General features: G+C 44.5%; 1 protein-coding gene and 1 long non-coding RNA gene across 2 annotated transcripts in view; one reads left to right on the top strand and one right to left on the bottom strand.

Moving 5' to 3' along the window:
• Positions 1–8,662, bottom strand: part of LOC123479277 (uncharacterized) — a 15,208-nt gene extending 6,546 nt beyond the window's left edge. The window contains exons 1-2 of the long non-coding RNA XR_006654854.3: positions 8,477–8,662; positions 8,025–8,103 (exon numbers count right to left, since the gene is read on the bottom strand). This is a non-coding gene — a long non-coding RNA (uncharacterized lncRNA). The remainder of the gene's footprint in view (positions 1–8,024; positions 8,104–8,476) is intronic.
• A 54,591-nt stretch (positions 8,663–63,253) lies between these two features.
• Positions 63,254–66,271, top strand: ADRB1 (adrenoceptor beta 1). Its single transcript, XM_024555358.3, has one exon. The coding sequence runs from the start codon at positions 63,537–63,539 to the stop codon at positions 64,938–64,940; it is 1,404 nt and encodes a 467-aa protein (XP_024411126.2). The 5' UTR covers positions 63,254–63,536; the 3' UTR covers positions 64,941–66,271.
• The last annotated feature ends 5,818 nt before the right edge of the window (positions 66,272–72,089 follow it).

Here is a 72,089-nt window from a genome sequence, read left to right as displayed (position 1 = left end):
CCAGTGACTCTCTCGGCATCCTGTGACTCCTGTCCCTCCAACGCTGGACTCTGCCCGGTTGAAGGTCCTAGACTCCCAAAGGGGCTCACTCATGGCAAAGGCCACAGCATGGGTCCCACTGGACTATACAGCTGCCACCAGTGTACTTTGAACTCCTTGTGCCCAAGGTCAGCAGGCAAGGAGAAAAATCATTAAACTGGCAGGGGCTTTTGACCTCAATAATCCAGAGAACACCGAGACCTGCCACAGTGAAGCTGAAGGTGAGAGAAATTTAGAATGGACAGTGGAGGAAGAATAGGATGAGTACCAGTGTGACTCCAAGATCATTTGCATTGAGTTGGCTGTGGGAATGAGTCAGTAGACCTCCAACTACAGAGGGCGTAATCAACCCAGTTGCTTCCCCGTGTATGGAAGCCATACATCCCATGGATCCCATGAGTTGTTTCTGGCCAGTAAATGGCATGGTAGGGATTCTAAGGTAGTTCCCTTCCTAGGAGACACAAGACTCCTCTCTTAGCCAACCTTAGCTGGAGGATAACCCACCCCCACCCCCACATACAGCCCTGCTGAACCTTGCTCAGAGTGCACAGTGATCTAAGATGCTTCCACTCAACATTCTGCTTAGATCAGACTCAGAGTGTGGTCTTCTTCAGCTCCTTCCTCATTCCCCCACACTCTTGTGTTTTCTCTAATAGAATCCCTACATGTTGAATCCTATCTTGGAGTCTGCTTATTGGAGAATTGGACTACCACAGTGACCACAACACCATGGGTAAAACAATTTTCCTCTCCAAGTCTCACTGTGCCCTATTGTGAAATAAGGAAAGTGGCTCAGATGCTCTCTAAAGTTCCATTCAGCTCTACACTGACTTTCCAGCTGAGGCTAGGGCCTGTCCTCTGCTGTGCTACTCTCTTGGGCCTTATTCTGAAGATCCAGAGCAGAGTCAGCGCTTACAGTGGCTGGGCTCTTTTCTATACTTCCTGCTTCTCTCTTTTGCACATGACCATTCACAATGCCACTAGACCACAAGTTAGCCCACAGCCATCAAGGGTCATTGTGCATGTCTAGAAAACTCCAGGTAAAGCCTACAAGTACCATCCCTAGAGACACCTTCACCCTTAAAAATGTGCCTTCCAGGGTCTAATGTCCTCCCTGCCCCAAGATAAAGAATCAAAATAAGCCTTGGGAAAACTATGGTTTTTGCTCAATTGGAGCCTTAATTTTTTTTCACTCTGGGAAATGTAGACTATTCCTTTCTGCTTCCAGAACAAAGGGCAACTGGTTCTTTGGAAGAGAAAAGACTTACGCTAGGCTCTATATCAAAATGTCTCCTAATCTTGAGATTCTATCTAGGACAGTCTATATTTTCAAACTTTAGTTCAAGTTCATGTCCTTTGGTTGCCTTAAACTCAGTGTTTGCCCGGCTTGCTGACGCAGGGGAAAACATGTGCTTTGCTCTCAGAAATAAAAAGGGAAAAAAGAAGAAGGAAAAGAAAGTTCACATCTCAAGGATGGGGTTTGTTATGGGTTAGGTACTGAATTCAGAAATGTTTTTCCTCAATTAACAAAGGCAATTTGAATTTTTTTTTTTTTTTTTACTTTGCTCTCTGTCTCCCCCCTTGGAACTTACATAACTTTCAGAGTTTTGCTCATTTAACAAATGTTTATTTAGTTTAAATGACCAAATTTAGCATTTGTTTTAATTCAGAACTATCTTGGTTGCAAAGGAGAAAAAGCCCACTTAATTAGCTTAAGCAATGAGAGAAAGGAGGAAGGGAGGCGGAATTTATTGGACTTCTGAACTAAAAAGTGGGAAGAACAAAAAGCAGAACAGGGTGGGTTTCATCTTAAGGCTGTTAGGAGTGAGGGCTGTCAAGAATGACTCCCTCTCCCCCCCACCACCCTCAGTGTCTTGTCCCCACTTCTGACTATTTTATTTTTCCCTCCACGTGATGGAGCACACAGCTGCTGGCAGTCCAGCCTCAAAACCCAGCTTAATCAGACAGAAAAAAAAAGGAATGCTCTCTTCCAGATTCACTGCTAAAAATTTCAAGAAAGAGCTCATGGATTTGGTTGCGTCCCATGCCCACCCATGACCCACTCACTCCAGCCATGAAGTTGAGATTCAATAACTAGACTATCCTGAGTCACCTGAATGCTGCTGTGGCCAGAGGAGATGTCTCTTAAAAGAAAGATGAAAGGGTTGCTAAATAGGCAACAAGAACAGATTCCGTACTGATTTATATTGATCTGCCTTTAAGTTATCTCTCTATCAATAATAAACTCTTCATAAAGTTCATTTCATTTTACAAGAGAAATCAAAAACTGTCTTCCACACTCATACTCCATTCCCTGAGAAACTACCTTGTCCACAGACCCTGCTGCCTACGCCCCTATGTTTTGAGCTAGTTATCCCTTGATCTGTCCCTCCACCACAGCTGATGACCAAAGTGGGCATCAGACTCGAGGACAGTCAATCTCCTGGTTGGCTTGCGAGCTCTGACCTGGTACAAATAGATGACCTGGATCGTTGGTTTCCTCTCTCTCTTCCTATTACCATCCCTCTCAAGAATTTGAACTAATAAATTAGGATGGAATTGGTCAGTTAGTGGTCGAAGCTGAAACAAAAAGGTGGTGGTGGAGAAGAGGTTGAAAAGATCATGAAGGGTCAGGTGCAACCTGGAGTTAGGAGGAGCAGTTGGGCAAGCAGAGGGACTGGAGAAATCAATTGAGATCAGACCTGATAGAAGCAGACCCAGAGTTAGCTGGTCATTTCAATGGCAGAGCCTAAGGTGACCATCCATGAGCTCCCTGACTAAAAATATACAAGGAGCACTTCTTTTGTGCCACACAGCTGAGGACAGAGCTGTGGAAAGGATGAACACCTTCCTTGTAGCCTAGCAGGAGTGTAGAGCTAAATAAACAAGACAGAAGAGGAGACTAAGTGTTTTTGTTTGACGCTTGATTGCATGGAACACGAACCTACTCAAGTGAGCTCAGATACTCTTTCCTATGGTGCAGTTTCATGGAGGTCCAAGAATAGGGCCGCACGAGCATTGGTCATCACAGAGAATGGAGGTGGGAGGTGACTCTAGATTTATGTCAGGCATGTCAATAGCAGGTTTTTCCTCTTCATACCACTCCTGGAAGAGTGCATGTGTGTGTGTATGCATGCTTACCTCAATCAGGACAGGAAGCAGTCAGTAGTTATTGAGTGTGGAATGATTGAAAGCAGTGTAAACTGACTATAGTCAAAAGCCCACTTCTTGGGATCTTGGGAAAGGCAATTTTACTGAGATGGAAAAGGAAGAACTTTAGTTGCATGTGCTTGCTGGCACCAACTTCCACTGTGCTGCATGATTCTAATACTGCAGGATTCTATCCATTCAGTACTCTTGGGTCATTACAAGTCCAAAATTATTTTAATGGCTTTCATCTTCCTAGAAGACACATTAAAAGGCCAGAGTTTTCATTGGGATGTATACTGTGAGCTCAAGTGGGGAAAAGAGGAGCTCAGACCAAAAAGAGCTCCTGAGTGGGAGAGATGGCCCAGTTTCAACAGATAAGCAGTAGCATCTTGGGTTGGGGGAACGGAGTAGGCGCTGCTAAGGTTGTGGTGGATGACTGGTATTTCAGTTTTGGCCCACATTGCTCCTCTTTCCCTTCTGGAAACAAAAATTGGGGTGGGAGAGGGAGTTGCATCTTCCCAACTACTTGATCTAATCAACTTCAAGCCCCCCCCCACCTCCATCCCGCCACCTCTTCCTATCCTTCTTGTGTACAGATTCAATTTGGTTTTTGTCAGCTGCTATCAAAAGAGTTGGGAAGGTTCTCCTCAGTTCTGTCTCTGCCTTCAGGAACCACACGCTTAAACAAAGGAAGTCTAGGATCCCTGTATGTGGAGGGTCCCATGGGATTAACAGAGACTGACTCCCTGAGCTTGGAGAGAGTCCTACCCACACCTCACACCCGGGGTGTGGATATGCAGGCTCTCAGGCTGCATGTGGACATAAGAGATTAAGTCACACTGAGACACTCTAAGCTATTTTGATTGAAAGAACAAACTGAATAATAGTAATTATAGCTCATGTGTTTCACTGAGTTCTATCTATCTTTTCATGAAGGGCACTTGACAGCAGGAACCTCCCCTTTGTGTGCAAATGGAGAGGAGACGGGGGAATGAGTGCGCACCACGGGTCACAGCTCCCAGCATTTCTCCGTGCAGGCCTTGATTGCTCACAAAAGCACAGAGCGCTTACGTTTTTCTTTGTTTATGTCGCAATTCTTTGATCAGTGATTTACTTTTTCTTAAGTTATTGTAATGTAATATTTTTAAGTCATTTGGTGTTCTTTATTTTGAAAGAGACCAGTAAATTTCCAAAACAGCTCACAGCTGGACCTACCACCAAACCCCTGCCCTCACTAGCCTGGTCCAACCTCACTTTGGCCCCTCGGGCATATTTTCTCTCTGGCTGCACCCGGCATTTTCACGCGGACAGAGTGGGAAGGGGTAGGCCTGCAGGAAGCCACACAAATTCTCTGACACAGTGTCTTGCAAAATCTCTCAGTGGCCCATATGGAGTTAAAGTCCAACCTTCGTTCCGGCCTGAATGAAAGAGCCCAGTGGTCAGGGACAGTGACCTGCCATGCCCTGGACAGCCGATCCTGTGACAGATAGAGGTCTTCTTCTATAAGAATAGCGGTAGTGGCTGGGGGAAATGCTTGTCTGGCCGCCTGGGTAACTCACAGCCTCTGTCCGCTGCCTACTGCTGGACTGGGCCGGAAGTCCAAGAGGGAGCCTTTTCCAGCTCTGGCCACGAGGCCACAAGGGGCCTGCAAAGTTATTAAAATGCTCTGTGAAAGAGCATAGAGCAGCCATTGTCATGTAAAATTAGCCTGGGCAGAGCCCCAGAGAACATACTGTTGGACTCCATCCCGCTCTCCCCGCACAAGGGCGTGTGAGAGATAAAAACGGTTCCAACTGCTGCTGTTTGGCCCTACCAGGGCCATCCTCCCAGGGCCACATTCTCCATCTCCTACTTTTAAGCCCCCTCCTGCCCTGGATTCATTGATAGTCAAATTTCCTCCCAGTGGCTGCCCAGGAGAGGAGAGGTTCTGGTGGCCCTGGAGGGCAGGGAGAATCCAAGGAATGAATCCAGTGACCTCATGTTTGCCAAGCTGCACTGAAACCACATCTACTTTCCAGGTTAGCAGAAGGATTTGGCTCCCCTTCCAAGCTCGCTTCTCTCCACTGAATGTCTACTGTGCACAAGATCGCCCTTCGGCCTGATAACATAGAATAAGGCCACTGTCTGGTGATTCCCCTGAGGCCTCTCATTCAAAGCCAAGGCTGCTGACACTCTGCATAATACCTTCCCCAAAGAAGGCTATAGCTTTCCCCCCCATGCCTGTGCCAAACCCAGAGCTTGCCAAGAGCAAATTTTTCTGACCCCCCAGAGCCAGCTAGAGCCAGGACAACTTTTCTGGAGACTTCTCATCAATTACTTTTTATTTTCTAGGCTGGACTCCCTGCAGAGCAAGGCTGGAAGCCGAACTGTGTTCAAAGAATGTCTTGGTAAATGAAAAATCTATGCTCTCCCTGGTGACTTCTCCAACAAGTGGGCCTCACAAGCCATAGCAAGAATTGACCTGAACACTGTCATTTCTTGGCACCTCAGGCTGAATTTCCCAGGACACAAAGACATGCAGTGTTTCATCATCTTGATTATCTTAATGATGGGGGGGTAGGCAGAAGGCAGGAAGTTATGGGATGCACCGAAATACAGAACTGTAAACCGCTAGTGGCCAAGTCCTCACTCCAAGTGACTGGGGCTCGTAGACAGGCAAGCGATTTGGCCCCGGCTTAAAGTAGGAAACGCAGGGGGAGCCTCCAGCAGTGAGTCTCAAGGTGTGTCCTTCACAGGCTCGGAGGAGAACAGTGTTTCCTACTAGCCGTCCCACGCTCAAGAATGACCACATACCTAAAGCTAATATAATATTGCATGTCAATGATCATTTTTAAATAAATAAAACATTCATATCATGTAAGAAAAGAAAAGAAAAATTGCCATCTATGAAATTGACTTTGGGTTACAAACAAGGGGAAATAGCAGAAGGGAATAAATCAAAATATGCACTCAGGCTGCGCTACGAAAATGGGATCACTCGGCATTTCTTTTTTCATTTTCTCTATTTTCCTAACATCCTGTATACTATAATAATTTATTATTTTTAAAAATTTTCTTAAGAGACCCTTCCCTTTTCTTTTTTAGCATACCAGCCACCCAATCACGCAGTTAAAAAAAATTTAGTGCTTATTCTTGACTCCTTTATTTTCTTCGATCTCAATATCTCAAAGCACACACACCTCTCATCCCCGCCTGCACCTTGGGGCCTTGGTGTAGACACCTGGTGCTGTTTTGATCCTCTTTTTGATCACTGCCACCCTCCCCTACACGACTTTGGGGCCTGGCCTCACTAATCATCCATCCATCCATCCTCCGAGAGCAGCCAGAGTGACTTTCTAAAATAGAAACCCTGTCATGTCACATTCCAGCTGAACCTCTTCAATAGCTTTCCCTTGCCTCCAGGAGACAGTTTAAATTCCTTCCATAACACACAGGGCTCTTCGAAACCAGACCTGCCAAACTCTTCAACTTCATCTCTCCCTCCCCAGCAACTCCCGCACCCCCTATTGCCACCACCACTTGCAGTCCCCTGGGTCACTTATTCCTTGTGTAGGCCTTTATGCAAGCCATTTTCTTGGGCAAAGAAAATGGCTTGTTCCTCCCCCGGCGACCTGTGTAGCCTCCTGGGCCTTCCTGAAATTCAAGCATCTCACACCGCCTCCCGGCAAGGAAATACTGACGGCCACGCACTTTGTCCTGACACTGACCCTGCCCACGTGAGAGTACTGCACCCACGGCTTCGGACCTGCGCACCCTGCATTTGTTTGTCTCTAGACTGTGGGCCCTGGGAGGGCAGGCACCCTGTTTGATTCATTCCTGGATCCTCAGCACCTGCTTCTCTAGCGCCTGGCACAGAGGAGTTTGGCAACTACTTGTCTTTGTTAATTTCAGAAAAGGAGGAATGAATCAAGGAATTAAAATGTGGCTTTCTGCCATACTTGTCACATTATCTAGGACTGTGTCATCTACTTTGCCACAATTAAAAATAAAATTTAGGAAAAAAATTAGTCATCTAAAATACTCCAAAAATTACCAAATCACATCAAATACCAATTAATTCCCAGACTCTAGACTTTCTGTCTCTCCTACTGCTTACTTTCCTGGTCCCCCTCCCAACTGTCAACATGTGATTATAAGGAAAACACAAAAAGATGTCGCTTTGGGCTTCAATGACAAAGATCATGGGTGTCAATCCTTTGTTGCAGGCAAGCTCAGTCCTACTTACAGAAGCCCCAACTCCATCGCCTCTCTGTGCAGTCACAGATCACGGGCCCCTTGACAGAGGCGAGCTGAGATAGAAACCTCAAGGCCAAGTGGCAGAAGCCGCTGCCCAGTGAAGATGAGCTAGAAATGCAGATACATCCCTGAAATTATGATGCAAGTCGGGAAATAAGAATCTGCTTACACATAGCCAGAGCGTCCAGAGTCTGGGTCCTAGCCCAACTAGCCGTTAGCTGTGTGACCTTGGGCAAGTCACCCAAACTTTTAGTACCTCAGTTTCCTCAGTGCAACATGCGGAGGGATTGAAGTAAGTGTCCTACAAAAGCCTGGGAAGTTGTTTTAGAACTCAAGTCTGTGTGTGGTATTGAAGGAAAACCCTGGGCCAGAGAGGGGGCAGCGGGGTTCAGTCCTGCACTGCTAAGCTTGACCTGTCCCTGGGCAGGTTTCTGAAGCTCTCGGACTCTGGTTTCCCCATCTGGAAAATGGGGCTCGGAAAATGGAACTTCCTGAGCTGTGGGAAGGAATAGAGAGGAGCACGTGTGTGGTAAAGGGGAGCTCTGACTGTTGGTGGATTTTGAGGCCACAGAGCATAGTAACTGGGAATGCAGACCCACCTGGTTTCAAATCCCCATACTGCTGGGTCACCTTGGTCCTTGGGCAAGCTGCTTCCTTTCTGGGAGCCTCTCTTTCCTCCTGTGACAAACAGAGGTGACAGTTATACTACCCTAAGGGCTGTTGTGAGGACCAAATAAAATCAATGTAAATAAGTAAGTGTGAGGGGAAGCACTGGGATCTGGCAGGCGAGAGCGCCGCCCCCTCACTTGTCATATTCAGCTCCACAGCACCCTGCACTCCCGCCCCTGCTCCTGCTCCTGCTCCTGCTCCTTCTCTGCTCACTTCTCCTGAGGTTCCAAGGGTCCTTCCTTCCCATCCTTCCAGGGACAAGAGGGAAGAGGACAGTGAGGTCACAGGTGACAGGGAAGGGCCCAAGGTGACCTTGGAGGCACAGAGAAAGCTAGCCTGGAACTCATCTTTCCTCAGAGCCCTCACGTTCACCCCGCCTTACCTCCTTTGGTTTCCGAAGCTTAAAATAGCCCAAACCGGTGTGGCCACATTTCAGTGTGCCACTCAGAGAGAACCCCTAGGGTGTTTCAGAGCCAGCTCTGAGCTCCTCACTAGGCAGGCTCCAGTTATGAGTTATTCATACACACCCAGGCTCCACCACGTCTGCCAGGAAATGTGTTCTGAGTGCTTTTCTGCTAAGGCCCCTCTACAGGCAGCTCGCTTGCTGGGAGGGGTCAGGCCAATCAGCTCCTTTAGTGAACAGGGGGTGGAACCCCTGCCAGCTGCTGGGAGGAGTGCTGCTGGGGGGAGGGAAGGGATTCAGATTCCAAGCGGAGGCCAAGCACCACACGAAGAGAAAAGCCTGCGCTGGGTGTCAGGAAGCTGATGTTCTAGATTCAGCTGCACCGTCGCTCTTCTGTAACCTTGAATGAGCCACATTCCCTCTCCAGGTCTTCAAATTGCATCATCAAGACCAGGGTTTTTTTAGATCTCTCAAACCGGTTCTGTTCTGCACCATGAACTGTCTTCATTAGCAGACCTTATATGATGTCAAGATGGGTTCCCACAGCTCCAAACCTACCTGTTCTCCTGTGCAGATCCAGCAGGAAGCAGAGCTTCTCTTCCTCCTTGCTGGCCAAAGCAAAGTCCCAACTCTTGTTTCTTGAGCTGGGCTACCTGCCCATCTGCGGGGTCATGGTGCGTTAGCCCTCAGAGCCCATTCCGGCCCTTCTTAGGGTTCCTCCCTGTGCTGCAAAGGCCGCAAAACAAAACTCTACATCCACAGCCTCCCACTCAGCTCAGGTTCTGGATGCAAACTGGTGCCACTCATCAGATGTGCTAGTTGAGATTTGGAAGACAGCAGGGAGAGAGGAACCATGTTCTTGCTTCTCATGCCATGACTCCTGCCCAAGGACTGTTGTTCTAATGTTCAGTTCCTAGCTTCGCAGGTGTCTGGGGGCTTCTGTAGCTTGGATTGCAGTGGTTGGGTACATTCTTAAATACGATGGTTCTGGATTTGAGGGAGCTCCTCCCCCTCCAACTTCTTGCTTGATTTCTGGTGGGCAAAAGGCACCTTTTCTGGAGACCCAGCCAGAGCCTGCTCCTCCAGCCCTTCCAGGGATTTTGTGAGCACATTTCCCTGCATTAATATCATTCTGTGTAAAAACTGCTGGAGTCATTTCTAGTCACTGTGTCCAACTCCTGATGGATGCACCGTTCCTGAACCAATCGCTGCACAGAGGGAAAGGCGTGTGCTGGCTGCCTTGGCCTTGGGCATGGGCCCACCCGTGGGGTCTGGGTCACTCATGTCTGCCAAAAGAGATGGACTAAGAAGAATGATTTCCTGAAATTACTGTTACTTTAGTAATGCTAAATTACGTTAACAGTAATTAAATTACTTTTATCGAAGGAAAGGGGGATTGAAGATTGGGCAACAAAAAACCCAAAAAACAAATGTCTGCTCCAGCTCCCAACCCAAGCATCAGGGTAAGGCATCCTGGAGGACAGAAATAGAGAGCAAAAGATGTCAAGATTCTGTCCAGGCCAAAATCCAGTGCAGCAGATTCCAAGATCCCCCTCATTTCCCTTCCTGATTTGTGTGTCCATCCCCTGGCCCAGAGTACTCCTTCTGGCCTGTACCTGTGACTCCCTCTAAAAGACAACCCTGGGTGACCGCACTTACAGAGCTCACCTTGGTCAGGTTGGCTCTTGACCAATGACAGACTGGTGCAGGGGCCAGCTCTCCTGCCTCAGGAGTGGACTAATTGAGCTGTAATTGGCATCTCAGGGCTCCCCTGTGAGATCAAGCTGAGTCTGGGCTGGACAGGAGAGCACACGTGTATTTGGCTTGTCCCCCTCCTTGTCTGTCTCCCCATCGCTGGGAAGACTTCTTCAATAAGTCATTTGCATGTAAATCCCCATGTTAAGGTCTGCTTTCGAGGAGCCCAACGTACTGAAGCAGCCACAGAGGTGCTCACAGCCCATGGGAGCCTCGGTCTCTACTCCGGCTCACTTGGAAACGGAAGTCATCCATACTGAGGCGGGTCCCACTTCTAAGCTAGGATTCTGGATGCAAAGTGGTTTTCTCCTTTTTAGAAAAGAGATCATTTCATGGGGACCTTTCATAATTCCTTCCTTGTCTGTCAAGCAAGACTCAAGCCTTGCAAAGCTAAGACAGCGTCAATCAGTCTTGGTTTTATGTTTATTGTTCCTTGATTAGAAAATACTAATGGTTACCAGAGGTGTCCACTTAAACCGCAAGTACCTAAGTAAACGTTTGAGGAAAGAACCACTTTCCTTCCATTAACTCAAGAAAAAAAAATACCACTACGGTGGAGGAGCATCTTGGCAGCCCTGGTACCAACAGAGGTCCCTGAGGAGGAGAGGCAGAGGACAGAGGACAGCAGCTGGTGGCAAGACACTGGGCTCCGCAGCTGAAGGGCAAGGTGACGGACGCGTCATGGGACCACCGGACCTCTCCTCACATAGTGAAATGATTGCCTCAGGGGTCCTTTCCAGCCCCAAAGTTCTCTACTCCTCCAGGAAGGACAGCCATGTAGCTACAGAGCACTGAATTTTAATGCTGGATTTTAGTTTTTCATAGAAACCAGAGGGGAATAGAAGCAACTTGATTTGTTGTCTTTTTATTTGTCTAAGAAGTAAGCAACTTCAATGCACTATGAGCAAATACACACAGACTAAAGGCTGACCTTACAGCATCCAAGAACAATTCCCAATCCTGGCCAAGATGAACATTTGGGAATTTCCTTCTTAAGCCGTGGTTCAAGTGTTCACATCAGTAAAGTCTTTGTCCTGGACCTGTGCAACCCTCTGTTTCATTACCTCCTACTGACGGAGACCATTTTGGGGAGATGGTTACATTATAAGAAAACTTCTGTTTGCTAATTGGAGGGTTGGGTAATTACAATTCCAGGATTTCACATAGGTGGTTTCTTCAAATTCCTTCACTTATTTACTGCTTAGTGTAGAAGAAACCCCAAGTATATGCCATTTGTTTTTCTCCCAGGGACCCTAAGAGCTCAGTATAGCTAACAGGTTATGTATTCACTGACTTTAATGTGGTTTTAGGCAACTAAATGTTAAAGCGATGTGATGATTTGATATTATGAAAAGCATCTATTTTCATTAAGAATGGAGGTTCAACTAGTTAGGTGTCCCTTCAAAAAATACTGTAGCTGCTAAAAGGGTACAGTATTATGGTAGTTTCTACATAATGGTAGCTTCTAAAAAGAGAGGAACTGGAGAAAGAGAAGGAAGAAGGGAGAAAAAGAGGAGAAGGAGAAAAGGAATGAAGGAAGGGAGGGAAAGAAGGAAGAAAAGAAAAAGAGAAAGAAAGAAAGAAAGAAAGAAAGACAGACAGGGAGGGAGGGAGGGAGAGAGAAAACAAGCAAGCTAGCTAGCTTCATACATGCTGCTGAATTTTCACCCTAGCAGACTAGCCCAGTTGTGTTCAATAGAATTATGATGTGAGCCACACATGTAACTTAAAAGTATCTGATAATCATTTCAAAAAAGTAAAAAACTAAAAAGTAGTTGCAACTACTTTTAAAAACATACTTTATTTAACATACCATATCCTAGTAATTTGAAATGAAAATATCATTTCAACACGTGACTAATATAAAAACTATTAATAAGACATATTGCATTCTTTTTTTCCCCTGGCTTTTTCTAAATCCTCATAGCCCAGTGTGCTTTTTGCACTTGGAGCACCTCTCAATATGAGCTTGACCGATTCCAAGTGCCTGACAGTCACATGTGGCCACCATTCTGGACAGCGTGACTGGTCCCTGTCTATGCCACTCAACTAAAATTTCTCATGGAAATACCACCAATGACTCCTCAATTGCCTACGCCAAATGGCTTTTCTCACACCAAACCTCCTCCGAAATCTCTGTGAAGCCTTTGCTCTGAGTCACATTAGACTATACTTACTCCTTGAAACTTTCTCCCCTGATTTACAGAACCTGACTTTCCCAGTTTCTACCCTGTCCCTCCGGTGGTGTCTTGGACCCAGGCAGGGGCACTCACTGCCCTCGAGCATAAGCTGTCTTCCTTTCTTCTCTCTCTCTCTCTCTCTCTCTCCCCTGACCCCCCTCCCCCATCTGAATAGCCCCCAAAGCTGGCTCCTCAATTCCAGTAGCACATTCCCACTTGCCTGGAGGACATCACCTAGCATCCCCCCAGCACCTAAGACCAAATATTCTAGACCAACCCCACCTACTCCTCCTGCCCATGCCATCTTGTTTTTTGACCATGTTACCCTCACCACTGAACAAATATTTAATGAACACTTGCTATGTGCCAGCTGAGGAGATGCAGCAGAAGATAAACCAGACAAAAATCTTAGTCTTCATGGGGCTGACATTCTAGTGAGGACAGCTGGACAATAAAACATAAGAAATGATTGGAACGTCATTCCATAATCAAAAGGTTGTGGGTTCAATTCTGGACACTTACCTAGGTTGCAGGTTCGGTCCCTGGTCCGTGCACATACAGGAGGCAACCAATTGATGCTTCTCTCTCACATCAGTGTTTTTCTCTCCCTTCCTCTTTCTCTAAAAACAATGAAAAAAAAAATGTCCTCAGGTAAGGGTAAAAAATTTAATTAAAAAACATTATAAATAAATAAAAACACATATAGTATATTAGAAAGTATTATTCATTATGGAAAAAAACAAATCAGGATAAGGGACATGGGCTGTGTAGGAGAGGGGTGGTTAGGTGGCCCTCAGCAAGAAGGGGACATTCAGGCAAAGATTTGAAGGAGGTGGGAAAGCACACCAGTCACATATCTGGGGAGGAGCTTCTAAGCTCAGAGAGAAGACCTCGTACCTGAACATGTCCAGAATTTGAAGTTTAAAGAAACCACAGTGTCTGGAGCTAATTGAGAATGGGGGAGACAGGAGGAAATGAGACCAGAAGGTACTGGGAACCTAGAGGGGCAGGCCATCAAGGTCATTGTGAGGGCCTTGGTCACCCCAACTTGGACTGTGGGCTGATCTCCCTCCTTCTGTGGATGTCCATTCATCGAGGCTCCAGGCCAGACCTTCCTGATGCCTCTTGATCCATCACCCACTCTCCATATTATCCAATCCCCCACCACCTTAACATTGGTAGTTACTTCCCTGAAGCACAGCTGTAATCAAGTCCTCCTCCACCACCCATCTTCTCTACCATGTCCTTATGGGTAAGGTTTAATGCCCCCAGTGAATCATTTAGAGACCTCTCCACAATCCGCCATTCTACTTCAGGTGGATGAGAGAGAGAGAGGCAAAGAGAAGAGAAGGGTCCAGGAAGGCAAGCTGCTGGGCAAGGGAAGTCTGAACAAGTCCCTGAGGCATGGCCTGGGGAACAGAATGCAATGCTCCAGCAGGAACCCACAGAAACCCTGGAGTGGATGCGAGGTGGTTCCTGAGTGTGGGGTGGGGCCATGGGCTCATGAGCATCATACTGAAAGAAAGGCTGGAAAGTTTAGAGACACCTGGTTGCTGTCACATGGGTTACATATGATTTTGCTACATTGACAGAGCCACCTCTGACTTTGTAGAGAATAGATCTTTAGTCTGTGGAAGCTATGAGCATGTGACTGAGTTCCAGTCCCAATGTTGTAAAACCTCCATGGACATTCCTGGATGGAACTGAAAACTGTCACTATAAAATGACAAATGAACCATAATAACCAGGGTTGGATGATCTCTGCCAATCACCTGGGCTGCTTCCCATAATAACAGCGCTCTCCCCATAAGAGACAGATTACCCCAGAGACCTCTGGTCCAGAAGTCCACCTACCCTAGAGAAAAGGGGCATTTTCAAAGAAACCCACCTAAGTTCGGTTCTGTGGCTCTATGGAAAACCAGATATATTCACCATGGTGCAGTAAGGAAAAATAAATGGTTTCAGCACATGGAGAGGACAATTTCTGAGAAAAATTACATAAAAAAACAGATGGTCCTTTTGTTTCCAATAGCTGCCTATAAATTCTCTATTTTTGTTCTGTGGAATTGAAATTGATTGAAATTGACATTTTTTTTTTACATCATGAGTCAGTCGACAAGAAAATTGAGAAAACTAAACAACAGATGCCAATTTTTTACTCTTTATTTCTTTCTAAACAAGTAAGTCTAGAAGTTCAGATAAGCTTTAGGAAAAAAATAAAAAGAGAGAAGAGAAGGAAGTCAATGGTCTGTTTTTAAAAGGAAGATGGAAGGAGACTTGACTTGGGGTATTGAACACACAGTGTACAGATGATGTATTCCATGAGTAGAATTGTAACCAAATAATTTTATTAACCAAAGTCATCACAATAAATTCAATAGAAATACATCAATTGAACTTTGCAATGAAAAGTAAAATGTCAATGTAAAAAAATAAAAAGAATTAATAAAGTACTCACTTTGGAAAAAAAGAAGAAGCCGCCTTCAGGAAGTTGCCTTCCTCGAGCTACTATGCAGATTTGTGGGCACACTTTACCCAGCTGCTACACATCTGGAATTTTGGAGTTTTACCCCTGGTAGTCCATGCAAAATAGCAAAAAACACCATTGGCTTCCTGACCTATGTGGTTTCATAGCCTTTTCCAGACTTGAGTTGTGGAAAATTGCTGCTCTTGGCTTGAAAATGTCAGTTTAGCAAGTTTCAGGGCAACTGGGGGGCCTGAAGATGAATCTGTATTTGCTGCCTCTCGAGGCTTCCCAATCAGCCACTTGGCTCCCAGACCCACCAGTCTGAGTGTTGCAATGCACACCAGAGGCAATGAAGAATGCAGCACAAATGTCGCCAGTGAGAAGGACCTCACAGTCTGGATGTCTGCTAGTGTGTGCACCGCCCCCAGCCCCCAAATCGCCATCACATATACGGAAAGGATAACGGGGGATAACTGCATCTTCCACTGACAACAAAATGCCTCCTGTCCTGGAGAGCTGCTGGTGGTGGTGTTTTGGTGTGGCTGCGTCTGGCTTCTCCTCCCAGAGAAGAGAGACATCTGGGATGCTTCCTGGCAGGTCTGCTGGTGAGCATGTAAAACGGAGGTTGATGTGACCAGTGGGGAACACACTGACCAACTAATTGAGCTTGACTCATGTCTCCAAACACAGTATGCATAGGAGAGAAAGATCACTGGGTTCTAAACATAGTGAATCAGCTTAGTAAAGAGTCCCTTCCCCACCCCTAAGCAGCAGTGAGTCACATAAGATGTTGCATTTTCCATCTGTGACTTTTAGAAATGGGGTGGAATTTTGGGTAGGGATGGGGAGAGTAGTGCATAGATACAAATAAGTAAATATATGCTGTCTGTCTTTGTCTCAAGGCGAAAATCCTGAGGTCTACAGCATTTTGCTGATCATTAAAGTACTTTGGGGAATGGTGTTTTCTTTGATGCAAGGCGGTAAACGAAAATGAGGAAAGCAAATGGAATCCCAGTCCTCAGCTTTGCGTGGGCTCAGTCTGTGCGTTAGTGCAGATTCCTGCCCCACACCCCCATGAAAGCTTGCCTATGTTTCCCTTCTGTGCACTCACATCTCTGCTGACTCCAAATATAATAATAACAGCGCTGGCTGGTGTGGCTCAGTGGATTGAGTGCCAGCCTATGAACCAGAAGGTCGCTGGTTCAATTCATGGTCAAGGTACATGCCTGGGTTGCAAGCCAGGTCCCCAGTGAGGGGTATGCAGGAGGCAACATTGATATTTTCACCCTCTCTTTCTCCTTCCTTTATCTTCTCTCTAAAAATAAATAAAATATATAAAAAAACCTTTTAAAAATAATAACAACCACCACCACCTTCTTGGGTATTCTTTCAATTTTTCTCAACTTTCCTGTAAGGCCCAGGAGGGCAGATTTTTGCCCTTTGTATCTCTACCATCAAGTTCAGGGCCCTCCTCGTAGAAGGTCTTAAAATAATTTCATAATGTGGAAAGAGTCATATATGTATGGATATATGGCTCACCCCAAGCCAGGACAAGAATCCTGCAGGAGGAAAAGATAAAGACAGCAGCTCAATTCAGAAAACACTTGCTGATGTCTTCTTGGGGTCATGGCTACTAGTGACTGTAACAGAGAAGGAGCTCCTCCCAGAGGTAAACCGAATTGTGCTGGGCACCCGGCCATCTTCCATGTGAACTGTAGGCATGAATACAGGAAGTGGAGAAAATCTGAGAAGCCACAGGAATTGGGGCTTTAAAAGTATAACCTAGCTATAGGCTGTGGAGAATAAAAGGTTGGTATGCTGGAGCCAGCTGTCACATATTCAGGAAAGCTACAGGCATTTTGAGAGCCAGTTGTTTAATCATTGGTAACTTGAAATTAATTGGCTTGGTGAGAGTATTTACACCACAGAAATTGGCAAACATTGCCAATCACCTTCTCCCACCCTATTCCATCCTGGAGAGCTGGTTTACCAGAACATCTGACCATCTGTGGACAGGCAAGAATAATTTTTTAGCAAAAGCTTCAAGCCGACTGTGACCTGAAATGGCCTTATTGCACAAAGCATCATCCTCTGCCACAGCTGCCTATGTACGGTCCCAGGAGCAAAGGTTAGACATGATCTATAGCTGAGAACCCTTGGTCACTTGGGGTCCTGCCACCTACATCTTTCCTCGGGACATCACTTATATTCACAGCTTTTCTTACAAAGAACTACAAAATGTACACATATGTAATATGCATTTTGAATTTATTTCTTTTATTATAAACTCTCAGAGCACTGTGTATGAATTAGATCAAGCGTTGTTCCCAGTAGTGGCCCCCCAGTGTGACTGATGCAGAACCAGAAATAACTGCAGATGGCTTGTGTCTCTGTGCGTGACACTTTCTTCTTGGATTTTTGCTGCCTTTTGTTTGCTCTTGTCTGTCTATAATGTTTCCCTGGTTGACCTTATCTAGCCCCGTGACATTAAACACTGTTGAGCACTGACGGCACCCAAATCTAGCCATGATTTTTCCCCTGAGCTCCAGACTCATACCCAGCTTCCTCCTCACATCTCCACCAGCATGTCCAATGGGTGTCTCCAACCTCCTGTCTCATGCCAAACACAGGTCTGTAAAGTGGTCTGATCAACACCCCCAACTCGTCACCTCCCTGTGCTCCTCTCTCACTGCTCTCCCTCCTGCCATGCTGATCTCTGTGCTGGTTTTCAAACATGGCAGAAAGGCCCCGCCTTTAGGAGAACATGTGATTCCGTCTTTCTGGAAAGTTCTTGCCCAGCTGGCCTCATGGCTTCCTCCCTCACCTCCTCCAGGTCTTTATCAAAGACCCCTCATTACAGAGGCCCTCCTTGACCACTTTATTTTAAGTCATAGCCTCCTTTCACGCTCCCTACTCCCTTTCTTATCCCCTACATCCTATCGCCTCGTAACTGTGATCATACTGACTTTCCTGTTTGTTTTTTCCTCCCACTAGAATGGAAGCTCCCTGTGGGCAAGGGTTGGGCCCAGTTTGTTCACTGTTGTATCCCTCAGACTTGGCACAGTGTGTAGCTCCTCGTAGGGACTCAGCAAATACTGGTTAAGTGAATACATGAAGATCTTGGTCTCTTTCCTCAAACTTGCTCCTCTCCCAGTCTGCATGTCGCCCCCACCTCCCCCCGTTTTACTCAGCAGCTCAGGATGGAACCCTGAGCTGCCTTCATCTTCTACATGCAACCCCCTGGCAAGTGCTGACAGCTCTACCATCAAAACGTATCTTGAGTCTGACCACTTGCCTCCACTTCTCTGCAGCCACTATGGTCTGAGCCACTTGCAGCCCAACTGGACAACTGCAATCTCTTCCTAACTGGTCTTCCTGCTTCCAGGCTCACCCTTCCTCCCACGTCCCTCACGCCCACCCCTTCAACACACATTGCCAACGTGAGCTTTCAAAAGTGTCCAACAGAACGTGCACGAAGTAAAATGCATGCTACTTGCCCTGGCCACTGCCGACTTTTCCAGACTCATCTCTGACACTCCCGATTGTGCTTTCCTTCAAGAGCATGTATCAAGTGCCCACTTTGTGACAGGGCTGTTCAGGGTGTTTGGGACACATGATGTAACAAAATGGAAAAATATGTTCTTGTGGAGCTTCAATTCTACTGATAGGAAACAAATAGCAAACAATAAACACAATAATTAATAATATAATAAAAGAAGGTGATGAGTGGTATGGAAAGTAGAGAAATGAGAGAGGAACTAGAGGTGTTGAGTTTGGGCCAGTGAGAGCAGGCTACAGTATTAAAAAAAAAGTCTTTGCTTAGAAGGCAAGACATGAGCAAAGATGAGGGTCAAGGTGAGCCATCCCAGTCATCTTGCTGTTCCTGGAACCATCTGGGGTGGGTTTGTATTGTGTCAACTCAGCTGAGCTGGAACTCCGTTTCTCAGAATTCCCCTCCATAGTTCCAGGTTAGCATGACCCATCACTGTGCAACGAGAACGAGATGTGGAAGCAGAAATGAAGCTGCAGCATTTTTTTTTGTTGTTTTCTTTTGCTAGGAAGGTTGATTCAGGGCACCTGGTGCTATTGCAGCTCGCTCCCTTTGATGCTCATTGGCTGGCCCCTTTTGTTGGCCAGCAGCCAAGCCATAGCAACTTCAGTTCCCACAGGATGTCTTCCTTCAGCAACTCCAGCACCTGGCCAGGTGCACACTTAACCCCATGACAAAAGGCAGTCTGCAGGCTTGAAGGCGTGAAGAAACCAATCAGGTTCCAGCTCATCCTTGCAGCTCCCAGCTTGTCTTCCCTCCTTACTTCACATTCATCTCGTCTTCTTAAGTGCCTGCTGGCTGGCTTCGGGATGGAGACAAGATGCAGAAATGACAGCCTTACATTGACCAGTTAATTATTTTTTGTGGAATCTACTAGTGTTTTTTATTTCATTGACTACTTGTTTACCAGGGCCTATCCTACACACTGCTCTATCTCCAGTGCCCAGAAAAGGGCCTGCACATGGTAGGAATTCAAAAAACAATGACTGAACAAATGCATCTGAGTCTTTTATTTTTGGTGCCTATCAACAGATTTAAGAATGCCAAATTAAGGTAAAATGGTTTCAACCTCAGATGTGTTAAGCACGAGTCTCACAAGGGCTTAATGGAAAATGCCAGGATTTATTCATACAGTCTATAGATAAGAATATGAAGCATTTTATTGATTACATTAATCAAAAATCACATTTATCAACAACTTCTAAAAGTGCAACCTTTTACACTGGAGAGTTACACTGAAACCTAACAGACCTGAGCAAAAGTTACATTTGGTACTACCTCTCTAGCAAGAAATTGAGCTAACTTTTTTTTCTAGCAAGAAAATACAGAATTAGATTTTTAAAATTATACTAAATCAGAACAATCCTTTAAAACAAATGTCTCTATTTTATATTTTAACCATTTCAAATCAAAACACTTCTGAACCAAAACTTCTTTTGCCTATTATGCAATGGATAGTGGTCCTAATTTTTGCTAAGTGACCCATTTTAATTGTGATTAATTATTCCTTCTAGACATTATACTGATGTGTGCTCATTACCCCTCCCTCCTTTTTTCCTTTTATAGTCTCTACTCTTAGCATCCTACCTCTTAGTAGATTTTCTGCAGCAGAAGCCACTTTTAAAAGATCTCAGTGCTTTTTCACTGCGGCCAATCCTGGCATAACTTCATTTCCCTCCTAAACACACTTGCTCATTCCGTCTTGCATTGAACCAATACATATTGATCATCTCCCATGTTTTAGAGGCTGTTTTCATTGCAAGGTCCTTGTCTTGGAAGAGTTTCTTCCTTTTTCTGATCCATAAATGTTGCCATATTGACCTGAAGTAGTAGCCCTTGTTTCCAGAACATTTTCCCTGAAACCATTTGGGGCGTAACGCTTCCTGCTGCTATTCCTACAATTCTCCACCGCTAATTTCTCTTTGTCCTTGGTTAAGTGCTCTTCCTTCCCATTTTTGTTCCTGTCCTTTTAAACTCTGAGAATATCAGAGGACTTCCTGTATAGCCTCAGATTTTACTAGCTCCCTTTCCTTTTCTTCGGCAGGAGGATCACTTGTGACTGCAGATTCAGAGTAACATTTCTGAGCATCCCAAGTCTCTTGAGACAACATTCATTTGAAAGTCTCTGACCATGACATCTGGCCTATCTCTCCTCTGATCTCTAGGAAATGTGCTTCTCTAAACACTACATTGTGTGTTTTAACTGCAAAACTTTCCCTGTCCTTGGCTATCATGAGCTCAAAAATAGATTTTGGATCCAGACAGCCATGGCTCTACCACTTATTGGCCATCCCACCTCACCGAGTCATTGAAGATGCTTGTACCTAAGCTCCCTAACCTGTACGGAAAGGGCTACTCTAAAGGTTGTACTTCCCAAAGATGGCCACACCAGTAACTACACGTGTGTTCTCCATCCGTGCATCTTCTTACAATGTGATGTCGACACCTCCTCTCCGGGTGAGCAGAAGAATGCTCTGCAACTTCCGAGACTAAGCCACACACAGCAGAGGACTCCCACTGCCTGGCTCTCTCTCAGAACATGTGCTTTTGAAATAAGGTTGCCAGATTTAGCAAGTAAAAACACAGGAAAACCAATTACATTTGCATTTCGGAAAGATAACAGACAATTTTTTAGTGTGTATCTTAGATATTGCATGGGACATACCTACACTAAGAGGCTATTTGTTGTTTCTCTGAAATTTAAATTTTAACTAAGTGTCCTACATTTTTGTATGGGAGCCCCACTTCGGCTTTCTGGAAGTTACTAGCTTTTTAGTTTATTGGTGTTTGAGTGTTCCCAGGCCTCAGAGATGGGTGAGAAGAAGCCTTCAAGATAATTTCTGTCCCAGCTACAGTCTGCCAGGCCAGGACCCCTAGGTCACAGGTATCCAAACTTTTGGCATCACTGGGCCACACGGGAAGAAGAGTTGTCTTGGGCCATACATTAAACACACTGTGACATGTAATCACAGGAAAAATCTCATCATGTTTTAAGGAAATTTACAATTTTGTGTTGGGCTGCATTCATAGCCATCCTGGGCCACATACGGCCCATAGGCCACAGGTTGGACACCCCAGCATAAACCCAGTCAACTCTCAGGACCATATGGGATGATAATCACAGATGATCATTATTGCTTTAAGCCACTAACTTGGGGGGGGGGTGTAATTTGCTACACAGCAACAGGTAACTAATACATTTACCTACTTCACAGAATTTTTCATTGTTTAAAAATGCAAAGCACCTGGAACAAATATAATTGTCCTCCTTCTCTCCCCAGTCCTCACACAAAATCATCTGGGTTCATGCAGGACACCCCATGGTCTCTTTTCCCCAAGATTACGTTCATTTTCACAGACCTAATTTCTCTTTATTGGCCAGAACTGGATTCTGATGGTGTCACCTGGTTCCCCAAAATGCTTTCTCGAACCTCTGGGGAGATTAAACTGATGGCAAAGTACAATAAGAATTGTCAGGTAGTCTGTTTCAGCTCTGAGACCTCCGTGCATAACGGGGAGAGCTGAAGTCTCACACTGTTTATTCTCGTGGCCCTGTGTCAGTTCTTTGATCAGCTTTGGGATTTTTTTTTTTTAAATCTCTCTCTCATACAGTTCCACAAAAACCACTTCTGTGCTTCTCTCCTTTTACTTTTACTCAAAGACCCTGATGTGCTTCCTCCTACACATCCAGGAATTCCCATGAAGGTATTTACACTTTATCATTTGTGTGTTTGCCCGTTTCCACATTTCCTCTCCCATTGTGTGCTGACACCATTATTTAAGGGCTGCTATAATTCCTGATAATTTGGTTCCTCTAGTGCCCCACAGATGGCTCCCTACCCCCTCCCACTGCGGTCAGGACCATGGTAAAATAACACCTATTCCTCCTCTTCATGTATGTTGAGACTTGCTGATTATCACTCAAAGTAGAGGCTCAGCATCTTATAGTAGGCTGAATCATGGCTGCCCACTCACCACAAATGCCCACATCCTAACCCTTGGGACCTTTAACATGTTACTTTCCATGCTACCTTACAAAGGGACTTTACCCATGTAACTAAGTTGAGGAATTGAGATGGAGAGATTACATTGGATAATTTAAGTGGGCCCAAAGTGATTAGAAGGGTCCTTATCACAGGAAGGCAGGAGAGCCAGAGAGAGAGGGAGATGTGCTGACAGAAGCAGAGGTCACTATGATGTGAGGCCATTAGCCACAGAATGCAGGCAGCCTCTAGATGCTGGCAACACCAGGGAAATGGGTCCTTTGCTAGAGCTTCCATAAGAAACGCAGCTCTACTGACACCATGAGACTGATTTTGGACTTCTGCCCTCCAGAACCCTAAGATAATAAACATGTGTTGTTTTAAGCCACTAAATTTGTGGTAATTTATTAGCATAAAAGGAAACTAATGCAGACCTTCATTACTCTTATGAAGTTAGCCATAAGGGGAGAGAAACTTTTCAGCCCTTTTCAACCAAAAAGATCATTCACGTGCGATGACCTCCCCTCCTTTCCTAAAGAGTTTGAGGTGGCACATTAAGAAACTGACTCTCTATGTGAACCAAATGGACTACAGCTGTAAAGAAGAAAAAGTGAGACAACTCAAGTGTGAGGATGGAGTATGTTTCAAAAGAGGAAGAGAAACAGAATTCAGCCCCATTGTGTCTGCCTTCCCAGGTTCCTTGCATTCAGGATTAAATCTGCCCCTGGTTTATAGTGAGAAAGACACAGGACAATTATCTGTGACACAGGATGCTTGCTTTCACCATACCCATTTTCTCTTCTTCCTGGTCTTTAGCTAGACAGCCTTTCTCAGACCATCTTGCAGTTGGGTGTGGCCTGTGACTGAGGTCTGGCCGATGGAATGTAAATAGATAACGTATGTCACATCCAAACATCCCATGCATGGTATTCTATGGTCTTTATCTTTGCATTGGCTTGATGCAAATAATGACGACGACATTAGAAGACATACATTGGGTATACGACAGAATGGAAGGAGCATGGGTCCCTGAGTCACTGCTTGGAGGAGAATTACCAACCAGTCAGGAACATCTGTCTTTGGACTATGTTAGTGAGAAGTTAGCTTCTATTGTGTGGAGCAGTTACACATTTTGGGGTTGTTTATCGTAGCAGCTAGCATTACTTTAAGGTAACACACAATGCAAATCCCAACTGTTTGGGGTAAACACAGCCTGTTTTGCAGGCAGGCGCACCATGGGATCAATGCCACCTGTATGAAGCTGTTTGGGGTTTATGTTTCACTACGAACATAGCAGGTTTTATAAACATGCCTTAAAGAATGGCTCTTTGCAGGTCTTCCTGGCTCAGCACAATTAAAGCCACTGCTGATGCAACAAACCCTTCTTTTAATGCATTACATAACTTGTATCAACAAAAACAGCATGGTTTTATATCTTCACTGTGGCCTAAATCTGAATGAGGAGATCACTTAATTCCCTTTGACTTTGTCAAAACACAGGTCTCTGGGCACCACCATCCAAATATTTGTTAGTGTCCAAGAGAAGCACCACCCAAAGAGTAGGGTGACCAACCATCCTCGTTTGCTCAGGGATGAGGGAATCCCTAGGATGTCCTAGGAACTTGCTGTTTGAAAACCAGGACAGTCCCAAGCAACTTGGGAAGAGTTGGTTACCCTACAGGAGACTATTCTCCTTCTACCAGAAAGGGCACACTCTCAATGTAGGAAATGTATATTCCCTCAAAGCACCTCTGCCTGGGAAAACACTGGAGTCTCTGATTCATTCAGCGGTGTGCTCCTGTTCTCACCAAGGCCAAGGGCCGGTGCTGAAGTTAGACTGGTGGGGAATGCATCCCTCAGCTTCGCCTACGTTCTGTCTTGCATAGCACGGCAGGCAGCTGACGCTAAGTGCTGGGAGAACAGACCTGAAGCAGAATGTAATGCTGCAGAGGGATGGTGGGACTCTGTAGCAGGAGGCGACAGCTGGGGTGGAGAGTGGAGGGGGCGAGCACAGCACCATGAGGGACAGCCATCTGCTCTTCTGTCCTGGGGTGTCCCTGTCATCCTGCTAACTCACAGACACTTGCCATTAGATGGCCCACGTGGGGTGGTTCCTGGAATGTTTGGCTATCGGCTTGTCTGCGTGGTTTCCATCCCGCAGTGCTGCCCACCCCACTTCGGGGACTCTGAGACCCATCTCTTAGACACCACCTGACAGGAGCGGAAGAAGCCAGATGCTACCTTGATGCAAATCCGGTCGGGCAACAGGAGGGGTTACTGTGTTTCCCTGTTCTCGTCTTTCTTATGCCGCTGTCACCGTTCAGGTCATGTCCTCTACTCCCTAGACTCTTGCTCGCCACAGGTTTTTCTGTGTATCACCTCACTTTCTAAACTCAAATATTTCTATTTTCAAAGAAAATTGCATATCACCAACATAAATGGAAAACCAGTTTTTGACAGAACTACCATTATAAAAAATTAAGTACAATGAAAGCAAAGCAGTGTTATTCAATCTCTGCTTGATGTAATTTCCGATGGAAAGCTCCAAGTCTGAAGTAGCTCTCTCGACTGAAAAAGGACATTAATGGGAGGTAGAGATGTACTATAGATGGGTTCACACCACGTGGAGGTTTTCTCCTTAGTTACCTGAAAGAGAATTGGAAGAGTTCTCACCCCAAAAAATTATCTCACAATCATTGGGTAATTTGATTTCACCTAAAATGAATGATCTCAAGTGGTCCTCAACAGAGCCTGACATTGCAGTTCCTTCTCTCCCTAGTAAGTGTACTTTCCCACTGAATAGGATACTATCCCCCAAATATCTTCCTCTCTGCTCTTTCCACACCCCAGCTCTCAACTGCTCATCTTGCCTCATGCATGTTTTAAAATATAAAAGCAATTCACCAGAACTCTCCCCCTCTCTCTCTCAGTCATCCTCTTTAGTGAACAAGTCCACTCATATCTCTAACCTTAAAGGAAACCTCCCCTTTCGTCCACCTCCAGGTACCTCCCCATTGCTCTGCTCCTTTTCACATCCAAACTTTTCAAAGGAATTGTCCACATATCCACTAGATCCATCTCCCTTTCCTTCCTTAACCCACCATAATCTACCTTTTGATCTCATCTCCCCATCATTACACTTAAATTTCACACACACACACACACACACACAACTGAAAACACTGTCAATATTCCTAGGAAGGGAAAATGGGAGGGACCTATGCCCATGAAGAGAAAGCTCCTTCTCATAATAAGTTAGAAGATAACCATGTACTGCCTCTTTTAGGTCCAGGTGTGGTGGTCAGATGGTCCCAGATCTTATTTTGGGGCACCACAGAGTTGCTATGACATTTTTTTAAGCAGCTCAGAATCTCAGTGTCTCTATCCAACTCTCTAACTTTGTCTCCCCTTCTCTCGGGATTGCTATTACAGTAAGCAACCTAACTTCCATGATGTCATGTTATGTTATTTTGAAGAGAAGTTGCTGGGAACCACGCTGCTTGGTTTCAGAAGCTATAACCCCTCATGGCTAAGGCTGAGTGAGAGACCTTGGGACCCTAAGCCACTAAGGAGACAAAGCTTATCTCCCTGGCAGGGGCACTGCCTCTGCCTGCTTTACTTCACCCTGCTTGGCCCCCAGTGCATGATTGGTTAGCCAATGATGGGTAAGATTCCTCAAAGGAGGGACAACTTAAGACAGGTATGGTCATGAGGGGGCCCTCAGGGAAGGACTTGGGGGGCTACAGGAAAAGGGGGTGATGGACTCTCTCCCCTCAGCTTTGACATAGCCTGAGTCCTCATTCTGTCTGCAAGAAGTCTCCTAATCTCTTGGCTACCTTACTTCCCCTGCCCAATTTAAGCCTGAAACAATGCTGGAGGTGGGTGTGGTCCTGTGTTGGAAAGAGCAGATTCCCTGGGCGATCAGACCTAAGAAAGAATGCATAAATTCCTGTGAAACCTGCTTTGTTAATACCCTCAATTTAAATAAGGGTCCAAGTATGAAATGAGTTTGTCCCCCAAAGTTTTATGGCCCTTTAGCTATCTGACCCTGACTCTAAATAAGCCCTCATAGTTCTTTGGATGTTATCTATTGTTTGATCATTACTGCCTGACAATGATTGATGAGATTTACATATACGCCCTGTATTCCTATGCAAATAAACCCAATAAAAGCCCATTGAGGAACAGGCTCCAGGCCCTTCTCCTTTGAGAGATCGTCCACCTTTCCTCCCCAAGCAGATCGCGTCTTGGTAGCCTTATTTTCATCTGTGGTAGCCAGGGAGCCCTGCGGGCAGAGTCCCCCCACAGGAAGTGTCACATACATAAATCCAAATCAATAGAAAAAGCTGGTCCTGAGCAATGAGAGACTGGTATGTCTAAGGAGAGCCCAAATCAATTGCTTTAATAGACTGAACTATAGTTACGATGAGGGGTCTAAGGGTTATCTGCTTGACTTGTATATAGATACATGCTGGATCAAATATTTAAGAAAACTTAGTGTCACAATTATAAGCTACTCTTATTCAAAAGGTTAAAGACAAAGTTACCATATGACCTAGCCATTCCACTCTTAGGTATACACCAAGAAAGTTAAAAACATATTTCCACAGAATGATTTGGATGCAAATGTTCATAGCAGCATTATTCATAGTGGTCAAAAAGTGGAAACAACCCACACGTCTATTAACTGATGAACATGCTGATAAATAAAATGGGATATAGCCACACAATGGAATATCATTTGGCATAAAAAGAAATGAAGTGCTGATACATGATACCACACGGATGGACCTTGAAAACATAATGCCAACTGCAAAGAAGCCAGACACAAAGGACCACATATTGCGTTACTTCCGTTCACATGAAATATCCGGAAGAGGGAACTCTGTAGAAAGAAGATCGGTGGTTGCATAAGGCTGGAGGTGATGGGGAGAGGGAGAGGAGATTGGGGAGTAACAACTAAGAGACAGAGGATTTTCTGAGGGGTGATGAGAATGTTCTAATAACTGATTGTGGTGATGGCTGCACAGTTCTGTGAATACACTACAAGCCATTGAATTGAACACTTGAAATGGGTGAATGGCATGATGCGTGAATTATATCTCACTAAAGTAAAGACAACAACCATGTGCTACTGTCCCTAAATTACTTCTTCTTCTTGTTTTTAGGGGGGAATTTGGCATGTTAAACTAAAATCAATTAATTGATACTGTCTTGTTAAATGCCATCACAAACATTTAGTGTTTTTAGCAACATAAAAGTCAATGAACTAACATCGACTAAACAGCTGATGTTTAGAACCTGGTACATTGCACTCCTAAGGCCTTTGTGCACGTGTTCCTTTGCAACTGACTTCCTTGGGCAGCCTCCAGGATGGACTTTTAACGTTAGTCAAGGAGCTCACCTTTTTTTTTTTTTTTTTGGCAAGAGAAAATGATTGAATTTAATACATATATACATGCGGGGACCTCACACACCTGAGAGATACAGAGACCCCGTATGCAGGACACATTCAGAGTCAGAAAGGAAACATGGGAGTATCATACGTTTCTGAGCTGCGAACGGAGTAAGGTGCCTTGGGGGCTTTTAAGGGTCCCTGCGAGATGGTAAGAAAAGCAGATATTTCATAAATAGAAGTTTGGCCTGCCCTATAGATTGGTCAAAAGCGGTTTTCTCTGATAATCGCTTGTTATGGACAAGGCCTCTCATTCAAGTTCTTCTAGGTATTTCGGGGATGGGCAAGAAGTTTGCCATTTGAAGGGGAGATGTTTTCTGTGCCTTTGGGGGACAGAGCACCACTTGTTTGAAGTTCATGGCCTCTCCCTACTGGGTATACTTTTAAGTTTTTAAATATTTGGATTTACTCCCCACTTCTGGATAAAATGTTAGTTTAATTATTATGTTAGTTTAATATATTAATTAAAATGTTAGTTTAAAAATTATGTTCTTATTAATACAGTGGAGGTGTTCCATCACTGTAGCAAATGGTCTTGACCTTGTACTTGTGTCTTGTCATTCACTGAGCTAAATTCTTTGGTATGGTCTAAAGGTGACCTTGAGACAATGACAGCCGAGCATGTTGTTAATGTCACGCCAGAACTGTGACCAACAATAGCCATAATTGTGTCCAAACAGTCTTAATATTCAACAATGTCAAACCAGGCTCAAGGGGTCATTGTACGCTGGTGAAACTGAATTTGAGGCCATTGGCTGCTCTTTCTAGCAAGCATTCTCGATTCATTTTTATTTTGAGATTTTGCTCTTCTCAGTGGCTCTGTAGGAGCATTCTGCATTTTAATCTCATGGAGTCTTCGTTTTCAAAGTACATAATTATTTTAATGGCCTGGCTGTTTCCATCTTGGCTATGGAAAGTGATTTGCTTCCAAAGTTTTCAAAGAATATGGTGCTTTTGCCTAGACGTGGTAGCTTTTTGAAAGAGTGCCCAAAAAAACTGACATTATTATTTTTAAAACAAAACCAAAAATCACAATATTCCCCAGAGTCATTCTAAGCATGTATTTTACTTCATGGTTATAGATTTTGACAATTTTTTTAGTTAAATAGTGTTGTATAATCCCATATTGCTCCATGTAGTGCAAAAGACACACAAATCATACTAAAAATTCTAAATATTCCAAAAGAGAAGCTGCCTACGCCAATGACATAGCTCATATTTATGAAGCATAAATATAACAATTGCCACAGAATCTGAAGTTCTGTGCTCATTCAGCACAAAAATGGCAATAAGTGGTATGAAATACCCCCTGTAATGAATTTTGGACTTCATTTTCCTTTTGTAATAATGCCTGTGATGCTACACCAGGAAGCATGCCACTGGCTTTTATTTTGTTTGTAGTTGAACTATCCCATACAATAGCAAGCTGGGGACGTATTTTATTGGGGAAGAAGAGCAATTTATTCCTTTCCGCAAAACTCAAACCAAGATAAATTCAAAGTTCCCCCAAGTAACTGTCTTGCAGATTATAAACAAGCACTGGAATCCCAGGCATGCATCAGTCATCTGTCTGAGGAAGCACTTGGGAATTCCGAACCACTGGGGAGGGGCGCTGCTGTGGAGCAGCGGGCGGGTCTCTGCAATCTCGGACACGGGGCAGGAGACAGGTAGTGAAAACTTCAGAAAGAGAAAACGTATAAATATGACAGCGCATGATTAAACCCAGGACAAACTCCAGCGAAAGAAGCTGGTAGCTATGTTTCCACCTCCAGTCTTTGGCAAACAGAACAAATCATGCACCGAGCTGAGGTCTCCAAGAGGAATAATGGGCTGGAAACTGCCGCTCGGAGACACTCTTAACACGTGACAGCTACAGACCCAGGCCAAGGTAGAAGGGCCAAGGGCCAAGGGCTCCTTGGCCTTTAAAACATTCTCCCAGCAGTGCTATGCTAGACTTCTTCTCTATACCAAAACCAACCCACTTCCCCTTCTTTAATAAAAAAAAATAATAACACTTCATTTTCCTGAATATAAAATAACATATTAAGTAAAAAATGAAAAGTATAAAGAAAAAATTAAATTACCTATAACTTTCTACTCTGGAGTAATCAATGTAACATTTCAGTGGTTTTCCTTACAGAAGTTTTCTGTACAGACGTGGTCAGAACAAAACTGGAACCATGGTGAATATCCAGTTCTCCATCCTGCTTTTTCACATAACATTATATTGTGAGCATTTCCCCACATCATTAAATACCCTTAGAAAGGGGATTTTTAATGGCCACATAGTATTTTATCATATGGTTATACCGTAATTAATTAAACTAATTCTCTACCTTAGACATTTACATGGTTTTCAACTTTTCATTATCATAAATCTGTGATAAAGATTCTTTCTAACTTCCTTTTAATAAGCTGTGGGGGATCTTTGTGCCCTGTGTGGTAGAATTACTATTACGGTAGGAAAAATTACAGCACCGCTTAGTTAGGAAGATGTTTCTACAGAGCAGCCTGTCTGAGGTTCAGGGCTGTGTGCTCTGGGAGGGTAGTTCCAATGAATAAGCACAACATCAGCCTTCGTTTGCTCACCATTTTAGGACTGGACTCCAAAAGGTCTTGAAAAATGCTTTGGTTGCAACAAAGGTCAGTCAACAATTAGCTCACTCTTAGCAGGTTGCCAAGTTTCAGCTACACGCAGTAGCACTGACCTTCCCGACGAGGAAGCATCAGGTGGCATTTGCCGGACGCTCGGTGACCACGATAAAACAATGGAGGGAGGGAAAGAAATCTGCTCTCCACTGCCGTTGGTTGGTTTGTATTCTGGAAAAACAAACAGAACGTGAAACGCAGCACTTCATTCATTCTTTAGTGTACAGTTCAAGGACATTAAGTACATTCACAATGCTGTGCAACCATCACCTCGATGCTTTTCCAGAATTCATTATCACCCCAACGAGAAACTCTGTGCCCATTTAACAATACCCCCCCGTCTCCTCCCCACAACCTAGGCGGCTGGCTTCCATGAAACATGCCCAAGCCTCACCTTCACAGGACCCTAGGGCTCTAGGGCCCCCAGTGGACTCCAGCTTCTCTGTCCCCTCATTCAGCATTTGTTCTCTGAGGTCAGGAACCCCTGTGGCCCCATCAGCTGTGGCCAGAGGGCTGGTCCCTTAAGGCAAACACTTGATTGGCCCCGTGGAGCCCCAGCTTTCAACGAGGGCTCTGGATGGCGAGCAACTTTGAAGGAGGGCACTTGGTGGGTATGTAGTCATAGCTATGCTTAGTACCTTGAGGAAAAGGCCAAAGCTTCTCAGCCATCTAACAGCACATTGTTTATTATTCCCACTTCTCAAACACCTGAGAATATTCTTCACTTGATATTATTTGCCTTCAACTTGATGTCTTTCAGGGTGATGCAGCTAAGATGTTCAAAAGGCACCACTCAGGGTTGGTGTGACAGGGGCTTGTTCAATGCTCAGAACAATTAATAAGCCTATGGCTGCACTTCAGTTCCAAAGGCTGAATATTGATCTGTGCAAGACAAACTTTTGCTTGATCCGGAATATTTTTATATGAATGTGCTGTCAACTGGTTTCCCTGCTGTTAGACGCAAGTAGATTCTCTCCCCATCATTTCATTTGGTTCAGAAAGGAAAATGGTAATCATATTATTTTGAGATTAGTCAGAATGTCAGAAGCTGAACAGAGCAGTGTGTAAGAGAATCTGGAGAGTCAGCTTAGGTGGGACCCAAATACCCCTGTGAAACATGGGATTTTAACAATTATTTGTATGTTACTGCTGAACTTTAGTGCAGCTATTAAGAGATGATGTCTCGTAATTAGGAGAGGAACTTGTTAAAGATGTATTTGTCTGTCTGAAATGTAAACCAAGAGTGAGTCATAAATATTCATCTCAGCCCCTTCCTCTTTGGGTGGAGCACCTGTTAAAGGACTACTCACATTAGTCCCTAAGAAATGAGAGGTGGGAAAGTGTCCGGGTACCAGCAGTCCACTCCCAAAGGAGAGGAGAGTCCCATCTGTCTTTGTCAGATGGCAAAGACAAATTCAATCAAAATCCCTTTCCCATTAGATGGTGCCTTAGGCAGGAAACCTAGTAAAATAGGGGAGGTGGACAGTCAGGTGACAAGAAAATTCAAAACAGCACCTATCGGCTAGTACACTTGGAGGACTTGTTTCCCAAGGATGGGGGAATGGCACGTTGTATTCAATTTGTTACCATGCCTTTAAAAAATGTATTAGACTTTATTGACTAGAGCAGTTTTAGGTTTACAGAAAAATTGAGCAGATAGCACAGAAACTTCTCACATAACCCTTCTCCCCTCACACAGAGTGTCTTCTGTTACTAACATCCTGCACCACTGCGATACCTGTGTTCCAACCGATGAGCCAATATGAAGGCATCATCAACGGAAGTCCATAGTTTACATATTGCTCACTTTTTGTGTTGTGCATTCTATGGGTTTTAACAAATGCATAATAATGTCACGTACCCACCACTATCGTACAGAGTGGTTCTGTTGCCCTATTCACCCCGCCCCTTCCTTGAACCACTGGCAACCTCTGATGTTTTACTGTCTCTATAGTTTTGCCAGTGTGCCCTTTTATGAAAACTTCTGGAGCAGCAGGGAACGCTGGTCAGGATGGGATCAGAAGAGTGATGATGGCCTTGGGTGACTGAGCACGTCCTTGCTCTGTGCCGCACACTCTCGAGCACTTCACGAACACTAGCTCGTCTCACTCCCATGGTAACATAAGCTGTTGACATCCCATTTTAAAGATGAGGAATCACAGCTTAGAAAACTGGGTAAACTCTTCTGGTCACACGGCTGGGGAGGTGTGGACCAGAACCCAGACAGCCTGCAGGGATCGCACTTAACCCCTGCACTGCTTGCCCCAATTTCTAAAGGAACAATATGACCATTTTTCCTCTTAAACCAAATGAAAAGATATGGAGGTGATAGATAAGTTAAATAATAACTTATTGTTATTATCATCAATTCATTTCATTGGCCTTAAAATTTTAGTTATTTAGAATGTAACATGTACATGTGAAAAATTACTATACTTCTTTTTGTTTTACAATGAAGTTACTTTGCAAAAAATAGCCAAATGGGACTCTGCCAAACTCAAAAACTTTTGTACGTCAAAGGGCACAAACAAGAGAGTAAAAAGACGACCTACAGAATGGGAGAAAATATTCACAGGCCAGATATCCAACAAGGGGCCATTATCCAAAATATGTAAAGAATTCCTATGTCTCAACAACCCAAAAATCAAATGACCTGATTCAAAAATAAGCAAAAGACTTGAACAAACATTTCTCCAAATGTGATATACAAATGGTCAACAAGCGTGTGAAAAAAAATACTCAGTATCACTAATAATCAGACAAATGCAAATCAAAACTACAATGAGTCGCCACCATTAGGATGGATACTATCAAAATAATAACAAGTGTCTGAAAGGGTGTGGAGAAATTGAAACACTTGTGCACTACGGATGGGATTGTAAAAAATGGTAAAATGGTGCAGAGACCATGGAAATTGGTGTGGAGTTTCATCAAAAAATTAAAAATAGAACCCAAAAGAATTAAAAGCAGGGTCTCAAGAAGATTTTGTACATAGCAGCATGCCTCACAACAGCTAAGAGGTAGAAGCAAACCGAATATTCACCAACAGGTAAATAGATAAACAGAAAGTGATACATACACACAATGAAACATCACTCAGCCTTAAGAAAGGAAGGAAACCCTGTCATATGCTGCAATATGGATGAACCCTAAGAACAGTATGCTAAGTGAAACAAGCCAGTCACAAAAGACGAACACTGTGTGATTCCACTTACATGAATTATCTAAGTAAATCAAGTTCATGGAAACAGGAAGTAGAATGGTGCTTACCAGGGACTGAAGGAAGGAGTTATGTTGAATAGGCATAGAGTTTCAGATTTGCAAGATAAAAAAATTAGGAGAACTTTTTCATAGTGATTTGAATGTGCTTAACACTACTGAACTCTACACTTAAAGGTGGTTAAGGTGGCAGACTTCATGTTACGTGCTGTCTGTCACAACCTAAGCAACTTGACCAGATACTTGTACTCCAACGTTCCCAGCAGCACTAACCACAATAGCCAGATGGCAGAAGCAGCCCAAATGTCCATCAGCACATGAATGGATAAGCAGAAGGCAGTATAGCCATCCATACAGTGAATATTATTCATCCTTAAAGAGCAATGAAATTCTCATACGTGCTACGACATGGATGAACCTTGAGAACACGGCACCTAGCGAAAGAAGACAGACAGAATAGGACAGATACGTATGATTTTATGATTTTATGAGCTGCCTAGGGTAGTGAGATTCACAGAGACAGAAAGTGGGGTGGCGGTTTCAGGGCTGGAGGGTGATGAGAGTTATTTAAGGGGTGCAGAGTTTCAGTTTTACAGGATGAGAAGTTCTGGAAATGGGTGATGGGGATGGTTGTACAACAATGCAAAAGTACTTAATGCCACTGAACTGTACACTTAAATACAACTGAAATAGCAAATTTTATCTTGTTTCTAAATCCTCACCTGAGGATATGTTTATTGATTTGAGAGAGAGAGAGAGAGAGAGAGAGAGAGAGAGAGACACTGATGCAGGAGAGAAGCATTAATTGGTTGCCTCCTATATGCGCCCTGACCGGGGATTGAACCCGCAACATTTTGGTGTGTGGGACAATGCTCCAATTGACTGAGTCACCCAGCCAGGGCTCAAATGGCAAATTTTATGTCATATATATTTCACCACAATTTTTTAGAATTAAAAAAAAATGAGGTTACCTAACTTTTTTCCACTAAGGGAACTAGCCTGTTCAGAAAGCTTAACTGCCATAGAGATTGTGTGCAGTGAAGAGTAGCTAAAGCTGAAGGCTATTCTCAGAAGCCGTGCAATTGAATCTAAGACTGATCACAGACCTCATTGTTGTTGAATTCCAAGTTGTGTTAGCTCGTTCCTCAGAGAGAAGGAAAGGGAAGATGAGCAAAGGCCTGCTTCCCAAACCCACTGGTGTCTCCTAAGATGCTTGGGATTCAAGGAGTGATAAAGATCAGCTAGCTCACCTAATGCTCCCAGCAGCCCCACATTATCTATGGGCAGACTGAGTCACTTCATGTCAGCTTGCCCAAAGTCACACGTAGCCAGTTAGGCAGGGCCAGGCTTCAAACCCTGAAAGTCTGACCCTAGAGGCCACATTCTTAACCTCTGTGCTATTCTGTCTCAGAGGAAGTAAGGGACCAAGGAGGCAAAGCCATGAGTGCAAATAGGGGACAAGAAAGTAAGGATATGGCCAGCCAGTGCCAGCTGCAAACGTTTGCTCATTCAGTCGTGGCGCCCACTCTAGGAGGCAGCTGTGTTTCTGAACCCATTCCACAGACAAGGAACCTGAAGTTCAGAGGCATAAATCAGCTTCCTCACGTGCCATAGCCAGTGAACTCCACGTCGACTCTCCAGTCCTGCCTTTTCCCAGTTTCTTGTCTTAGTTTGAAAGTTATTGAAAAACAGGTTCTCTATGCCATTTCTCGGAGGCAGAACTGGCCCAGACTACCAGGGCTGTTTCCTAATTTTTTCACTTTAAAATCCCAACCTTCCTAATCATGGGTTGCTGTGTCTATTTCACCTCTTTCACACAGATCAAGCAGGAGGCCAGTAAGTGACCGTGAAGCCACCGTGGCTGGAAGGGCTGAGTAGCCAAGTGGAGACCGGGACAGAAAGGACCAAGGTCAACGTGACGGATGGCCTCAGTTTCAGCCCTGTCTTTTTGAAACACAAGATTCTGTGTTCGAAGGAAGAAATCATGAAGCTAGAGGAAAATGTTGCAAATGGGAAGCCATGATGTGTAGGCTCCACTCACCATGTTTTAAAGCTGACTTCTGTGGGGAACAGCGGCAGATGGGAGAACACAGTGTAGGAATGGGAACACACAACTGCCCACCCATGGAACTTGGACCAACACAAGGACAATCACAGGCTCCCCAGTCACTTGACTGCAACTGGGGAAAATGTGAACTAATGTGTCACGGTCGAGATCAGTTAGACTTGTCACGCACACTAATGAGTCTGGGATAACCAAGGCAGTAGACCAAATCCAGCTGCAATCAGAGATGAAAAGGAATAGGGCTTCTCCCAGAAGCAGAATTCAGAAGCAACAAGTAGCGGGGGACCTTTTCCAAAAGGGTTATCTCGAATGGACTGGGGAAGGGGTCACTCTGGTCAGTCATGATGGCTGGAAGAAAAACATGTGATGCTTTGATGCCTGCACAGAATCGGCCATCAAGTCTGGTCACGGCCCCTTCCACATTCACCACATTCTTCCCTGCCTTCCCACCTCCGACTTCCTGCGCCGGATGCCCGACACCTCTCGTCTGCTGCCAGATGGAGCCCACATCTGCCAAGTGACTCCCCTGCTCAGAAACCTCCGAGGGCTCCCTGCTGCCCACAGAATCGAGCTCCAACTCCTCAGCTTATCTCCCACTGATCATCTAAACCAATTTTCCACAGCTGCCAGGTCATTGTGTTTCCAAGTCATACCGCACAATGCATGAGCTCTTCGGGATGGGGATTATGTCTGTACATAATAGAGTCTCGCTTACTGTTTGCTGAAGCAGCACTGCCAACTACACGTGCTTTATGCCGTTTCTCAAAGGCACCAGAGACCCGAGCTGGAATTTCAACTCCACCACTAATCGCTTTGTGACGTTGGGTAAGTTAGCTAACCTCTCTGGGCCCCATTTTATATTTTGGAAAATGGGCATTAGGGTGTCTATACTATATTGGCTAATTTTGAGAACGAAATGGGATAAAGTATATAAAGTGCTTAGTCAATAATAAACTCTCAATAAATGCTTTTAAAAAATCCCTCCCTGCCTAAATAAAGCCACCTATGCCCCAGCGCTTGACACCCTCTAGCTTTAGGAAAGGAGAGAAGTAGCACCAGAAAAAGGTTTTCGGGGCAACTACTGAAAGACAAAACTTTGTTACAGTGCTCTGATTAAAAACAGCTGAGAGAAAACAGGCTAGAGAAAGAATAATTTTGTTTTGTTTATTTTAATAATTGAATTCAGTTGGGTGACATTGGTTAACAAAATTATATAGGTTTCAGATGTATAATTCTATACTACGTCATCTGTATATTGTATTATGTGTTCACCACCCCAAGTCAGGTCTCCTTCCATCACCATTGATCTCCCCTTTACCCTCTTCTACCTGCCCCCATCCTCCTTTCCCTCTGGTAACTGCCACGCTGTTGTCTGTGTCTGTAAGTTTATTTGTATGTTTGATTTTTGCTTAATTCCTTCACCTTTTTCACCCAGCCCCCAACTCCCCTCCCCTCTGACAGCTGTCAGTCTGTTCTCTGTATCTATGAGTCTGTTTCTATGTTGTTCGTCTATTTTGTTGGGCCAAGAGGAAGGAAAAACAAGCCAAAAATAATTATTGATTCAGAAAGAGAGGAAATACAGCAAAGTGTTTGGTCCTGCGGAGAGACCATAAAAGCTGTTCAGTTCTTGTGTTAGTTACTCTAAGAGAAGTATTATCAAATCCAAGGACGATAAATTTAGAATAAGTGAGGCACATTTGCTCTGTGAAGGTGGGCTGCTGCTATCAGCTGGGAAGGAAGGAAAATCCCTCTCACCATCACCTCTCGAGCCACCACCTCGGCTGAGCCACGGGGGTCTGACTTCTTCAATACACAGGATTTGCCACTAGGGTGACTGTGGTCCAAGCCCTGGTGGAAATGACACTAACAAATGCCCAGAGCAGTGTCTGTGTCGCTAAGAAGGACCTCACCCCTACTCTCTACTATTCTGTCCCCTGCCAGATCAGCTCCCATATCTGTCCCCTTTCCCTGTTCCTCCTTTATCCCAAAGTGTTAATAGTTGAGTGACATTTTCTAAAAATTGCAAGATGCAACCCATTAGCGTTGGTAAAATTTGTTGAGTGGGTTGCAATCAACTATTTCTTCAAAATGAAATGGAAAACAATATAGTGCATCACATGTGGTAATGTTGAGGATCATTTTTATGGAACTTTGGTCTCAATTATGTATTTATAGGTAAAGTATACTTTTTCCTGTGGGTCTCAGTCAAAAACGATCAAAAAACTGAGTTGGGTGCCTGTGCAGACTGATTATAATCTTCATGTTTGATGCCTTTTTTAAGCACCTAGCACTATGCCTTAACACAGAGCAAATGTTCATTAGGATTCTGTGCAACGGACAGGGATGAATGAGTCACCGAATGCACGAATGAATGAAGGTCCGGGTAGCTAGTGTAAGGAAGCACTCAATGGGTGAGAAAACAAGTTTGGTAAGGGGGGAGTAAGAATATCTTTGGCCAAATTTCTCTTACTTTAGGGAAGAGTTGGCTCATTTCAAGCCTACAAAATCTGGTTCTTGTAGCCTACATGGAGGCTTAATTGGACAAAATATCCACCTGATAACATCCTACTTTCCAATGTACTTTATAGGACATGCATCTAATATAAGGAGATTTTGGAATTGGTGCAGTGACTGCGAATAATAACACAAAATCGGGAGTGGATTAAATTGCCATTTCAAAACTCGTGTCATGTCTTACTTAAAGTTATCAGTGACAGAGTGGGTATTACAGCAAAAACTGGAAAAAGATCTAAATGTCCATCAACTAATGAAGGGATTAACGAAATGGTCTGTCCACATGATGGAACACTACTCAGAGATAAAAAGGAATAAATTACTGATACATGAAACCACATGAATAAACCTCAGAAAACATTATGGCAAGTGAAAGAAGCCAGACACAAAAGACAACATAGTGCGTGATTCCATTTATATGAAATTTCTAGACAAGAGGCAGATGGTGGTTGCCTGGGCCCGAGCAGGGATTGGCTGTAAATTGGCCCGAGGGAACTCTCCGGGATTTTGGAGGTGTTCCAAACCTGGATTATAGCGATGGCTGCACAACTGTATAAATTTATGAAAGCTTGTTGAACTGTGCACTTGTAGCAGGTGAATTATATGCTGTGTAAATTACATGTCCATGAAGCTGTTAGAAAATCATAGGTGCTTTAAAATGCATCCCTAGCTTGGCACACAGGGAAGAAAAAAATCCCTGTGCTTCTCCATTGTGGCTTTATTTATTAGAAAAGGATCTGGACTTCGCTTAAAGTCGGATCATTATATAACCTGGCCGTGTCCCCATTTTCCAGGAATATAGACAGAACATCAGAGTCTATCTCTCTGCCTGCTGGTCGGCTTTGTGGGCCTTAGAGACAGCACACTACCAACTGGCAAGCAGGGCCCTATTGGTCACTTGCCCACTTGCTCAGCAGTGGAGATGCCAGGGAGGAAATAAGTCCCTTGGAGCTCTCTCTATACTGTTGTGCTCTGCAGCCAACAGGATGTAGGGTCCTTTCCATGCTGCCAAAATCAGCAGCAATTGTAAAGGGAACACACCAGAGCAGTGTGATAAATTTGTGGGCTATTTCTCCTCCAAATAACTCATCACGTGTTGAAAGGACAAAACAGTTACAACATTTTCAACCTGTAACCTAAAATCATGCAGCTATTCAAAGCTAATGATCAAGGCAGACCGTTAGCATTCGGAGGAAACAATTGCCATTTTCCTCCCTTTTCACATGATGAAGGAATGTGTCTGCACGTCTTCCACATTCTCCCGCTCCGCTTCCAAATAGCTCTGGAACTGTGCTAAGTGCCTTAAGTCCTGCATAGATACTTGTTGATTTGATTGATTCTCTGTCTACCCCAGTGACGATGGCCAGATTAGAATTGATGGGACGATTTCTGCAAGCCTGGAATGGAACAGCGTGGTCTCAGTAGTTTGATTGATGGAAATGTTTTATAACGATGACTTTCAAATCTCAAACCTCCAGAACGTCTCAAATCTACACCAGGGAAATTTTTTTTTAAAGCTTAATGATATTCTAGCTCCCATCAGTTCATGCCAAAACTGCCAACAAAATCCAAGTAGGTGAAAGTGATTATAACTCACAATTACATGAAAATCAATTTCATTGTCACTAATGATTGAAACAGATGAGGACGGAGCTCCATTTTCTTGTTTTTTTAAAAAAATGGCACCAGAGTTTCCATGTGGTTTGAAATTCTCATTCAAAAAAAGCTAAAGTAGATAAGGGCTAAGTCCATGGCAAACACACGAAACACAAACTAAAATGAATAATAAATCACAGCTTCATATTAAACTGTGGGTGATGTTCATGTAATTTTTAAAATTTTTAAAATTATTTTCTATTGTTGCTCAATTATACTTGTCCCATTTCCCCATTAGTCTCCCCTGCCTTACCCATCCTCCCCTCCCCCGTTGGCTCTGTCCATGGGTCCTTTATACACATTCCTTGACGACCCTTCCCTTTCTTGCCCCCATTATGTCCCACCCCCTCCTCTCTAGTTACTGTCAGTTTCTTCTTTATTTCCATGTCTCTGGTTCTATTTTGCTCACTTGTTTGTTTTGTTGATTAGGTTCCACTTATAGGTGAGATCATATGGTAGTTGTCTTATTTTTCAGCAATTGAGAAAGAAGAACAAGGTAGGAGAGATCACAATACCTGATATCAAACTGTATTACAAGGCCACTGAAATGAAAACAGTCTGGTACTGGCATATGAACAGACACATAGACCAATGGAACAGAACAGAGAGCCCAGAAATAAATCCATGTTTCTGTGGCCAATTAATATTCGACAAAGGGGGCAGGAGCGTAAAATGGAGTAAAAATAGCCTCTTCAACAAATGGTGTTGGGAGATCTGAACAGCTACATGCAAAAAAAAAAAAAAATGAAACAACTACCAACTTACACCATACACAAAAATAAACTCAAAATGGATAAAAGACTTAAATATTTTAAGTCATGACATTATCATTTTTTTTTTAGCATTTCTTAGTATTTCTTTTTGAAATACACCCCTGGCTGCCCCAAACACACATATTGGATAAAGGAGAATAACATGGATGGCTCTGGTCCAGCCCACTCAGAGGCTGAATGAGAACATGATTCCTGGGTTTTCTCCATGGGGATTGGCAGTGAAGAAGCTCGCAGTAAACAGCCCTCCCTCCCTCACTTGAAGTGAAGACAGCCTGTGGGGGGAAGCTGGCTCCTTGTAAAGCCTCAAGCCACAGAAGTGATTATCTCTGGAGATGAGGAATGGGCTCTGTAAGAAAGGCAAGAGCCACCTGCTTGGTACAGTTACTCTCACTGAATTGCCAAGAGTCAGGCTCAAAGTCACATAATCTGAAATAATGCAGAGACAGCTGGGAATGGCATCTCTTACCAAACACTGTGGGGTTTTTCTTTTCTATGATTTTTCATTCAGCATTCACCAAAAGTCTGCTATATGCCCAACCCATGTGTAACTCGCTAAATTTTAAACTTACCTCCTTATAAAGATGTGTGTGAATACGTTGATGTAAGTCAAATGTTAGAAAAATGCACCGTAAAGAATATGACATCGTTTGGTCTGAAGGCCAAGGAGGTTCGGTCAGCAGAAGCACGCAGTAGCTCATGGGAGATGCTGGGACTCCAGCCAGTAACTTCTGACCTACAGATGGAGGAGAGACTCTGGGAACTGAAAGGTCTCTTATCACATTTTAATTCAAGAAATAAGATCTCACACTGTAGAGCCTGAATCTATAAACGGAATAAGATATCAAGGGGAGGAGTTTTCAGGTGATAAGCAGTGTATTTGGCAAAGAGCTTTTCACATGTGGCATCAGCGAAGCATGGAACTCTTTTCCTGTCTATTTCCCCCATCCTTATCAATGAAACAGATGGATGTCTGGGAGTTAATGATAATACTGTGCATGTGTCTAACAGTTGAAACTCAAGGGCATCATGGCTTATAAGACCTTGAAAGTGGAGAAACTTACTGGTCTGTCCATTTCTTCATCCATCCACCCATTCATCCATCCATCCATGCATTCATTCATCAGTCTGCCCACCCACTCAACTCCCTACTTACCCACTCATCCATTCACTTCTAGTCATCCATTCAACCAACATTAATTGAATGCACACTCTTTGCCAGGCCCTGGGCTGGAGGCCACTTCTGTGAAAATGAAGAAGTTCAATTCTCTTCAAGGATCTTTCAAAACACTGTAGACATACAATGGGGTAGACATACTGGAGGTATGCCTATTGATTGCCTCTGGAGCAATAAGTCTTATCCCAAATTATAAGGCTGGAAGGCCACTGAGACAGGACATCTCCATCCTTGAAAATTTGCCTATATTTGAGTCCTTATACTAAGAATTGAGGGCATATTCATAGCATCTCTGTTGGGTTTTTGTTTTATGGACTTTATAATGCCATGGCAAATAGGAAGTGACTACCAGCTGGCTGAAATCTAAGTTCATCCAAAAGGTCAAAAAGCCTCCTTTGTTTCATATATGCTGTCCCTCCTTATTCCCTTACAGTTTGTGCAGTGGTCACCCTATGAGGAACATGTCTGCTCTTGTCCCCAGTCTGTGTTGTGGTAACGCCAAGGTGACGATGGCTTTGGGGCTCAGCCTAAGGTCTGCCTTTCCCATTTCGTCTGATGGCCCAATAGGCACAGAGCATATGGTTTACCCTCTCTCTCTGCGAGTGGTCAAAGCCGAGACAGACTGCCCACAACTGATGATAAAAGAACACCCAGTGGCCCAACAGTTAAGACACTATCACCAACCACCTCTACTCAAGGTGCGAATCCTGTGCCTCCGGACCCCAAAATACACACACGCAGATACTTCCCCATGCACCCTCTTCCTCTTCCCCCTCCCCATCGCAGTCCATATTCCCTTTGTCCTGCATTTTCTCCAGTCTTTCTGATATTTAATCTTAAAATAGAGCAAGTAATTTCTTCCTTGATGAATTGCTCTCTTTGCCCCACCCTGTAACCTCACTCAGAGGTAACTTCCTAATTCTCTTGGACAGTTTACTCTTGATGAGGATTAAAGGTTATTTTTAGCCAGAGCTGCACACAAAGAAATGATGCAATAACTTCTTAGAGCTGGCCGAATGGTTCCTCTTCTTTGGTCTTTGCATTGATATGATTGTGAACTTTAAGTAGTTTCTGGCCTTGGTGAGTAATGTCGTAATCACAGAATAAAGTCCCTTGGTCTCCCAACGTAAAGGGCTTGTTTGTTGTGATGGTTTCCTAAATGACTGGCATCTTTCAGATGTAGTCCACAGTGATGAAAACCAGAGTGATTTTAATTCATCAGGCTCTGTCCTGAAGATCTCTTGGCTCCCTAAGGACCCCTGTACCCTGTTATCCCTTTCATGAAGTCTACTTCCATCGTGGCAGAAAGGTACTTAACTCTGCCACTGGGGCCATGATGACAGGCATCAAGTTGTCCCCTGTCCTCCAATCTCTTGTCTATATAGCACATAGGCATTTCTTCTTCTGTCACTATTGTTAAACTATTTGTCCATTTAAGTCCATATGGCTTCACCAGGGTTTCTCAACCCCAGCACTATTGCAATTTTGGGCCAGATAATTCTTTGCTGTGGGCTGTTTATGTATTATAGGATGGTTAGCAGCAAGGTCGTCCTCTACCCACTAGATGCCAGGAGTAACCCCCTCCCCGGTTATGACAAGCAAAAATGTCTTCAGACATCACCACACGTCCCGCAGGGAGGCAGAACCAGCCCCATTGAGAAACACTGGCCTCTACACTGGTTTAAGTCACAAGTTCCTTTGGGATCAGAACTCACCTAATTTGTACAGACTTCCCAACAGGAAGGTGCTCGGAGGAGGCTGCTTAATGAAGATCACAATCAATAAAAAAGGAACCAGAATTTTTGGCTCAAGAAAACAAAAAATTTAGACAGATGATCGAGTAAACAGTGGATAATATGTCTTACTCAGCTTTCTGGTCTAATCAGTAAGATTAAAACAACAATACTTAGCTCTCTCTTATTAACCACACAGAGGAATTGAAATGTATAGGAAGGAGTTCTTCACTTCATCCTTAAACTGCTCCCACAGACTCAGGTGAGAGGCAGGTAGCCCGTCATCACCCTCAGGAGGGTGAATGACTACAACCCTCAGAGTGAAGACTGCCCCGGAATGAGCATTTCTTCACAATCGCTGTTCTGTGAGCCCAGGAGAGAGGGCAGCCCCTCCTCCCCTCTTGGGACCTGACCCTTGTAAAGTACTTCAAGTCTGTTTCATGGGTGAAAAAGCAAAAGATGGATGCGATCTGATATATCATTATAACTGCTGCTATTATTCATCCACTCGAGTGGTATTGAACGGCTGGATTTGGAAATGAAAAGCTCCTAAATGATCTCTTTATAGCCCTCTCTCTAGGCAAGAGAACAAAACCTTGTATCAGTTAATCTGATGAATTCCATGGGTTATTTTTATTCTATTCATAAGAGGCACAGTGTGTGGGACCTGCTTGTTCTTACACGCAGTGGTTAACAATTCAATTACACAAATATTTACTGAAACCAAGGGCAAGGCGGTCTGGCAGTCACAGTCACTAGGGTGGAAATGCCCAGATGAGTAAAAAAAAAAAAAAAAAAAGCAAATCTGCCCTCAGAAGAGTTTACATTTTTTATTTCTATAACAATTGCTTGCGTATTTGCATTTTGTCCCCATACATACCTGACTTTGTGTACTTAAAGGCCCAATACTGGAGAGGTTTTAAAAATTTGGGGGTGGTTTCAAGGCCTGAGCAACCACAGATGACAGGTGGGTATGCAAAACGTTAATGGTGAGGATTTTCCCTAAGTATAAAATCATTGCATTTCTTGTTGGTTTTGAACAGAAAACAGAAAAAGCACAAGGGGAAATGGACTTCCATAAGCAGTGGAAGGTTTGTGCAAAGGTGCAAGACCTGGCATTCTGGGGAGGGTGGAGCCTGTGGGATCCTGAGGAGCTATGGAGGAACATGTGGTGCAAGCCTGAATGTCAGACCTAATCAGGAGGGCAATGGGGAGCCATGGATGGTTCAGTGTTCTGGGCACAGCCTCCTTTCATCCTCACAACAGCCCTGTGCAGTCGCAGAGGTTCTGCTCACGTTCTGGATGTGGACCTGAAGGATTTAAGGTGTGCGACAACTTGCCCAAGGTCACACAGCTAGTAGATGGGAGAGGTGGGCACTCCCAAACTCCAGGTCCCTCATTCAAAGTGGGAATTGAGTGGCACAAGGAGAGGACTGTGATTTACAACAGCAAGAATCTGGCTATGATAGGCGTGCCTTTGACACAATGGAATGGATCAAAAGATTGCACAGGCTCAGGAAAAGTGTCCCACTTACTTTGAAGAGAGAAGACCAATTTACAGCCCAGAGACAGCTACATGGAGCAGGTGGCTCAGCAGCGCCCTTTGGCTGTGGCTCCATCCCTGACCTTTGGGCACTGGCAGGGCATGCCACTGCTGAGGCACCACCTGCATGCGGTCAGGACCCCTCAGGTGTTTTGAGCAGCTCCCTTCACACTTTTGTCACTAACCCACCCCAGCTGTTCTGGATCATCTGGCTGAGAGCAAGCCTGCTCACCAGGTGTGTGCAAATGGACCTGCAGCACATCACTGATCCAGGATGTGTTCCCAGGCTGCCACGCCCATGTCCCTGGAAGACCCAGGCCAAGACAGAGCAACATTTCATAGAGGTTGGCTGAGTTTGGGGTATGGGGGTGACCAGGCAAGGCCTCCCAAGGAGGTGACATTTCAGGGGAAGCCTCCATAGTGAGGAGGAACTTGCCACACAGATCCTGACAGAGGGGCCAACGAGTTCAGAGGCCCTGTGGCAGGTACCAGTTAAAGAACAAAAGGGCCAGTGTGGCATAGCACAGGAAGCAAGGGAGGGGCAAGGAGACGGAGCCAGCACACAGATCCCATGGGCCTCAGGCCACGGAAGCCAGTTGGGTTTTATTTCTGACTGCAATGAGAAACCAATCAGAGGTTTGAAGCGGGAGGGTTCAGTGATTGTGGGTGTGTTTTTAGAAGATGACCTTGGCTACAGAGTGGGCAAAGGGCTCCAGGGGAGAGAGTGAAAGTCACAGGGGTCTGCTCCAGAGCCCTAGCTGAGAGACGAGGCTGGCTTAGACCAAAGCAGCCACCTGGAGAATATGGGGGATGCAGAGTGGTTGCACTTGCTGATGAACTGGCTGTGGGCAGAGTTGGAGAGAGGAAGTGAGGACGAGTCCCAGGGCCCTTGGATGAGCACCTGAGGGGATGATGGGGCTGTTTCCTGAGATGAGAAGACTAGAGGAGTCGGAGTCGGGCGGCGGGGCAGGGAGTGGAAAGGAACAGCTTCAGGTCTGGACAAGGTAACTTTGAGCTGCCAGTATGTCGGAGGAGATTTGAAACAGACATCCAGGAAAAGTCAGGCCAGGATATAGATTTGGGGTCCTCAGCCTACAGGTTTTTAAAAAAATATTAGTTAAACACAGAATTACCGTGCTTGCTTTAGCAACACATACCCTGAAATTAAAATCTTGCGAACACCACATAAGGTCAAAGTGTTTGACAGTCTTAGAGGTGAGAAGTGGATCTCAGGGTAGTTTTCACCTGCAGTTCCCTTATTGCAAGTGAGGTTGAGCTCCTTCTCAGATGTCCAAGGGCCACTTGTCTTTCTTTTGTTGTGAGTTCTCTGTTCATGGTCTTTGCTCATTTCCTGTTGAGCTATTAGCTTTTCATTCTTGATTTCTAGGAGCTCTTTAAATAGCAGGGCGTTTGGTCCTTTGAATCATCCCCTTTCCTGAAACTCTCTTTATTTCCTCAGTAGCACTGTCCCCTGGTCTTCTCTTGCCTCCCAGGATCTCAGCTCAGCATATGGGGTTTACTCTTCCCTCTTCCCCTTAAATGCTAGTAGTGCTCCCCACCTTCAGCCACCTCATTTCTCTACACTCTCTTCAAAGCCACCCCCTCCCCTTCCATCTCTGCTTCCACCACAGTTCTAATTACAACTGTGTGCTAAAAACTCCCAAATCTATACGTAACCGGATGCTAAAGTAGGACTCTTCTGATGCCTCAGTCAGAGCTGAGCCCCCAGCGCTGAGAACAAGGAGTGTCGGTGCCCACACATTCTAAAGAGAGGGGCAGACTCTGCAGAGGGTGGCCCAGCAGAGCCCAGGGGCAGAGCCTCATCAGGGGGTCTATACAGGAGGCCTGAGTAGCTTTCCTGGGTTCTTTGCAGAGCTGAGGGAGTGCTGTGACTCCTGCCTGCTCTCTCAAACCAAGCAGGGAGCTTTATGAGAATCGTGTGAGGAGTCTGTCTTGTGTCGTACAGAATTCAGCAGATGCAGGATTCATGCAGGACGTGGGCTTGACAAGCTCTAAAGACGAGAGGCCGGCACGCTGTGTGGGCCTCACACAGGAAGAGGGAGCCCTGGGAACGCGCTCAATTCTCGCCAATGTTGTTCCTGGTGGCGTGGCCCCCAGGTGATGGTCACAGAAAGTTGGGACGCAATCCTGAAGGCATCAAAAGGATAGAATTGTTGGCTGTGCAGATAGTGGAGAAACAGACTGGACATGGTAACGGGAGAAGGGAGGGAATGCCAACTAGGCAGAATTTGGTAACCTGTGGAGGATCGGCCTTGAGCTCTCAAGGAAAACATCCTTACAAAGGAAGACAAGACTAGAAAAATTCATATGATGTGACCGCATAGGATTGGCTTAATATTTTTTATATCAATTGAATCTGGATCTTAGTTTTAAAAAAAAATACGCCATTTCAGAACAAGAGAAACGTGAATTGAGAGCCTACTATGGAGCCCTGAAGAGCACAGACTTGGGAGCCATACAGACCCGGGGTGGATGTCCTGCTCTGCCATTTACTAGTTGTGAAACTTTGGCCCAATCACTCAACTTCTCCAGGCCTCAAATTCCTCCTTTATAAAGTAAAAATAATACCTGACAAGCCCATTATGAAGAGCAAATGAGATGTTATAAATGACACCCTTAGCATAGTGTCTGGTGATGAGTCATGGGTTTGGAAGGAGAAATGTGACAGCCGCCCCTAATCACCAGGAAATACAGTGAGGAAAACCACAAAGAGATACCACCTCACACCTGTTAGAATGGCTATTATCAAAAAGATGAGACTTTACAAGTGTTAGGGAGGCTGCGGAGGAAAGGGGACCCTGTGCGCTGTTGACGGAAATGTAAACTGGTGCGGCCACTATGGAAAATAGCATGGAGGTTCCTCAAAAAAATAAAAAATCGAACTACCATATGATCCAGCTGTTCCACTTCTGGGTGTGTATCCGAAGGAATTAAAATCAGGGTGTCGAAGAGATTGTGTGCCCATGTTCACGGCAGCAGTATTCACAGCAGCCAGGATATGGAAACAGCCTAAATGTCCGTGCGAATGAAGAAAATGTGGTGTGTTTATACAATGGACTATTACTCGGCCGTGAAAAGAAGGAAATTCTGCCATCGGCAATAACACGGGCACATTTGGAGCGCACCATGCTCAGTGAAGTAAGCCAGTCAGAGGAAGACAAATTCTGTATGCCGTCACTTACACGTAGAATCTACAAGTGAGACGGAAACAAAAACCCATTTCGTAGGAGCCGAGAATAAAAGGGTGGTTGCCAGAGGCTGAGGGAAGGCGGAACTGGAGTGATGGGGGTCAAAAGGTCCCCATTTTCAGTTATAAGGAAAATAAGTTCTGAGGATCTGATGTGCACAGCACAGTGATTATAGTTAATAATGTTATTGTATTAACTAATGTTATTGTATTGTAATGTTATTGTGTACTCGGAAGTTGTTGCGAGTAGATCTTAAATTAAGCATTCTCACTCACATACCAAAAAAGGTGACTACGCTAACTATATGAAGTGACAGATGCATTAACTATATTGATCTTGGTAATCATCCTACCAATGTATATGTATATAAAATTACCACACTGTATACTTTAAATACATAAAATTATACTTGTCAATTATTCTTCAATGAAGTTAAAAGAAGAAACTCTCCAAATGTAAACTTCTGGAGGACAGGGTCTGCGTCCTTCATGCAGACTTACTATTCCAGATTCCACAGTGAGTGGATTATTAAGGCTGTGTATTACTCTTTTTTTTAAAGATTTCATTTATTTATTTTTAGACAGAGGGGAAGGGAGGGAGAAAGAAAGGGAAAGAAACGTCAGTGTGTGGTCACCTCTAGAGCGCACCCCACCGAGGATCTGGCCCGCAACCCAGGCATGTGCCCTGCCTAGGAATCGAACCAGTGACCCTTTGGTTTGCAGTCCTGCACTCAATCCACTGAGCCACACCAGCCAGGGCTGTATATTACTCTTAATACTATGACAGTCATGGTACTTCAGCTGGCAACAACTGAAAGACTCTTTGTCAGTCAGAAGTGCTGCCACAGGCTTTACATGACCACAGACCATGTTTTCAATAAAAATAAAAAGAACCAATAAAAAGGAAAAAACAAAGAGAATGTGACATAGGCCTAGGCGTCTATTGCACGGCATCGGAAAGAACACATAGGTCCTCTGGTTCCATTTCCAGTCTTTAATTTTGGTCGTTTGGTTTGGGGCTTCCTGAGGATGCTGCCTACTTTCATGGAAGCATTATGAAATTTCCAAAGAAAGTTATTTGTAATGCGTTCTGAAGGAAATTGGGAGGAAAATAAACCAAACTGAAGTTTGGAAACACAGCTTGGGAGCTCAAAAAAAAAACAAAAAAAAACAACTATTTGCTCATCATAAATTAAGTTAAAAATATAGCTGTACAAACAGATGACTAAATAGTACTCCGACCCACAGATCTAAGCTTTTCTTCAAGTGCCGTCTTACATAAGATTGTTCTGCTGAACTAACCCCACCACTGGCAACATTTAGACGTGACATTTTTTAAAATATAGTTTCATATACATCTCCATAGCACACGCATTGCAGATAATGTGGAAGGAGTTGGCACCACCGCGCAGAGAGTGCCGTACGAAGAGAGAGTATAGGAGTTTTCCACGTTCTGCTGCTGTCGAGGAGGCATCCACAGCTGTGAGCCATTCTTTTTCAAAAAAATTACAGTTTACATTCAGTTTATTTTGTATTGGTCTCAGGTATACAGCATAGTGGTTAGACAATCCTATACTTTACACATTGCTGCCTTTGCCATTTCCGGTACCCACCTGGCTCCATTCAGATTTATTACAATATTATTAATTATATTCCCTATGCTGTACTTTACATCCTCATGACTATTCTGTAATTACCAATTTGTCCTTCTTAACCCCTTCACCTCTTTCACCCAGTCCCCCACGCCCCTCCCCTCTCTCTGTATCTATGAGTCCGTGAGGCACTCTTAACATCACATGGCAAGACAGGTCATGAGACTGAGTTCTTGGACCTTAATCAGGTGGGGTTTGGGAGGGTATGTTTGTTTGTTTGTTTGTTTGTTTTGGCATAAGAGTCAGGTTCATTTGGTCCACGGCCATGTACAGGTTAAAGCATTATTAGTTCTGTCCTCAGTATCCATAAAGGGTAATTAGATATACAACTTAAGGACACACAAAATTAGGCTGTTCATGATCTTCAGACTCTACATTAAACCTAAATCAGTATACCTAGGGAATGACTTTTTAGTCAAACGTCTGATAGCCCATACTTTAGCATCTGAATTACCCTCTCAACCAAAATCATTACTTCAAGGTCATAAAAATCCTGTTTTTCGATGGATTGTGAGTGAGTACCTGATCTTATCTTACCTCAAAGGCCAGCTTTGTTCTTAAGTTATAAAGGTTTGTTATATCTCTCCTACCCAGTTATTTGCTGTCTGTTACACCAATTCTAGCTCAGGAAGAATAATGGGCACCTTGAAGCTGTGAAGAGCAACTCAGATTAGGTCTATACAATCACTGCAAAGTGATCTATACAACCAAGTGTACTGGCAGATTTTTCTCTTTGCATTTGAACGATTAAAGTGAACCTGGATTTCTCTATTCCATTTGCAAGAAAATAGTGGAGTTCCTTGGTTTGTAATGAAAAACTATAAGAGAGCAGTATATTTGCCCTTGGCTGGAGTGGCTCAGCTGGTTGGAGCCTTGAATCCAGAGCCCTGATTCAATTCCCAATCAGGGCACGTGCTTAGGTTGCAGGTTCGATCCCCATTTGGGGTGTGTACGGGAGGCAACCTCTCCCTCTCCCTTCTCCTCCCTCTAAAAATCAATGAACATGTCCTCAGGTGAGAATTAAAACAAACAATAATAACAATTTTTTTAAAGTAGCAGTATAGTCATCCCTACCTTAAGCACATACCTAATGGAGATAGGCCTCACGCAAGCGCCCCTTCTCCCAACCCCTATGCTAAGGCCCAGTCTACTGACTCGGCACACATAGGAGCCTGACGTGACCACAGTCAGCCTGTGGCGTCCACAGCTTTGTGACAGACTGCAGCCCTACAACCAACCTGACTGTTCTCACCAGGGTCCGGATGCCATTTATTCGGCCGTCATCTTCAGTGTGAGATAAGCAAAGTCTGATGCTTGCCCTCTGTCTCAGAGGACACAATGCAGCAGGTGTGAGTTGCAGGTGACCAAAGAATGGGCATAAGGTGGCAAGCTTCCTTACACAGAGTAACACCTTGTCATAGGTTGAAATGCATCCCTCTCAAAAATAGATGCTGGGGTCCTAACCTTCAGCACCTCAGAATGTGACCTTATTTGGAGATAAGGTCTTTACAGAAGCCATCAAAATGAAATGAGGTCATGAAGTCAGGTCCTGACCCAATATGACTAGTGTCCTTATAAAAAGAAAGAATTTGGGCACACAGGTAGATACGCAGCGAGGGGAAGACAGCCATCTACAAGCCAAGGAGAGAGGCTTGAATAGAGCCTCCCCTCACAGCCCTCGGAAGAAACCAAGTAATTCACACCTCACTGACCCAGCACTACTGGACAATGAAAGAGTCCATGCACATTCACTTTCTAAATAACAGACGTGTCTGGAAAAGTTACAAGTTCCCAAATTTTCATACTACTACTTTGTAATGAAACTATCTAAAATATGCACTCCATCATATTCTTAAGCAGAGGGCCATGAACAGAGTCAACCCCTTTCTTAGTGGCGGGGGACTGCGAGTGACTGCGAGGTGTAGAACACTGTGTCTGCAGTGAATGGCCTCACCGCTTTCCCTCTTTCCTCCTCTAGTAGGATGTTTCCAGATGTCCCCTCGGCCCCCTGCATCACCCTCTTCCCTTCACTCCAAAATGTACCTCATCATCTGTTATGAAAGGACCCTGTCAAACAAGGACCAGACAAACAAGACATTAAAACTGCTTCTGGAGTACAACTAAGAGTTCCAGGTTAGGGTCTGAAAGACACTCCCAGGGATGACACTGCAGGGACTTGGGGGAAGTTCCTTTGTTGTCTGCTGTGTCCTCTCTGCTCTCAGGGGTGAAGTGCTCAGACTCTTGTACTCAGGAGAACTTTAGTGCTCTGCCACATTGACACAAAGCAGGTCACCAGGGACTCTTCTGGCCTCCTTGAGATGTTATGAATTTATGCCATAGAAGCAGCTAGGATCAATTGGAGCTGGTAAACAAGCTTCTCTATTAAGAGCCCAGTGGGGCTTTGGCAATTGTTGTCCATTTGTTTGGGGCGTGGTTCTACATAGGGTAGAACTCTCTCGAATGACCTTTCTGTGATGTAACATTAATTTGGGAAATTCTAGCACCCCAAACAGAATGATAATCAAATTAAATGACCACAAAAGAATAAACTTGCCTTTGAAATCAAAAAAGTACTCACCAGATTAGATTCTTTACTACATCCTCTCACTTTTTAAAAAGAACATTCCGTCAGTTGGTTAACTTCTGCTGATTGGAAGCTGGCTCCTTTGCCACATTTGGTTTTGTTTAGCACAAAGGCATTTTCTGCTTTACGCCCCCATCTGTGGTGGTGGTAGTGGTGGTGCTAAAAATAGAAAAGAAAAAAGAAGGGCTAGTGTTTATTAAGTACTTACCATGAACCAGTCAGTTTGCCGAATCCTTTATGTGCCTTATCTTAACGAATCTGCCCAGACACCTCTGAGGTAGGGATGATCATCGTAGTCAGGCACCAGACAACATTTCGGTCAGTGAGAGACCCCATATATGACAGTGGACCTATAAAATTACAGGAAGTCCTCAGTTAATGTTGTCGATAGGTTCTTGGAAACTGAGACTTGAAGCAAAACAATGTGTAACAAAACAATTGTACCATAGGCTAAGGGGTATAGACAAGAGTTCAGTTCCTACGACATATTTCTGGTCACAAAAACATCACCAAACTTCCAAATAAAGAGCCAAAACACTTCTAATATTAAACACTGAAGTGAATGTGAGCTATACATACATTCAAGAAAGATTAATGCAAACAAGCAATATAAGGATTCTAACCCGCGTATTCCAGTTCTGGCTCCTGGGTGGTGGGAACCTCCCCTGGCAGCTCAGGGTGCAAGCTGGGACCCACCCTGGACAGGACACCCATCTATTGCAGGGCCACTCACAACCACGCTCACACTCACACCCACACCCACCGGGACTGGCACAATCCAGATCTGCTGATTCACCTCACCTGCACATCTTTGGGATACAGGAGGAAACCGGAGTCCAAGAGAAAACCCGCCCTGACACTGCAGAGGCACGCACACTAAACCAGGCCGTGGCCTGGCCAGGAATCAATTTCTATTTTCCCATCAACTTTGCTGATGAGAAACATTGGCAGAAACAGTGTTATTCAACAACCTGCTGTATGAAGAAGCTGAGAGAGGGTGGAAGCAAGGGATGGAGGTGGGTTTGGCTGGGGTGGCGGGGAGGGGTGGGGAGAAAATGCAGACAACTATAATTGAACAACAATAAAATAATTTAAAAACATAAATAAATAAAGGAGCCGAGAAACTCCGGTGGCCTGCTGACGTCACGCCCCAGCGCAATGTGTTACGCACGTCTTTGCAGTGATGCCGATGTAAACAAGTCTACTGTGCCGCCCATCAGGTGAGAGCACCGCACACACAATTCCAGGAGCAGGCTGTACCCTCCGGGCTTGTGTAAGCACACTCCATGACGTTCACACAAGGAGCAAAGCCCCGATGACTGAACTCCCTTTAGCCAATGCGGAAATGGAGGCCAGAGATACTCAAATAACTTATTCAGAGTGAGTCACCCAGGCACCCGGGTATTAACTGGCAGAACCTGGATTTTAACCCAGGCAAGCTGGCTCCAGAGCCTGCCTTCTTAAGTATTATGGTCTAGAGAGCGAGGTAAATGTGAGAGCTGATTACTAACATTCATGTGATCTTGCTAAAGTGCCACAATTTTAAATCATGTAATAGAAAGCACATGAAACAAAAACATATAAGCCAAGGGTACTTTCAAAATCTTCCACCAATACTGGCAATGCTCTAAAAATACTGATTTTTTTGCAAGGTTAATTATGGGTTTTTTAATTGCTTAATAAGTTACTTTATTTAAGTCATCCCCCAGATGAGTTCTAATGAAAACTATACACGAGTATATATGTGCAGGAATTTTTTAAACCAAGATCATTATCCTCCAGACAGAGGTATGAAAAGGCATATAATCTCTATTAATTAGTAATGGGGGAAAATGTCAAAAGTGTCTGCTTGCAGAGTGGTTGGCAGCAAGGGAGAGGAAAATCAGGGAGTGGGATGGCAACGGTGACAATTCACAGTAAAATCATTACTTTAGACATTTGCAGATAAGAAAATAAAATACTTTCAGGACTGTGCCAATACCATTCGAGGGCATTTTCTAGGCTTTTCAGAGAGCCTCAAAGCTCAATTTATGTGACTTAATTACCTGGTTTGGAACAACACGTGTTAGGATGTGGAAGCGACAAAGCAAGTAGAGCTTGCTTTTCCATTTTCTGAGTCAAACTCCCAAACAGCTTCGTTTGGGCTCTTAAATAAAATTCCCAAGGTTGTCATAACTTTTGGGTCTTTGGTTTTTAATAAGAGTGAAAAATTTTTCCAGTTACAGGGTTTTTTTTAAATTACTGAATTGCTTGGCTTTTCTTTGGAGTTCTTGTGTCTTCAGAGTTAGATTTATGCGGTACTTTTGGAAATTCACACAGAAATGTACTAACAATGAGAATTTCACTTGTATAGCTAAATATGATCATTCTTCTAGCTCTACTATATTTAAACATTTCATGACAGAATCTGTTCCCTTGCTCAGAGCTACTGACTTGAAAAACTACTCCAGAGGAGAAGACAAAATCAGAGAGTCAAGCATGAGAAGGACGCAAGACACCATTACCAGTGTGACGATGGAGATGATCACGTGAGAAAGAATGCAGGTGGCCTCCAGAAATAGAGAGTGGCCTCTGGTGACAGGCGGCACAAGAAACAGGGACCTCCGTCCTACAACCACAGCAAATGCATTCTGCCAGGAACTGTAGTGAGATTGGAAGAAGAACCTGAACGCCAGCTGACACCCGGATTTCAGCCGCACAAAAGACACTGACCAGAGAACCCAGCCAGTTCCGTCCAGACTCCTGATTGACAGAACTGTGAGACAAACACATTTTACCCCAGGGAAGGAAAAACCAGGGATCCAAGCAGGTGGATTGTGGGGAGGCCTAAAAGCCCTTCCCTGTTGCTGATCCCCAAATGGCTTTGGTCTCTTCCCAACAGACCAGCCAGGAGAAGATTTTATTTAGAATTGCTAACCCTTAGTCTTCATTGGACACTAAACCCACTGTCGCAACTAAACTTGGGAACTTGACTCCAGAAAATCTCCTTTGGTGGTCCCAAGCTCAGCCCTAAAGGGGGATTCGGACTGGATTCCAGCGTCTGTGGAGACCGGAGGGTACCCAGCTCTGTTGCAGGGGTGAAGGTGAGACCCGAGGCACCCCACCTTTGTCCTGCCCGACTCTGCTCCAACCCAGAGGCCGCCTTAGAACAGGACCCAGGGGACACAGGCTCCTCTTCTGCTCAGTAGAAAAACTTGGTCATGAGTTCTGAAGGAGCTCACGGCTGGCAAAAATGTTCGCTTCCATGTTCTAAGGACCATCTCTTTGATTTTAATTTTTTGGAACATTCAGAGGCTACAAAGGACTGAAAACCACAGCTGTTTTTTGGAGGCCACTTTGGAGGACATGAAAACAAAGAGGTGTGAGGCCAGAGAAAACAGCCAAGAAGAAAGAGAGAGACAGGAAAGAGCAGAGAATGACAAGGAAGAAGAGAGGAAAAATAGAGACTGGAAGGGAGAGGAGCTGGTGGACCACCGCAGCAGCTTCACTTGACCTGGGGACCCAGCTCCTCGCTCTAAGCAGCCACACCCTTTACTGATCTGCCGCAGAACCCCGTTCCGCTGGAAATCGCAGAGCTGCAGCTGGACAGCACTTGCTCCTGCAGAGTTTCCTGGTTCACGGGGAGGAATGAGGTGGCTTATGTTGGTTTCCAAGTGAGTAGAGGCCAAGGCTGCAGCCTCCTGGGCTCCCTTGGAGACCACCGTGGAGTAGAGAAATGCATAAAAGCTTTGGGGCATATATAACTTTGTTAGAAATTTATACTAAGTTAAAAATAGTTTTTATCTACCTATGATCTTGTTCAAGTTCATTATTTGTATTTTGAATTTAAATTAGTGTGTAGTAGTCACATGTAGCAACTAAAGATTTTGGGTTTTGTGTGATGTTAAGACTATCTTCCACTATAAATCACTCGGTATTTTATTGGGACAGTTCTGAAGTATGAAATTGGATCATTGTTGTCTTTTTTGATGAGCTAGTAAACTCCTGGATCCTCCCAGCCTCAGAAATTACTGCTGGTTTGACTGGATCACTTCACTTTCCCAAGGAAGGTCCACAGTCATTGAAAAATGTCATGGAGATAACTTTAAAAAAATCAGTTTTCATCACACACACACAGAAATTACTCCATGACCTGTCCAAGCCCCCAAATATATCATGCAATTAAATTATGCTGACAAGTAGTGAAAGGCGGGCTGAAAATCCGTTAAGGATACAGGTCCTCATAATTAATGGTTAGCTCAGGAGGCCGGAAAGTCAAGGACTAACTTCCTTTCCTTGAAAACTGAAGCACATCTCTCTTCTGCTTCAGTTTCTCCACATTAAAATGGGAAGAAAAAAGCCCCAACCATTTCTCCACCAGTGTGAAAAGTAATTTATGTTTAGAAAAAGTCTGCAAAGAAGGTTTGCTGCCCCCTTAACATTTGATTAAGGGATAATGCTCTGGAAACTGAGAGCTATCATAGGCGAAAGGTCTCTAACAGGTTTTATTCAAGGCTCTGCAAAGCTGAGGCATTATGGAAAATAAATGCCACGTCAAAGGTATGATATTTATTTTCAAAGCAAGAAGCCTGACCACAGCGGTTATCAAAACCGAAGGAGCAACAAGACTGTCTCACCAGTGTCTTCAGACTCTGCCCTCCCGGGGCCTCTCATTGTTGGGTGGGCCTGGATGAGCTTTTATGTACTCGGGAAACAGTAAGTTAAAAACAGTGAAATCTATACAATACGAAGAAGTGGAAAGACATAGGAGAAGATACCCATTGGGTCTAATCGAAGTAGTGAGTGAAAAGAAAGAAATGTAAATGGCATGTTCTGTCTCCCAGAGGCAGAGCACCCAGCCAGCTTTCCCTCCTGGTTCATGTGGGCAGTTCCATTCAGCTGCAGGGCCCAGATGCCACCTTCCATGGATGAACGGGAAACACAATGTCTTCTTTTCTTGCAGAGAATCTACTGGGCACGAGCTTTCAAGTGGTTCCTCTATCGCACAGGAATTGATGAAGTACCAAGGACATGGCCAGAATAAGGGGGAGCTCGAATGTTGAAAAGCTCTCATTCCTACTCTGCAGAAACTGAAAACAAGAGCCAGAGGGATTCTTGTTGCTACAAACTCCTTAGCTTTTTACAACATAACTGTTTTATCTGGAAGACAGCAAAACTGTTAAAATAAAATCTAGCGTTTTCAGTAATTAGCACAGCTCGTTGTCATCACAGCATTGGACTGTAGCATACCGGAGACCAGCCCCTGGCCGAAGGCTCTTCACGGGTAGGGATAACACTGGTGTTGCCACCAGCACTTTCAGGTAAGACTCAGCTGATGACCAATCGACTTTTATTCATTATGCAACTGAATAAGAACAGAATTTTTGAAAGTTGGCTTAAGTTTTCTATTCCATTGTCTTCCTTTTTTTTTAAGTTACTAGTCATGGCACTAAATAGTTGATTTGAGGGGAAAAAAGTCTTTATCTGCAGCTACTATTTCACCACTGAAATACTTTAAAGGAATTTATTTCACAGGATCACATAAACAAATACTATCTAAAAAAAGAATAGGAGGGGGATCCTTCCTGTTCTTTTTTATCATATAAAAATATGATTTGCAAATGCAGACAACTATAATTGAACAACAATAAAATTTAAAAAAATATATGATTTGCCAAAGGTAAAAGCCTTTCAAAATAGTTTACTGCTATCCAGCCTCTGAGTCATATTAATATCTTGTGTGAGAAAGAAAGGAGTTAAACTGATTAAAGACAAGCTTATTTAAGTGAATTGACTCTTCTTGTGCAAGCAAATCCTGGCTTCTTTCATGGTTTCAAATGTCACGTTGATTGGATATGACGTTTGGTGCCTTACAAGCATATGCTGCTATAGGAGATTTCAAGAAGCTTTCACACACACTATCTCATTTAATTTGGGCACAACTCAGTGAGGGAGCAAGTGGCAAGTCGTCACTGCTGAAGGTCAAACTGAAGAGTGAAAAAGCCAGGACACAAACCTTGATCTTCTGCCTCTCGGGTCTGAACACTTTCCAATACATGCCAATTCTGAAAAATATTATTATTGGCGCTAGCATTGTTCAATGTACTCACTGAAGAAGAAGAGGAGGCAAAGAGGAAGTCAATGGGAGAGAGGAGAGCTTTTGAATTTTCCAAATAGTCCATGCTTTGCTATGATTGTGCCACTGTGCTCGTTCTTATCATGATGGACGGAGTCGATTGTTCCTGTGTAACCGGTGGCTGCAGAGCCAGCATATGACCTGAAGTGCCAGCCACGAGTGCAGGCTGTTCTTTGGCTACTTAGCTCTGAGTGGCTGTTTCAACAGTAGTCTTGCTTTACTTGAAAAGTTATCTATCTTTACTCAGAAACAGCCTCTTGAGCTCTAACAAATCCCTCCCCTATGAGCAGCCTCAAGGCAAATTTAGCTAACTTACTGATTTCATGCGTTGCTTGGGGCTCTACTTGGAAATTCCCCCCTTCGATTTCCTTTGGCCTACCTCCCAGCAGGTGTCCAGTTAGGCTACTCCTTTTTCTTTTCGATCTCATTTTTTGGCAAAGTCAACTCAAGAATGGAAATGCCTTCACCAAGTTCATGACTTACAACCACAGGTGGGTTGGGTGCGTATAAACCACTCCTGGGAGGACCTCCAATTTAATCTAGAAACTGAAACCACATTCAAGTCATCAGCTGCTCTCCCAGGGCAGAAATGCCTGAGTACACAGTATCATAAATGAAGGCTAAAAAAAAAAAAAAGTCACTTGCCTTGAATATTTATTAAGATTAGGTAGTGCTTTTTACAGGTGTGGATATGCATGGCCCCTTCGGAAAACCTCTTATCTATGTCCTACTTCATTCATTACTGAGTAGTCATGATATAAATTTGTTTATCTCATGAGCCTACTTCACATTTGCAAATATTTTGAGATGCTTATATGAGAATATTAACTAGGCTATAGGAGTGAGTTATTACTGTAAATTCTAAGCATGAGGGAAGGTTATAACTCCAAAGCCACTCCATCGTTGTTTATACTGGTAAACATGAGAATATTTTAATAAGTTAAACATTAAGTATGTATGAAACAGAGCTTAATTTTAATTAACATTAAGTACCCATTAATAAACATGGGAAATATAAAAATGTATAGGATACTTCTGGCTCTCGGTGAGCTTATGATTCATATGAGAAGGAAAAATACATGTGTATACAAATGAAATAACATGAGAGATGTCAAAAGGCAAAATATTGTTAACTGACACATGAAATGCAATTATCAGAGTAACTACTACAGGTAGAGGAAGGAGAAACCATTTGCAGAAATGGTGGGCAGAGGAGATTAAAAAAAGATATCAGCTGCATATTAAGGGCTGAATCCATTGAGACAGAGGTGAAGGAGTGGATTCTTGGTGGAAGGAATCCAATGAGAGTACAGATGCAAAACAAAACAAAAAAAAAAAGGAAGAGTTTACATTCACAAAAGAAAAGAAATACAGGATTGTTCGAGTGGCATGGAGAGTTCAAGTACAAGACAGTGCTGGAAAGGCTATTTAGAAATGGACCATGGAGGGCTGAATGCCGAATTAAGAAGGTAAGGCTTCTGAACAGCAAGGCATCTTGATCAGAGCAGCGCTTTAGAAATATTAATGCGGCGATGGCATGTGACCTTAAGTGGAGTAGAGAGGACTCAAGACTGGCAGATCACAGAGAACCCATGACAAGTTCAGGTGTGACGCGATGGTAGTGGGATGGAAAGGGTAGAGGTGGGGGCAGGAAATACTGAGGGAGAAGCCCACTAGCCCCCAAGTGTACTGATTAGTATTTATTGTTGGAGCTTTCTGTTATTTTCTCAAATACTGTCAAATCTGTGGGTTCCTAAAACGTGATTCATTTTAACAGTTTCAAGTGGGAATGAGGAAATGGAGGAATTATTCATTCTGAACTTGCAACATGTAATGCCTGTATAAGCAGGTATATTGAGCCTTTCCTTCGTGATCTTGTATCCTTAACTAAGGACAAAAAGCGTAACTAAAAACGCCTCCCCCAGAATGTGCCATGCAATGTAGGAATTTTAAAAAAGATCTGAGGACATCATGCTTTACAAGAAATCTAACTGCAGCTGAATCTGGACTCTCCCAAACTTTTCCATGAATACCACTGAAGGAAAACCCCAAGAATCCTGAGATCCCTTTATGCCTGCAGCCCCCTGGTGGAACTCCTATTAAAATAACCTGGGTTTGATTACGATTTAATGAATTTATTATCCAGAAATTCAGAGAAGCTTGATGTCTCTTTAAATGAGGAGGGGGAAAAATTCTGGAGAGTTTTTTGACCATTCAAATATCATGCCCCCATACACGGTGTGTGTGTACATGTACATATGTACAAAATACATGTATGTATACATAATGTATACCAATACATATTAATACATGCGGTAAAGGCACTGGCATCCAGGCTTCTGCCCTGCACCACCCAGTTCTAATCACCGACAGAACTGCACTCCCTTGGCCCTTCGGGGGCCCTTCAGCTTGGCACAGACTCTTCCAGTGACACCACTTGACAGCAAGATGGCGCTGGATAGGAAGCCTCCTCCCCACATGCCCTGCACCTCACCCCACAGCCCAGCGCTCAGAACCCCTTTCCTGGGCAACACCAAATTCCAACTCTTTCCAATCCCTTGGCTATTTTGTGACTGCCCCTTGAGGTGTGAGGGGGGACAAAAAGAAGCCCCAGGGAAGACAGGTTTGCCAGGACTTGGGTAACTAAGGTTCTCCAGAGCTTACATGGAATGAAGGGGGCAGACCCTGTTCCTCCCCTCTTTCCAGCCCACCTCCTTTCCTTGCGCCTCCTCCTCAGCCTCCCCAAGTTGTCAGAACTAAGCTGACAAGTTGCAAGGCAAAGGTGAATAAACAAGTAAATCACCCACCCGCCTTGTAACACTGTTTATCCAGTCAGGGCCAAAAGCAAATTTATATGTTTTGATTTAAGTAAGAGAGGTTGTTAGATTCAAGGTTGTTAAAACTGCGTGATTTAATAAACTGAGTAAGAATTGCTTTGAGCTCTTGACTTGGGTTGCTGTGGAAGTCAGGCTCTCTGCATGGTGAGAATGACTTTGGTCCAGTGCTAGAAAGATGTGTGAGCACTACGTAACATTTTCACGGATCCTTACGTGTGGTTATGAGCAGCTGTTACCTTCTCGGGGATTCAATTAAAGACTTTTTATGTTCGAGGCTGATCTGAGGACCTTACCACAGCTTAATTTGAGAGGGCGCTTGCAGCCCTGTGGCATTGTATGTCCCTGGTTGGCCACACATGTAATCCACAGACTGCTGGGCATACAACTCACACACTCCAGACCAGTTCATTTGCCAACTCAAAAACCACTTATACAATTTGAACTGCTGTCTGATGTTAATCCTCCTGAGTATTCACATATTTTCTTCTCTCATCCCTCCAAAACTATTCCTACAGTCTTGAGAATCTGAGAACTTGGGCCAAGGAGAAAATAACCAAGCACACTAAGAAATCTGAAATCTCAGTTCCTTACGACGTCAACCAAAACTGCGAGTTTTGTTTGTATTGGCCGAACTCAAGTTGTAAGATCTTGTGAGTATTAAAACACAAAATACAGGTGTTGTTACTGGATGTGAAGTCTGAAATGTAATTGCGTGTGTTCTTTCTCCGTGGCAGTGACTTTTACTCTGCGATCGAACGTTTGTGTTTCCTTAACCCGCTGCCTTCGTAGTATCGGCACACACCGTTGCGTCATACTCACGTGCACTAGCTGGGACTGGGGAGTGTGTGTTTTTCCACCTGGACCTCAGCGTTAGCTGTCAGACGCGCTAATCGTAGCTTCCTTTCTGCATCGACTACTCTGGCACAGAAGCTCCTTGCAAGACTAGCACCCCGAGAGCGTTCCTGACCCACGTGCGGTTTGCTTAGGAAGGCTCCCCGCTGGAAAGTTTCCTCTAACCTTTAACACCCGCTTTCATTCCCCGGAGCTGGCAGGACGCAGGCTGATTGGATCCCCTCTTCACCGGGAAAGGGTTTTACACAAACTCTGCTAGGTTGCTCTATCGGAGAAACAATCTCTCAGCCAAAGTCTTCCAACCCCAGTGGTCAGACGAGGCTCTAGGAGCTTAGAGAACACAGAGGTCCCCTCTTCTCGAAAGGAAGCACGGGCTCCGCTCTGCAGGAAATCTGGGCACTGGAGGTACATAGGGTGCCAGGGGAGCGGGGCGCAGGAGGGAGCTGAACGCAGGAAGCAAAAGAAGTGGGGAAGGGAATGGAGCACGAGAGAGTGGGAGCCTCAGGAGCGGGCAGGGACGCGAGTGAGAGCCAGAGGCCGTACTGAGCTTGGGGGAATAGGGCGCTGGAACCAGCGGGAGCAGGAAGGGTTGCGCGCACGGGCACCGGCAGGGGCCAGAGAGTTGCTGGCTGGAAGATCTACCCCAGACTCCCTAGAGCCTCAGAACCGAGGATGCGGGCAGTTGGAGGGTAGGAGGGGGGAAACCAGCTAGAGGCGTGACTTTGCCCGGATTGGCTGCAGGAGCCTGACGCGAGGCCCGGGGGGTTGGCTTGGGGGAGTGGGAATGGGGTGGGGTGGGTGTTGGGTGCCTGGACTGCAGGCTCTGCGCGCTCAGAAACATGCTGAGGTCCCGGCGGCTGTTTCGGCAGCGGCAGCGGCTCCAGCAACAGCGGCGGCGGCGGCGGAGGCGACAGAGCTCAGCTCCCGCAGAACAGGCGCCCGGTGCCCAGCCTCCGGCTCCGCGCCGTGGCTGCCCTGACCTGGCCGGGACCTCCCTCTACCGGGACCTCTGGGGTGTTCCCCGAACACTGCCCAACCCCGCCACACCCCCCGCCCCCAGCCTCCGCAGCTCGGCATGGGCGCGGGGGCGCTCTCCCTGGGCGCCTCCGAGCCCTGCAACCTGTCATCTGCCGCCCCTCTCCCCGACGGCTCAGCCACCGCTGCGAGACTGCTGGTGCCTGCATCGCCGCCCACCTCGCTGCTGCCCCCGACCCACGAGGGCCCTGTGCAGCTGTCGCAGCAGTGGGCGGCCGGCATGGGCCTACTGATGGCACTGATCGTGCTGCTCATTGTGGCGGGCAACGTGCTGGTGATCATGGCCATCGCCAAGACGCCGCGGCTGCAGACGCTCACCAACCTCTTCATCGTGTCCCTGGCCAGCGCCGACCTGGTCATGGGGCTGCTGGTGGTGCCTTTCGGGGCCACCATCGTTGTGTGGGGCCGGTGGGAGTACGGCTCTTTCTTCTGCGAGCTCTGGACCTCGGTGGACGTGCTCTGCGTGACGGCCAGCATCGAGACCCTGTGTGTCATCGCCCTGGACCGCTACCTCGCCATCACGTCTCCGTTCCGCTACCAGAGCTTGCTGACCCGCGTGCGGGCGCGGGCCCTCGTGTGCATCGTGTGGGCCATCTCCGCCCTGGTGTCCTTCCTGCCCATCCTCATGCACTGGTGGCGGGCCGAGGGCGACGAGGCGCGCCGCTGCTACAACGACCCCAAGTGCTGCGATTTCGTCACTAACCGGGCCTACGCCATTGCTTCGTCCGTCGTCTCCTTCTACGTGCCCCTGTGCATCATGGCTTTCGTGTACCTGCGGGTGTTCCGCGAGGCCCAGAAGCAGGTGAAGAAGATTGACAGCTGCGAGCGCCGCTTCCTCGGCGGCCCCGCGCGACCGGCCTCGCCTGCGCCTTCTCCGGAGTCCCCGCGACCCGCCGCCGACCCACTGGCCAACGGGCGCACCAGCAAGCGGCGGCCCTCGCGCCTTGTGGCCCTGCGCGAGCAGAAGGCGCTCAAGACCCTGGGCATCATCATGGGCGTGTTCACACTCTGCTGGCTGCCCTTCTTCCTGGCCAACGTGGTGAAGGCCTTCCACCGGGACCTGGTGCCGGACCGCCTCTTCGTCTTCTTCAACTGGCTGGGCTACGCCAACTCGGCCTTCAACCCCATCATCTACTGCCGCAGCCCCGACTTCCGCAAGGCTTTCCAGCGCCTGCTCTGCTGCGCACGCCGGGCCGCCTGCCGGGGCCACACGGCCAGCGGCGACCGGCAGCGCCCCTCGGGCTGCCTGGCTGTGTCCCGGCCGCCGCCGTCTCCCGGAGCTGCCTCCGACGACGACGAGGAGGAGGACGACGACGTCGGGGCCGTGCCGCCCGTGCGCCTGCTGGAGCCCTGGGCGGGTTGCAACGGCGGGGCAGCGGTGGACAGCGACTCGAGCCTGGACGAGCGGAGCCGCCCCGACTGTGCCTCCGAATCCAAGGTGTAGGGCCGGGCGCCTCCTCCCCATCTCTCTGCCGCCGTGTGCAGGGCCCGGGCGCCGACTCTGCGTGCTGGGACGAAGACGGTCCTGGAACCCCTGAATGACTTCCCAGGGGAAAGAAATACGTGTTTACTCAAGACCTTAAGCAGGTGAACTCGAAGCCCACAAACCTCATCTGAATCATCCAAGACAAACAGACAAGCCACGGAACGTTGCACAGAAAGGAAAGTTTGGGGAAGGGTGGGAAAGTGGCTTGTTGATTTTTCTTGGGTTCTTTTTCCTGTTTGTGGTTCGGGCTTCTTTTGTGTATGCGTGTGATGCATCTTTAGATTTTTTCCCAGGTGACACTTTCTATGACGACCGAGTAGGGGAAGGGAGAAGCATTAGGGGATAAAAGTCTATGGACTTGGCTTCCATCCCCTTCCCGAGGACAGGAGCAGTGAACTGGAGGGAGAGGGGCCATGACAATTTGTCAGGACGCGTTTCCCTTTGCTTTCCGGGGAAATTTCAGTTTAATTCCTGAGTAGTGATTTCTCCTGTCCTTAAAGCAAAGGGAAAAGGATGCATGCAAAAATCGCGTTTCAAGACATTGTAAGCTGTTCTTGAAACAAGCCTCACCTTGCTTTCCTTTTGTAGGGCAAGCCTGCTGTTCCCACGGGCCTAGGTGGCCAGGCGGAGGGTTTCTACCTCACACTGTGCACATTGCACAGCAAGACAGAAAGACTTGTTTATATTAAACAGCCTATTTATGCATCAATACTAGTTGGAAGGACCAGACGCTGAGCCTCTGTGACATGTGACTCTGTCCATTGAAGACAGAACAGGAAAAGGAAAAAAAAAAAAAAGAAAGAAAGAGGTTTCAGTTCAGATTACTGCACATGTGGGTAAAAAACAAAAACAAAACAGAAAAGGAGTGGTTCAAAATGCCATTTTTGCACAGTGTTAGGGATTGTAAAGTCCACAGATGGTGTTACTTGCACAAAAAGAGATTAAATATTTTTTAATGGAGAGGGGGGAAGATCTTAAAAACTAAAATAAAATTCAAAGTCTACTTCTGTTGTCTATTATTTTATTGAGCTAATGATTTATCGGGAAAATGCCTTTTTATACTCTCTTATCATGGTACTGTAACTGTATCCATATTATAAATACAACTATCTTGAGGATTTTTTATTATTTTTTTATGTCCAAGTGCCCATGTGAATCTGCTGGTAAAACCGAGCACTTGTGTGTAAATCCTATTTCCTCTGTGTGTTTTACCAAGTATTTATACTCCGGTGCAACTAACTACTGTGTGAGGAATTGGTATATGTGCAATAAATACCAATGGAGCACAATCATGGTTATGTACCGTGTGTCTGTAAGGGGTCAGTGATAGTGGAAAAGAAAGTTTGTTTGTTCAAAATATAGGTTTCCCATACTGCTCTTTTAATAGCTTTTCATGACTCAATAACATAGCAAAATGCCTCTAAACCAAATAAGGCATGCACCTACCGAGGGCTGCAGGCTCGTCCTAAATTTTCACAGCCAGCTGGAAGGTATTCTAGACCACTGGTAGGTGTTTCCCAGATCCCATCGGCTGCATCCGACTTAAGAAGGAACATTTGGAATTGTGTATCTTCTAAAGAAAAGCGACCACAGTAGGTAACTGAGCTGCAACTTTGCGCAGAAACACAGGAAAGAAGGCTAACAACTTGTTGAACAGTCTGTCTGCTTGGAATGGGTGAGTGGCTTCCACAGCTTTTTTGTTTTCCGTTAGAAAGATCATAGCCCGCAGGTGTCCCATGTGATACATTTCTCCAGGAGCTGTTTAGAGTGAAACGTGTTTTTATGGCTAAGCAAAAATTTATGAGAGCTTTTAAGTAAAATTTTTTTTCTCTTACGTAATTCAACAAACCATTTCAACAAAAGTTTTGGGTGGGCAGGTACAGGTGAAAGCAAAAGTGAAATTGTTACACTTTACTAACAAAATTATGACACCCAATGGATAGGATAGTTTTCATTAATTTACTTCCTGTGGAAAGTGTAGTGAAATTTTATCCTGGGATTAATTCTGCCTTCTCCAAAACAAGTTGATTTAAGTATTTGTTTTCGTATTTTTAAACCAGCTTTTCATTTCATGATCATTCAATAAAGAAACCAAAGTAAACAGTACAGAGTTCGGGCTCATCCTGAGCTTTCACATGAACTATTTCCCACTAAGGGAAATCAGTTCTGATTATCCTCTTTTGCAATGGGATATTATAAAGACCAAAAGACAGTCTTCTGAGAAAGGTCAACAATGTAGATGTTTTGGAGCCCAGCAAAAGTTGCATGAACAGTAGCGTTTCAATACCAGCCGCTGTGAAGTTTAACCCCCTCCTCCAGAAAAAGAAAAAAAGGTGGAGGGATGGCAAAACTTCTTTAATTAAAAATACAGGGGTAAATACTTAAAGAAGCTTATTTTGGAAAATGCAGAATCCCTGTCTGGATGGAATCTCACTATCCTTTCCCCTAGGAACTAAACAGCCATTTCTATCCTCCCTTCCCCCACCATGAGCATGTAAGATACCTTTTGTTAGGGGTTTTGTGCCTCTTTATTTTAAATTATACTACACAATTAATAGATTAAATGTCTAGAGTTTCATCGGAAGAACACCAAAGTACCAAGTTAATGCTTCACCTTCTCAGTTTCCTTATTATCTACTTGTTTTGTATAGATGTCTTTACATTTAAATAAAAAGAAAATTTCCCAATCCAAAACATACATACAGGCCCACCAGACCTCAAGTCTTAAAATTATGGAAGTCCTTTAAACTTTATACTCTTTTATCATGGTACTGTAACAAATGTATATAACAACCAGCTAGTAGACGGCTCTAAAGTCTTTAGTGGAGTAGAAGAAACTACTCTACTCTGGGGAACACGTTATACTTATTTGTAGGAAATAGAAAAGGATTTTTCTGTGACCCCTGAGTTCTCTAACTAAGGATTAGAAGGATCCCAAAACAGACTGTGTCGGTGATCCCAACTACCCACGGAAACTACTTTTTGTTGTTTTTGAAGAAGACAGACAGTAGTTTACAGTCGCAGTGTGGGGAGCTGGGCTGCCCCTCCCGATAGCTAAGGCAGTGGGAGGAAAATGTCAGTCCTATTTAATCTGGTAAAAACACAGAGCAGAAGTGACAGGTGGAGGGCACTGCATATGCAGAAAATCCACCTTACCTAACCGTGGGTTTGTGCGTAACAAGGTAACAAAGGCATTAACACTAAAATTAAAACAGTGGACTTCAATGTGACCAAGATTCATTGATCTGCTACCTGGGAAGTGAGGTGTAGGTCGCATACTTTGAAGTTCTCTACTGTGTAACAAGATAGTCCGGCATCTGTGAATTCTCCTTCTGATGTAGAAATGTATAATTGGCATCACATATAGCATCACCCCCTGGTGAACTTGCCTATATAACACTTTGCAAATAGAGTTTATTTTTCCAGTCCATGCTTTCTTAGGAACTGGAACTGTTAATAACTTCTAAGAGGCTATTGTGAGACCTTTCCTTGTTAAGCCCATTTTCCTAGCTTATTTCAATTTTGCATTTTGTTGAATGTGCTGACTTCCTCCAGGAACACATAAAATTGCCGGGCGGAAATTCTGCACCCAAAGTATCAGGATGATATTAACATCTAAGTTTCTTTAGCAAGAGCTTCTAACCAAGGGTCTGAAGGAAAAGTATTCTATTAAGTGTTGCTGCCATTTGAGAAAGGCTTTAAAAAAAATGTTTTTAACAAAGCTGGACACGTTTGTTCTTTGGAAGGAAAATAAATAAATAAAAACCTTAGCAGTAATTCAAATTAAACACGTTGGCACAGATAATTTAGTTTTATTTGTACATTTCTGGCATAATGTGCTGAGAAATACTAATTCTTTTGACTCCCTGCCAATTTGCTACTAATCAAAATGGAGAAGATATGCACTGTTTGGATTATACCTAAAAATAGTTGTGCTACAGTCACATCAGCAAATGGAATTAAATTAATTTCTCTTTCTTCCCCTTCACACACAACCTCCACACTAAATTTCCATCTAGAATATTGCTCCTGCATCTTGTAACTTGTGATTCAGGATGTCCCAGATTGCATTGCTACATTGCAATGATTTTTAAGCAAACTCCATTGAACTACTTTCTGAGGAATGAACCTCTCCTGAAATTACCTCTTTTACCCTGCTCTCATCTAAAGAGCCTCCACTAAATAGCCCTGATCATGTAATCAGAAGATATTCATACTATCAATAAATATTTTGTGGACTATTTTTCCTCCTCAATCATCTTTTTACCCTTTTTTGGGGGGGAGAGGAGGGAGATAGTTTCTGAGTCAAAGGGTTTGGACACTTGCTGGGACAATGACTAGGTTTCCAAATCCAGTTGCTTGAATACAGACTGGAAAAACAACAGCCCCAAGAGGAGCTTACAAGATCTTTGCAGGAATGTGAGCATCGCCCAAGAAAGCATTAGAGGTTAACTGTCTACTTCCTTTCAACCTTGGCCTTCACCTGAAGGCTGGGAAAAGATCCCTCTGAACATTCCGTCTACCTCTGTACCTGAAACCAGTTCACTAGCCCTTCTCTCAAGCACTTGTTCAGCTCCTGAATGAACTAGAAACATCCAAAAAACACCTCCTGGGATCAGAGCAGCATTAATTTCCCATGAACGGTTTCCTGAAGCTCTTGATTTGCAACATCTCTCAAAGCTTACAATTCCTATTTCCCTCTCTCTCCACATTCCCGAGCTCAGAGCTGTTCATTAGCAAGATCACACTGCTTTCTTCCTATGCACCACACAAAACTTAACCTAGGATGCATTTTAAATGTCTTCAGTTTGGATTTCTTCCTAAGAATTTCAGTATTGCTCATAATTACAAGCAGTAAAAAATTTTAAACTATTGTTTGTACTTTCCTATAAAAGGTCTTCACACGGAGTTTAAAATTTGGGGTGTGGGGCTATCTTAACAGGCTATCTTTTTGTTTCTCTTAATTTTTCAGTTCACAACAGCATGACCTTGTCAGTCTTTCAGTGTCCTAATTGCAAAGAAAAGATTAGCTAACTATTTGTGAATCAGTTTTCCTAGTCATTATTAGTGTAGCTGATTTGTGGGAATTATGGGTAAAACTCTAGGAGAGCAGAAAACTTGGGCAAGCAGATGGCCCAGAGACTGCCGGCTCTGCTCTAAACGTATTGGCCACAGTGCCCAATGACCTTGGGGAAATCGGTTGGTTTCCCTGTCACTCAGATTCACTTCCCAGAAAGGTGTCTCAGTAGTAGCCTTTGTAAATCCCTTTAAGATGCTCCGATAGGAGTTTATTGCTTCACAAAGTCTATCATTTGGGATTCTTCTTACCTTTTTCCCCCTTTCCTTCTTACCTTTTTCCCTCTTTCCTTGCAACTCCACCCACCAAAATCCCTGTGGGATATTTTTTTAAGTGGAAAGAACAACCAAAAATAGCAAAAATATATATAATATTCCATGCATCCAAATACACAGTCCTTTTTTAAAAATTACATTTAAAATTCCACAGAAGCCACAGTTGAATAAATAAAACAATCTTCTTCCCCAACATCAGATTAAAGGACCAGTTTGCTATGTGCTAAGCAAAAGTGCTTGTTTAATGATTCTTAACCTGCAGCCACTTTGAGGAAGGCAAGCCAGTGTAAAAAGTTACTCAACTCTACAATTTTGCATGGAGTTGTAAATGCTAAAAGCAAATATCTAGATTTTTCTCTTTTTGTTGGAATAACAATTCAGAGATGAAAAGTGCTGAGGGCAATGGGCGTTTGTATTTTTGCTTACTCTCTTTTGTAGCTTGTAGGGTATTGCGTTTCTTTGTTCCCAACTCAATAAACAGTGACAAATCTGTGGGAACTTTACTGACTTGAAGTATCTGTTATGTTAATGGCAGGAACTCACCTGCAGCCTTGAGGTCCTTATTTAAAAACGCTTTTCAAGAATAAACATTAATAGGCATTCCAATGACATTTTCTGCACTCCAGGGATTTTTATAAAGCCAATAAAATTCATATTTTAGTAAGATGCTCTTTTAAAAGAATTCCTTGTGTTTAAATGATTCTGTGATCTGTTCTAAAATAATGTGGGGTTTTTTTTCCCCTTAAAATAGGTATTCTTGAGTAAAACCGAGTCACTCAGAAAAATTCCAGAATCTTCATCAGGGGCAGGATCTGGATATGTCTAGTAAACAATACCCCCACCCTTAAACAAGGCTGTATACCTGGATCAGTGATTTCCGACCTTTTTCACATCGTGGCACCCATAAAGTAATGTCTAAAATTCTATGGCACACCAAAACATATTTTTTGCCAATCTGACAAAAAAAATAGGTAAAATTTTGATTCATTCACACAGGACAACTACGGTTGTGTTGGCTGTTGTCATTTTCTTATTTGACAATCTAAGGGAAAAGAGATCAGTGCCCCTGACTAAAATAGTCAGGTATCGCATGTTTTAAAAATTCTTGCGGCGCAGCAAATAAAAATCGCTGACCTAGATCAATGCAGACCACAGAGACTGATGAAATTCAATATGAGATTTAAAGACCTGGTCTACCATTTCATAGCCCATCCTATAAGCAAATGTTTCCGTTATAGCTACCCCAAGTCCTCTTGCTGTTTTGTGTTGAGGTTGAACAAATAGCCAGATATTTCTCCAACAAAATGTGTTTATTTGGGAACAGCAGACAATTGCAGTTCAGGACATGGGGTCTAAACCACACGCAAGCCCAGAGAAACAAAGGAGAGGATTGCCCTTTTCCGGACTTGGGAAGAACTGTCACAAACAGGGTCCATTGCAGGAAACTGAAAGTTCGAAGCACAGTGACTTTTCTCCGGCTGAGTTACGCAATCTCCCACTGCCTGAGCTGCTCCTGGACAAGGAGGAATCCTTTCCTCCCCCTACGGAGGTAGAAAACTACCACTTCCTGTGGCAGGTGCAAGGCACATCTCTTCCTGTTGGGGTCAGTGGTATGTGTGGAGTGACACAAGCCTGAGAGCTCTCTTCTAGCCTCCCAACCCCATTTCAAATGAGGTTTCTGCTTATTAATTTTTGCAGACTCCTGATTGGTCTCAGAAGAATTTGCAAAGTGATGACTGACACACTATTCTGTGT

This window comes from Desmodus rotundus, chromosome 4, assembly GCF_022682495.2.
Source record: "Desmodus rotundus isolate HL8 chromosome 4, HLdesRot8A.1, whole genome shotgun sequence".
Lineage (NCBI taxonomy): Eukaryota > Metazoa > Chordata > Mammalia > Chiroptera > Phyllostomidae > Desmodus > Desmodus rotundus.
The sequence above is the reverse complement of the archived record's forward strand: the minus strand, read 5'-3'. Positions and strand labels throughout refer to the sequence as shown.

Coding starts and splice junctions, on each gene's coding strand:
- ADRB1 (XM_024555358.3), top strand. CDS start 63,537: ATGGGCGCGGGGGCGCTCTCCCTGGGCGCCTCCGAGCCCTGCAACCTG.